The 71,663-nt window shown below is 36.9% G+C and overlaps 5 protein-coding genes and 1 long non-coding RNA gene across 8 annotated transcripts in view; 3 read left to right on the top strand and 3 right to left on the bottom strand.

Moving 5' to 3' along the window:
- The window catches only part of LOC121798763 (probable indole-3-pyruvate monooxygenase YUCCA3), a 1,924-nt gene extending 637 nt beyond the window's left edge, over positions 1 to 1,287 (top strand). The window contains exons 1-3 of the mRNA XM_042197931.1: positions 1 to 183; positions 256 to 627; positions 776 to 1,287. The exon at positions 1 to 183 is cut by the window's left edge and continues 637 nt beyond it. Coding sequence (XP_042053865.1) covers positions 1 to 183; positions 256 to 627; positions 776 to 991 — 771 coding nt within the window. The 3' untranslated portion in view covers positions 992 to 1,287. The remainder of the gene's footprint in view (positions 184 to 255; positions 628 to 775) is intronic.
- A 3,191-nt stretch (positions 1,288 to 4,478) lies between these two features.
- On the bottom strand, positions 4,479 to 10,237 carry LOC121799725 (7-hydroxymethyl chlorophyll a reductase, chloroplastic-like). Its single transcript, XM_042199179.1, has 19 exons — positions 10,103 to 10,237; positions 9,920 to 10,019; positions 9,708 to 9,792; positions 9,409 to 9,520; positions 8,171 to 8,255; positions 8,028 to 8,069; positions 7,851 to 7,929; positions 7,204 to 7,255; positions 7,041 to 7,103; positions 6,678 to 6,775; positions 6,287 to 6,322; positions 6,147 to 6,208; positions 5,984 to 6,011; positions 5,408 to 5,487; positions 5,247 to 5,316; positions 5,111 to 5,168; positions 4,974 to 5,038; positions 4,801 to 4,895; positions 4,479 to 4,725 (listed from the first exon to the last, which is right to left on the bottom strand). The coding sequence occupies exons 1-19, from the start codon at positions 10,164 to 10,166 to the stop codon at positions 4,635 to 4,637; spliced, it is 1,365 nt and encodes a 454-aa protein (XP_042055113.1). The 5' UTR covers positions 10,167 to 10,237; the 3' UTR covers positions 4,479 to 4,634.
- A 706-nt stretch (positions 10,238 to 10,943) lies between these two features.
- On the bottom strand, positions 10,944 to 20,807 carry LOC121799724 (protein BLISTER-like). 2 transcript variants are annotated; one of them, XM_042199177.1, is made up of 13 exons: positions 20,377 to 20,807; positions 19,368 to 20,016; positions 18,763 to 19,247; positions 17,592 to 17,711; positions 16,299 to 16,364; positions 15,875 to 15,985; positions 15,081 to 15,157; positions 13,903 to 13,975; positions 13,540 to 13,645; positions 13,145 to 13,323; positions 12,944 to 13,012; positions 11,920 to 12,075; positions 10,944 to 11,468 (listed from the first exon to the last, which is right to left on the bottom strand). In XM_042199177.1, exons 1-13 carry the CDS (start codon positions 20,431 to 20,433, stop codon positions 11,388 to 11,390), a joined length of 2,229 nt encoding a protein of 742 aa, XP_042055111.1. In that variant the 5' UTR covers positions 20,434 to 20,807; the 3' UTR covers positions 10,944 to 11,387. The 2 variants fall into 2 exon arrangements, with proteins under 2 accessions (XP_042055111.1, XP_042055112.1); XM_042199178.1 differs by having other exon boundaries at positions 13,540 to 13,647; positions 13,908 to 13,975; positions 20,377 to 20,806.
- Positions 20,808 to 46,057: 25,250 nt separating this feature from the next.
- Positions 46,058 to 49,757, top strand: LOC121799822 (NADH dehydrogenase [ubiquinone] 1 alpha subcomplex subunit 13-B). Its single transcript, XM_042199315.1, has 3 exons — positions 46,058 to 46,368; positions 49,216 to 49,287; positions 49,369 to 49,757. The coding sequence occupies exons 1-3, from the start codon at positions 46,154 to 46,156 to the stop codon at positions 49,511 to 49,513; spliced, it is 432 nt and encodes a 143-aa protein (XP_042055249.1). The 5' UTR covers positions 46,058 to 46,153; the 3' UTR covers positions 49,514 to 49,757.
- A 4,179-nt stretch (positions 49,758 to 53,936) lies between these two features.
- On the bottom strand, positions 53,937 to 69,852 carry LOC121799722. The gene is made up of 6 exons (XM_042199176.1): positions 69,520 to 69,852; positions 67,469 to 67,599; positions 66,593 to 66,653; positions 55,915 to 56,019; positions 55,673 to 55,729; positions 53,937 to 54,709 (listed from the first exon to the last, which is right to left on the bottom strand). The coding sequence occupies exons 2-6, from the start codon at positions 67,480 to 67,482 to the stop codon at positions 54,365 to 54,367; spliced, it is 582 nt and encodes a 193-aa protein (XP_042055110.1). The 5' UTR covers positions 67,483 to 67,599; positions 69,520 to 69,852; the 3' UTR covers positions 53,937 to 54,364.
- Positions 54,610 to 60,733, top strand: LOC121799723. 2 transcript variants are annotated; one of them, XR_006050359.1, is made up of 3 exons: positions 54,610 to 54,746; positions 57,646 to 57,880; positions 57,975 to 60,733. It is a non-coding gene; the product is annotated as an uncharacterized LOC121799723 (long non-coding RNA). The 2 variants fall into 2 exon arrangements; XR_006050358.1 differs by lacking the exon at positions 57,975 to 60,733 and having other exon boundaries at positions 57,646 to 57,932.
- Positions 69,853 to 71,663: the final 1,811 nt, after the last annotated feature.

Here is a 71,663-nt window from a genome sequence, read left to right as displayed (position 1 = left end):
GTCCCGGAGTTTGAAGGGCTGGATGGCTTCGCCGGAGAGGTGGTGCATGCCTGTGATTACAAGTCCGGGAAGGGGTTTGCCGGGAAGAAGGTTTTGGTTGTTGGGTGTGGGAATTCCGGCATGGAAGTCTCTCTTGATCTCTCCAACCACCGTGCTCTTCCATCTATGGTCGTCCGCAGCTCTGTAAGTACTACTACAAATTTCTTCAATTCATTGAAAATAATTAAAACACGTTTCTGATAATTTATTGGACAGATACATGTGTTGCCAAAGGATGTGTTTGGGGTGTCGACATTTGAGCTGGCTGGTCTGATGACGAAATGGCTGCCGCTTTGGGTGGCTGACAAGATACTGGTGGCGGCGGCGCGGCTGATTCTTGGGGACACGGAGAGGTATGGGCTGAAGCGGCCGGCGATGGGGCCGCTGCAGCTGAAGCATACAGAGGGGAAGACCCCTGTTCTTGACATAGGTGCACTTGCAAGGATAAGGTCAGGAGACATCAAGGTGGTTTGTGGGATCAACAAGTTTTTGGAGGAAGGTGTTGAGCTTGTTGATGGACAGATTCTTTGTGTTGATTCTGTCATCATGGCCACTGGATACTCTAGCAATGTGCCCACATGGTTAAAGGTGAGGATTTCTTGTTTATGTGATAGTTATGGGAGTTCTCTTTTAAGTGAATCTTATTAGACACTTTTGTCTAAGTATTGGAATCTTATGTTTCACTTCGTCGATACACGTCAGCTTTGTTTCTGACATCATTGTATGTGATTTGTAGGAAAGTGAGTTCTTTACAAAGGATGGTTTTCCAAGATCACCATTTCCAAATGGTTGGAAGGGGAAAGATGGGCTTTATGCGGTTGGTTTTACAAGAAGAGGGCTCTCGGGTGCATCGGCCGACGCGGTCCGAGTTGCGCAAGACATAGCTCAGATTTGGAATCAAGAAATTAAGCACAAGAGCCATGTCGTGGGAGTCGCCTGCAATAGAAGATGATGCAAGCCTTAGTTTAATTACTAGGAGTAATAATTTGATGACCAATTCTTTTCTAGTTTTTTTTTCTCTCTCTTTTCACCTATATTTTGTTGTGTGTTGGTCTAGTTTTACCAGCACATTGACAGATAAGGGGAGTTTGGTTAGGCAAATGGTAGAAGAAAAGAAAGTATAAAACAAAAAAGAACAAAAACAAAAGCCCTCTTCAATAAGAGTGCCTTACATTTTAGCATTTTTTTTCTTGTAAAAAGGGAGATGAGGCTTTCTTGATTAAACTTTTTTTCTTTAATGTCAAGAGATAAATTTATTTGGTATATGCTCTCTTTCTCTTTAGTGTTTCCCCCACCCCCTTAAATGATATGATGAAAGACCAATGGTGAATAACCTATGACTTGAGAGAAAGACCTTACTGCCAAATTAATACCGAAAGGGAATTAAAATGGTCTAATTTGGTAGTATTAAATTACAATAGAAGTGATGGGAACTATCTCCAGAAATTGGTCCAATAATATGGTGGACCATGTATCCATTGTTCAGTAGCATCAAATGTTGTATTCAATGTGATGCAGACTCTTCACTAGCTTTGTTTAGGAACAAGTACATAGTTACAAAATTGAACAACTTCCATCTTGCCAATAGCACATGCTACAATTTACACAAGAAAGAATAAAAGAAATACCAGTGGAAAAGAATTAATCAATTCGATCTAACCCTAGGTTGCAAGTCGTTGTCAGTGGTGAGGAAACTTGATCCACAAAAAATAGATATCAAGGCCAAGACATTTCATTTCTGTAGTGGTGGATTTCACAGCTGCCTGCCAAAAATGGATCAAGAAACATTTATTCTTTTCCTAACACCAACGTTAATTAACATTCTTTGCCTAATGATTTCATGTAAAGAAGAATCTAAAATGTATGAATTAGTAAAGCATCACTTTCATCATCTCTTTATCTAGTTCCTTTTCCTATAGCATCACTCATGACTTCACCTTTACACCTTTTCAATATCATGATGAGAAACAAGAAAAGTCAATAGAAATGTGGTTTTATGGCTATGAGTTTTTTGTACTCCCTTCGTCCATCAATAGAATTAGTAGAATTCCTACTTATAAGTGAAGCATAACTTTTTTTGGTCCGTTCTATTATAAGGGAGACATTTACTTTTATGTCAAAAACAACACTCTTTCATCTCTCTTATTTTTTTCTACTCTTTTATCTCTTTATTCAACCACCAAACACCACTACCTAAAAATATATGCCTAAAAGAAATGAGTCACATATTAGTTGGACGAAGGTGTACTATTATCAGTTTTATAATTAAATTAAAATTAAATGAGCTAGCTGAAGTGTGAGACTTATTTAGAAGTAGTATTATAAAATCAAAATAACATACTTAATTTTAATATTTGAAAATAAAAAAATGAGATATTTATTGATTGTCCAAGAGAATAGTAGTACTCTCTCCGTCCCATAAATAAATGGGCAATGAGTATGACACGAGAATTAAGATAAAATTGATAAAGTAAGAAAGATGAAGAGAATAGTATGGTAAAGTAAGAGAGAGGAGGAGAATGGTAGTTAAAGTAATGTTAGTGGATAGTGGAACCTACATTATTAAATTGATATAATTTTCCAAAAATAGAATGCACATATTTTGGTGAGACTGATGAAAATGAAAAGTGCACATATTTTTATGGGACGAGAGAGTATTAGGTAGCAAATTAGCTACCTTGTTTAATGCCACGGTGGGCCCCACACAAGGAAGCAGTCAAAGGACGCGTCCCTTAACGCACACAGCATGAGCGTGTGCAGTTCATTGCGTCGGTCGCATATTTATATGTTTGTTTTCTTTTTCTTTATGTTTTCATTTCTTTTACTTTTAATAATGATTTCTTCTTGTTTTTCCTTTTCTCGATTTTCTTTGATTATTTATTCACATTTTTGTTTTATTTTTTAATTTATTTAATAATTTAGTCAGAACTTTGTTAATTTTGGCTAATTAATTATGAGAAAATGCTTTGTACACATGCCTAATTTCATTTTTGATAATTATTGCTCATTTAATAATCATTCATTTAATTAATTTAATTTTGTTAAAATGGTACTATAAATACAACACAAAAAGATACTCCTCCGTCCTTTTAAAAATAAAAACATTTTCCATTTTGGATCGTCCTTTAAAAATAAAAAAATTTTAAACTTTCTATTTTAGGACGCAGACCTCACACTCCACTAACACTACTTTCATTATATTTTCTTTTATCTCTCTCACTTTATCAATTTTTCAACTTTACTAATTATTTTCTCTCACTTTATCAATTATATATTAAAACTCGTGTTGTTTTAAAAGTTTCTATATTTCAAGGATAGAGGTAGTATATGCGTAGAATGTATTGAATAAATAGAATAATGACATGTAGGAGTCACAAAATAGTAGTAATTTGAGGTTTTATATGGTGAAGGAAAACTGGGGGACTTCAAAATTAGGTTTGTTGCTGATTTAGAACATGGATTGCGGTTTTTCTTCTTTCTAGTGGATACCCAAATAGTGCATATCTTGACATGTCACATGAATTCCCATGCCTGCTAATTCAGGCACCAAATCCCCTCCCTCTCTCTCTTGATGGGACCATATATCTAGCACTACTTTCATATCCTCACATAATTAGAATGTAGCTAAAACAAAACACTCCAACATGATGAAAACAAAGATTCCAACTTGCATCAGCTGGTAGAATTGAATCACCAGCAAAGGCTCGCAGAACTAAGTTTCACCTCAGAACTTTCCTAAGTTAGATCGTGTGATCCGCGACAAGAAAGAGAAAACGCATGGGGATCAGGTGCGAACGTAGAAAATAGTTCAAGAGGAGCTCAAATCCACGCGACGAGGGGGTGCAAAAAAAAAAGAAAAAAAAAATTATCCTTAAGAAAATGGCTGGGGTTGCTGGTGCGTTATCTCAAGATGAAAGCCCATTCCTTGATGTTGAGAAAGCTTAATTTGATGCACTTTGCATTCATTGAAATCAGTGTATTTTGTCCAAGGTTGGCTAACTTGGCTGTGTCTTGATGTCCTAGTTCACTTTGTCCTGCTATTACAACGTGCCATTCAAGCTCTTCTTTTTCTTACCATAAGTCTCTGTTGGATGCAATTGGATTCCTTCTTTAATACTTGCATGTGTCAAATATCTCATATGTTTTCATGCCTCAGTGGCTTAGTTGCACAAATTGATTAAACAACACAAATGTTACAAGAACCAGTCTTTCTACATTTTTCATGACTTTTGTGTTCAATATTTAATATGTGAGATATTTATTGAAAAACACTACATTCTTTAAGCTTTGATATTGATGTTTACCCTACATAATTGATTTCATCAAGTGTTTATGAAGTATAACTTGGTTGAGAATGATACAAGCTTGAACACAATATTCGTCGCCCCATGTGTGTAATGTCCCACGTCAAGTGGGTAACGAAAGTAACTCTATAGACATGGTACAATCTTCATCATTTATAGCTCATCAAATTCTTTACTCAAAATAGTATGTTTCCAAGTTCCAACACATTTTCTGCAGTTTTCAAGCCTATCAGTTGAGATGACATTGACATACAAGGAATTGCACTTTACATCCAAATCTTGCTCTGAACATCACTTATTCGATAGCATCTCATCGATTTCTCCGTTCTGGTTGTACATGGATACTAGTTTCTTTGCATACGACGGCATGTGCTTCTCGGCTCTGCACCAAAAAAGTCAGAATCATTAAGTAATCGCAATCTCTATGCTACTTCGTCATACTCCCTTTCTGGCATACCTTTCTTTTCCCCATGTGCGATTGACATGAAGGTAGTTTCTGATGGTGTGGTAGTCCAGCGAATAGCGAGCAAATTCAAGACCTTTAGGGCCAACCTGCAGCGTAAAAGCAAGGTCGGAATGTGAAAACCTTTTACATATCTTGAAATTATTTAGTTATGGAACAATCTTTACCAGGTTCAAGATAAACGCTATTAGGTCACCGACAAGTTTTGGAGCAGGCTGAGATGGACCTTTGCCTACGAAGAAAAAATGAGCTCTAGATAAATGGGGGAGATGTATACTTTTTATAAAAGAGTGCCATTGCATACCTAACTTAGCATTATCATCAGCTTTCACAGTTTCGGTTACGAATGGATGTCTGTTACCCTGAAATAAGCAACCGAATTAGTCAGAATCTTAAACAGACTGCAGAAATACACAAAGAATGATGAAGATGTCTATTACCGAACTAATTGTGGGGGTGATTTCCAGAAGATCTTTCACCAAATTTAGCATCTCCTTTCCACGTTCATTTCTACCATTTGAGCAAATAAAAAATTGTATAAGCAACTAGAGCGAGCATGCATCACTAAGAAGAAGGTGAATGCACTAGTTTCACATATCACCTAACAGTGACGTATTGTGGATGTTGTGTCATGCTAACCTTGGCATATTTGGGTACGCCCATGTAACCTACTACCAAATCCTGGAATAGTTTAGAACAATGAGAGATGACACATTCTTAAATTCCAACAGAGTTGTGCTTTCTTCTAGCAATAGTAAGTGCGAACCATATATCGTACAATGTCATCCCAGTATATTCATTGTACTAACTAAAAAGCACTCTAGTCTAATGTTAACTTAACAACCTTGGCCGCATGTGTGTTTTGTGCTACACACAAATTTCAAAATATTGTACTTAAATATGAAGGGTAAACCACACCAAAAAGGTCAATTACTGAAATTAGAAAGGTAGAAACCAGGTATCATATCCAGCAAAGATTCCACATTCAACATAAAGCTGACAAACTTCATAAAAGAAGGTATGTGTATATAGGAGTCTCTAACTGAGAAGAGATGGGATATAAGACTATCTGGGTTCAAGAGAGAATCAGAAGTGTATAGAAATAATATTTAATTTAATGTTGATATAGAAACCAAAAATACTATAATGAGCTCTAGATAAAGTAGGGTACACTTACCGCTAAACCATTTGTGTAGTCAAAACAACTGCAAAAACATATTATGCATCAGCCATGCGTAGTTAACTATACACATAGTTTAATGAATGAATATGCAAATTGTAGATAATGCCAACAAGCACAATAATTGTCACTTAAGTATATAGCAGAAAATGCATGATACCTGTAGCAAGAAGGAGCAATCACATCCGTTAACTCGTTGGCTGGGAGAGAGAAATACGGGACCTGCTTAGTAAGAACATGTTGTATCAAGCACTACACTATTAAGCACTAAAGAAATACAAGATGATGAAACCAGGTTACCTCTTCAATATGACCGTCTAAATGCTTCAAGTGAACCTATTGGATAAACAGAGAGAGAAATAATATATAAAAGCATTAACCAAGTAGCTTAAGAATCGATACATGAATATCCTAGCAAAATTACTTGGTGAATTACTCATCGCAAGTTAGTGTATCACATTTTCCTAGTTCTATTACTGGTAAACAGGATGATTAATATATATTTGACTAAAGTCTGATTAAAAATGCTTTCAATAATAAAACAAAACTAGGGACTGTAATGATATTTACTGGCAATGACTTTGATATTGACGACATGTGCGAAAGTTCATACTGATCATAGGAAACATATAAAAACCAACAATAACATAGTTTCAGAAAAGTTTCAAGGAAACATCTAGAAGGAGCAAACCTTGTAATCTTGCATGAATTCATAATGAAGTACAGTTTCTGGTTCAGTGCTAGCAGCCTTCAGAAATTTGTCTAAGCCTTCTCGGGTTCCATTATCCACTACAAAATAAAAATGAACTATATCACATAGGATGTTAACCTAAGCAACTTAAGCAACAAAACAAAGAAAATTATAACAACACCATGGTACAAGTTATAGATTTTCACAGTATAGTATATTACTTATACCTTCTAAATTTCAGCGGGTTACTAGTTGTTTTGGAGAATACACAGCATTCCAAATTGAATTTAATACCAACTCCACAACTTCAATTAGAAATAAGGTTTGAAGGTGCTAAAGAGTTGGACAAAATGACAGCCATACCGCAATTAGTTCCTAGAACATAAAGCTTTTCCAGATTCAGATGATGCTCCACTGATCTTAACGCTGCACTTCAAGAAATTATGCTGCATTAAAAATAGTCTGAGTCACAATTAAGCTATTAAGGAAGGAATTTCATAAAATTATATGATTATGATGATGATACCTTGCACTTGGCAGCCAACACCACAGAAAAGTAGACGTTTTACACCAGCAGCCTGAGAAGGTAACCAAAAAATTACTTAGTTTTGAATAATTAATCCTAAACATTCTACACTTAACTAGTGGATATAATACTGAAGAAGTTTGGAATTAAATAATGACTTAAAAATACAAAAGTACTGTATTTGATGATACTGAACACTTAAATACATAGAAGATTTAAACAGATCCACTGAGAATGGGTGCATACAAGTCGGCCAACAATTTGTTTGTCTTTGTTTAGAGAAAAAAAAAGGTACCATAGAGTGGTCCCTATTCCCTAAAATGAATAGCATATCGACATAATACCTGATAAAAACTAGGCTTTAAAACCATTACAATTCGACACCCAACAAGGTTAGTTTATACTAAACCCCGTCCCATATTTCTCTTGACTCTCGAACACCCTTTGATTCCTTCATTGATATCTTATAGTTCAGAAGATTACAAAGCAGTTACAAGCTTGCATTGACTATGCCAACAATTTAACTATAGCAGCAGGATGCCATGCAATGCAGTTTTAAGTCAAATGCTCGGGTTTTAAGTCCGTTCACTTTTAATTACATCAAACATAATACTAAATGATATCGGCAAAAGATAAGAAGGGCAAACCTCAACTAGTGCAAGAGTATCAAGATTCGGAGATAGTGTTGGTTTAACTCCTTTGGCAGCAAGCACTTCCTCAGGAGTCCTGATTTCAAAAGATTGTTTGATTACATTCTAGAAAGATGTCTAACTTTAGAAACCTATCTAAAGATTCTAACAGATCTGGAATGTCATGAAACAAACCTTGCCAATACAGGTCTGGGAGTAAATCTATCTTCTGGATCACTGTAATCATACAAAGAAGGATGCAAAGAAAAACCATACATCATTAAATAACATGAATATCTATTTGGTGCAATGCATAGGATGATTAGACAGTCCAGTACCTCTGCACACATACAACAGCTTCGACCATGCCAGTTCTGAGCATTTCCATTGCAATTGTGGTCACTATGCCCGTCCACTGGGCCCCTATTAAAAGTAGAGTTATGTAGGATATGGACCAAAAGAATAATGCTTAGGAAATAATCAGCTCAATTCCATACACAAATAGAATTGGTTTCGACAAGTAGAAATAACACCTAACCGCCCATATAAATTATGCAGAACGAATATGCCACTGATCTGTTTTAGAAATACCCTGATTATGGTTACCAATAACAAGAAAACAAATTGGAAACTTTAACACCAGTTTACAAGATGAAATTTCACCACAAGTTATCATGTGCTATTACATATACTGATATATCGTAATGCTTGTATCATACTAGAAAGATATACTACATTTTTAGTAATATTTAAAATATTCAAATGATACCTAAAGATTATACAGGTTATTTAAAAATAAATTTGAACGTCTTATATATAAAGGTATAATAGAATATTCAAGGATAATAGTTATTCATAAAAGGACTGTTAGTTTTGAAAGTACTAGTATATATTTATCCATGCCGAGTGAAGAGCTAATCATATATCTTTGAACCAGCATAAGCAATCTGCAATATCACTAATGTTGTCATACTTTCTTGTTCAACTCTTATAACTTTTTAATATCAAAGTAAGCTTCTGTTGGATTTATTCTAGGACTGATACTTGGCATTTCCAGACACGGCCTTTGCTATTACTATTACACATAGAATACCATATTCTTGATTTTAGAGAAAAAAATAAATAATTTAATAATTATGACGGTAAAGCTCAACCATGTTAATTCAGAAATAAAATGAAGCTCTTGGTGCTATTTCCCTATTTCTATAGATACATAATCTTATTTTTCCTAATTTTGCCGATTTCTTAAGCTTCAAAATTAGTCTACCTGTAAAAGTCAAGGAAACTCCTAAAATAATCTTTAAAATCTGAAGCATCATTACTGAATCCATTATCATAAAAAGATGTCTTAAAAGAGGTACATTACATTATTAGGTCCTCACATGAGATAGATAATATCCAAATTGCAGTAACATTTTTCAATTTCTATGAATCTCATTCATGAAATTAAAAGAAAAACTCAATTCAGAACCACATAAGATAAGCAATGCTAAACATTATAATGAACTGTAAATTAAATGAAGTACTCGTTGAGTATTGGAAGTACAAGTGACTCGAATCGACTAAGGAACCTTACCCTCTACAGGTTGTGTTTTGCGAGCATATAGTAGATCCTCATAAACACCCATATAAGTCTCATCCAGTGAATCAATTTTCCTGCCTCGGCCATGGACCATTGGTTCGAGAACCTAAGACAGTACATAATGATCAACCACTAGTACATCAATAGAAAGATGTCTTTCAGCAAATATTTCATGACAATATAAATTTCAGAATCCACATACTAGACAACATTTTGATAACATAGTTCGAGGACCCTAAATTTCCAAAAAAGAGAGAGTTAAACATAACCACAAGAGCAAAAACAGAAGTTACTTCGATTCTAGACATGCCATCTCCGAGAAAAGCACAAGCGTTCTTCACATGGGCAATGTAGTAGGTATCACATAACCCGCAGCGGCTGCGCCATCAAAAAGAAGCAAGATTTCAGCACGAAAAGGCTCAGTCAGCTTAATTGGTTCAACATAAGGCATAATTGAACAACAAATGATTATCAACTTAAGCTTGAGGATTATCGAAGGAAGAACCTGCAATGATCCTTGGCGGGGTAGGTCCCACCAGGGGGAATTGGTCTAGATTTTTGCCTCCAGTCGCCTCTCAGCTTGGGAGAGTTGGAGGTTGTACCTTCTGCATATTTCGAGGTACATGTTAACAGAGAAGGAGAAGAAAAGGAGGAAAAGTGTGGAAGTGATAGAGATATATACGGATACCTGTAGAAGACTGTGAAACTATGGAGAGGGAGAAGGGATTATGGTGGAGGATTCCAGCAGCCATAGCTGTAGTGTAGGTTGTACGTTGTTGTAGCAATGGCAACACTCGAGAGACTCGTAAACTGAGCTGATCATTTTGCGCCACACAATTTAGATTTTCCATCTACGACGTCGTTTTCCAGAGTTTGTGATTATTCTAACATATCGAATATCTTAGTGATAAAAATAAATTCAGGAATTTGTTATCTTATTAATGTGACCAACTCAGATAATTAATGTAATTTATGGAATCGATTAACTAAACAAAATTATAACATAAAAATATTACACGCATGGGAAAAAATTAATGTAGGCTCGTGAAATATTAAAATTGTAAAAAATGTGAAATTAAAAAACTGAATATAGTAACGATTTTCGGTAGATAATCTTATACTATCACGATAAATTGAAAAACTGGCCATAGCTCATTCACGATGAGCATATTCTTGGATGACACGGATATTTAGGTAGAAATATAAATAAAAGAAATAAAAATATACTTAAATATTTTAATCAGAAATGAGAAGAAAAAAATAAGAAATTATTTTTTATTCACCTTTAATAAAAATTAAAAGGAAAAATACATCTGTGTTGAATGAAATTGCGTGGTGTATTAGATAAGTTGTCAACACAACACAGTCGCAAAATCTATGAAACTGCTTGGATTTCAGGAGTGCCCCAAAGCCCAATATTTTAAATGATACACTGCAATATTCTACGTAAAAAGATAATTTAAATGGCTATATTTGTTCGAGAATTGGTATGTCCTATATTCCATTTGAGTATATTGTGACACCGAAAATGAACAAACGGGATAAGTTGTATCCTTTTCCACATTCATTTAAGTCAACTTGTCAGTATACAAGATGATTACACAAACAAAAATCTGACGAAAAAACGCAAAAAAAGAAAATAAAGAATACAGAGATATATATATATCACTCCAAGCAACTGCATTGCATCTTTCATTCCCAAATTCCTAATATTTTCCTTTCGCCCTTTTCCGATCAACTGTCAAAAAACATTTAATCAATTGGCCAGGAAAAAAATCAGACTAACTCCGTTCCAAAATTGGCAAAGAAACGGCACCATCATGCGCCAAGTCCTCTCATCTTCCGAGGAAATGAATGGAAGTGTAGGACGACTCATTGTATACAAACTGCAGCCTCCATCTAGCCACCAAAAATGGGAGCGGAGAACGAAGATCCACACAAAAGCTTGTGCTTAGGAAGTGTATGATATAAAATCAATGATGCTTGCCTGGCCGCCGTCTTGATGGCCCACCAGGGAAGAGCTTCATGATCCAGCCCAAAACCCTTTCAACTACCTGGACATACATGAATAAATGCAAAAGGATTATAAATGTTTGTAGACTTGATTAATATACTGATGAATGTAGATGATTTGGTTATTCTGAGAAAATTTAGTCATTTCCTATGTACATATGGTTGAACACAATACAAAGTTTAGTCCAGGGACTGAACATTCAATGGAGATGTATTTTCAGAAAAAACACAAATAAAATATCATTGGATCATAAGGCAAAAAAAAAGTAGATGATCACTGTCAAAATCGTTTAGTCATTACCAGAAACATAACCTATCAGAGAAGGACTATGAAATGGGGTATAGAGTTCACTTCTCAGGTCCTTGCTAATACTAACTCCATAACTAATTCTAACAGTATGCCTCGTATCAGCAATTTTTATGGTCTGATTATCAGAATAACAAATAAAAGAAAATCAACAAAAATTCATACAACTGTTGAAGATATATTACCTCATCTCCTTCATCAGCATACGTTATGCTTACAGGCACAGTCTGTATATTCTGATGTCTCGGTTGGTTATTATCATTTGCCATACTTTGAGCCATTAAGAGCTCTAATCTTTGTGTCTGAGCTTCAAGCTTTCGGGTCAATTCCTTGTTCAATTCCTACAGAGAAAAATCATAAGGATGAATTGAAGTGGATATGAAATGAAACTAGAGACCATAAACCATACGACCATGCCAGAAAAATAGGGTACAAAGTTACCAATTCAAACTAAGAAGCTTATTGATTCCACACCAACATCTTAAAATGCAAAATCTAATTGTGGATTTCTCAGTTCATGTCAATCAAGCAAAAGAATGTTCCCCATATTTCCTGAACCATAAACATATACTAAGAATCTTAACCTAAACCGAAAAAGTGAGGATGGATTGATCATGAGAAAGTTATGTTTTTTTCTTTTTCTTTCTTTTCCTTCTCAGAACCTTTCTCAATATGCTCTTTGGAGATTACTATCGAAAACATAAATGGTGATCCTCATAGCAGGTTATATCCAAGTTCCTTTTTATCCTTTTGTTCAAACCTTCTCAAAGTTTGACAAGCTTTAAAATAAATCTAACTGTAAGGGGGCATTTACTTTGAATAATATGATAGATTGATAAAACATAGGATTGAGCATTTACAGGATAAGATTGTCAAACAAGCTCAAAATTAATCAATCCATCAAATTAAACAATGAATTAGCTTGGATTATATTTATCAATCCACCCTACCACTCAAAGTAAACACCGCCTAATAATATACTTTTTAACATGAACCCGACATACTGCGAATCATGTGCAGCTAAGCCATAAAAACACAAATTTCTCCAAGTTCACAAAACTCAGTTAGTCACACCCCATATGACACCATATATGACTCATTTAGGTCTAAAATAGAAAAGTTCCCCACACGATTTTATCTGAATTAGTGTGATAGGTGGTAGGCTAAAAGACACCCATAAAAGGCAACATTATTAACTGAGTAAATTACCAGAAGTTTAGAGCTTTGAGATGATTCTGCTGACAAGGCTTGCACTAACTGATCCTTCTCGATTGACAACTGCAATCAAAGATCTAAACTAGTCATTTTGCTTCTCCAAAGATAAATGCAGGTATCCTTCGATACAAAGCAGATGGTAAAAAGACTCGATAAAGCACACTAGCATCTTCCAATCCAAGTAAGCGAACTGACCTCCACAATTAATGTATTGATATTTTGAATCATTCTTATTTGATCAGATGGAAATGCCACAGGTAGACTTTCAAGATTGAGGTATACATTTTCAGGGGAAAACTGAGAACGAGGGTCCTCATCCCCAATCCAGACAGTACCAGAAGCCGAGACTGCAGACTCTGTGGTTGTATTGGTATCTGTATAATCAGTAATTCAAAAGATAGACAAAAGTCAGAACATGAATCTATAGAGAAATAAAGCTTTCAAACTTTGGGTACACCCAACGAAATTATCTTTCCATATAAACAGATTTCCATATATTCATCAATAGCCTTCCATACGAAAAAAACCAAAAAAGAGATCAAGTTTCATCACATGATATAGGTTGCTCATATATGAAGAGAAATCCCTACCTAGATCCTCCGTGGAAGTTGATACATCTGTTTTAGTGGTTGAACTCTTGCTCAAGTCGCTTGATGTTGATGAAGCTTTCCATAATTTGGATTGTAGTAGTTTTTTCTCTACAGATAAGGAAAAATAAATCATTGAGAAAATAATAAGGATTGTAGCAGCTTTTTACGAAAACTGAAAATAACTTTTATAAAGAGTGGGTCAGGGTAACAGAAAATGAATATCCAAACCATAATTCAAATAGTTCAACTCAATAATGAATATCAACAAGATTAACAGACATCATTTATGTTATCAACTTAATTTACAAAATTTCTCTCTTCAATTCTCTAGATAAAGCAAACCCAACAAGGAACAATAAAAACTCTACCTTCTTGTAAGGCATCAATAGTAGATTGAAGATCTTGACGGTCTTTCTCAAGGCTTGACATTCTCTTCCTGTGGAATTCATGTGTAAAGGCAATTAATGATTTGATAAAAATAGAAAATTCAAACTAAACCATGTTCTCCAATATTATTCCAGTATTCCCACATTCTATAAAGTGGGGCTTATCTAGCACAAGCTTTTAGACATGTTCGACCATTACGAATAGCCAGGTTGAAACCGTCAACCAAACTTTTGACCAACCGTAACTGCGCTTCTTAGTTGAATATGAAACAAAAGCTATGGTTTAACAGGTAAGGTTACGTCTTAGGGTCATCCAGAAACCATGAAACCAGCTGTGAAGCACTGGTCAACTGCATTTATCTTTGTCATTTCCAACAAAATTTAACTTGTAGTCATTATGCTTGAAATTAATTAATGGTTAAGAGTGAAACTACCATTGGGGTGGGAGGCAAAGCAAACAGTCTGCATTCATCATATTAAAAAAATTGTTTTGAACAGACAGGGCAGATCTCTTGAACATTTGAAACAGAGGTGATGACAATCTTACAGCTGGCAATTCTGATCCTAATTCTAATATCTCATTCCCTCTCTCAACTCTCATGTCCCAACTCTCATTAATCAACATAATTATCTCTCATTTATAAACTTCCCGAGTCCTCTATACCTGATATATAGTAATAAGCACTTTCTTTCTTTTCTCTGTTTCCTTTTTCTTTTCATTTAACTCATTATTTCTATGTTGTAAGAAACTTGTATTTATTTTACTAGTAAGTTGAAACATTTTATTTAACAGAATTGTAGTCAAAAGTTGTAAATTGCACTTCCATTATAATCAATAAAATATATCAATTGTTTACATTATCGTTCAATATTTATACTTTGTTCAATTTTTTTCCACTTTTCGTTTTTCATGTTCACATTCAAGCTTACTTTACTTCCATGTATTTTAAATTTAGCGCAGAATCACTAAATGCATGTGTGAGTTCTTTTACAAAGAAAAAAAAAACAGTAGTGTTCAGTGGCAAAGAAAGGATGCCCGAAAATTATTCAGGAAAACCAATCAAACGAAAAATTATAAAAAAGGGAGAACTTCAAACCTGTAAGAATATATCTCTGCTTGGGACGAAAAATTATAAAAAAGGGAGAACTTCAAACCTGTAAGAATATATCTCTGCTTGGGAGTTCTCCAACTCCCTCTCTAGTTTCAACTCATTGGACCTCAAGCGCAATGCCTACATAGACATGAAGATGCAAAACAAAAAATAAAGAGATCGAGATCGAGATCAAGATTGAGATTGAGATTGAGATTGAGATTAAATTTGAACTACAACAAATTTGAAAAGGGTGACATAGGAATGCAAAGTAATACCAGAAAAAGACATCATAGACGCTACAGAATCAAAATGAGGTATTTCAATCATGTGCCCAATGTGTTAATCAAATGTCCAGGCATATGGAGAGAGAGAGAGAGAGAGAGAGAGAGAGAGATCCCACAATCATAACATCTAAGAGAATTTTGACACAATCAATACATATTTTTGATAATTATGAATTATGCAAGTCTTTATTTCTATAACAGATCAGGTTAGTATTATGTCAATTCCTTTATGTCATTTGGAAAAATAGTTAACTTAAAATCATTTATAAATATCAACAGCATTATGCTAAATTTATACTATATTTAATGCATGAATACAAATCCCACCTCTTTGGATGGATCCCTTAAAAATTTGGTTTAGCTCGGGCCATTTTTTTTTATCACTGTCCTTATCATGTGACACACATATAACAAACACAAGATGAAGTGATTGAATATTTGAATGAGAGGATACACCCAAATAAACTCATCGTATTTACATTTTTTTTCTCACGGTCAAGACTCTCATTAATGATATATATATATATATATATATATATATATATATATATATATCTGGGAAATGATTTACCTTTTCTTCCAGTGCAATTACTTCAGAAGCCAATAGTTTTGCGCGTTCATCAGCAGCATTGCATTCCAGCAGGACATTAGAATATTCCATTTTTACAGCATCAAGTTCCACCTAAAGATTTTCAACATGTGTTGGTGAGGTGTGATTAACAAATGAGCAGGAAAGACTATGAAATTTTAAACTCCAGACTACTTACTACCTCCTGGTTGAGAAAAATCTAAGATATTAAGTCCAAAAGATATTAATGGTTTAGGAATTAAGTTAATGTGAAGAAAAGTTAAAGACACAATGAAAGGATTAGTTTTAGTATGCAGGTATTCAGACAAACATACAATAGTAAAAGGACACTAAGGGAACAAAAAAATTAATAGACGATACACAATTTAAGCAGTAATATTGACAGCCTCATGTTTTAAATACTAACCAGTTGGGCTTTGATTTCTTCCTGCAACCTTTCAAGGTCAAATTTAAGCTGGTTGACAACTGTTCCCTGAAGAAAAAGGAACAGAGCAATAAGAGGCATTATTCAATAAAAAGAAAGAAAGAAAAAACTGAATGCAGCATTTAAAATGACAAAATTAGACCAGTGTAAGAAGGCAAATAGCATAATCCATTAGCTCCTGGTTTCAGTAATGTGCTTCATATACCTCAAAATTACTGCAATGATTCACTCAACTAAAGACAACTTTGTGAGATTCTTAATGACCAATCCCACCTCCCCCACAGCCCACAGTCAAAAAACGAACAAAAGAAAAGGTAATGCCAAAAAAAGGAAAAAAAAACTCTGAGGGGAGTGAAACTTAAGATCATTTATGAATCTATGATCTAATCACAATCATATACAAAGTAAAATCTGGTGTGTCACCAATACAAGGAAAGTAAGCAAAAAGAGAGTACATGTGTTAATCGTTGTTCATCAGAAAAAATAAGCTCAGCCTTCATACACGATTTGACAAGATCCTCCATGTGCTTGTGTGAAATAAACATGTTATAGTGCTTAATATCATAATAAATGATATTGTAACAAGATCCTCCACAAGAGTGAACGAGTTTTTAGTTTAGAATAGTGTGAATTTACATGCACGCACATACAGAGAGGTGCATTACCTTTCGTCTAGTTTCTTCTACCAATGACCAAGCCCCAGTCAAAGTTAGAACAAACAATCACTACTAGTTTAGGAATTGGGATGAGTTTCAAACCAGTCCATTTGAGTCGACATATGACAGTATTAGGATATTAGGCAATAGAAGTTGCTAAACCAAACAAAATCAAGTTTTAAGAGCAATAGCTTCAAATGGGTATAAAAAGAAGCTTATATATAATACAGGAATTTATCATATTCAACACGTGGAGAACCAGGCATGAATGCAGATTAACAAAGCAAGTAAAACTGCAACCTAAGCCGAGAATGGCAAGTTCAGACCTGATTTTATTAAAGCTATCTGTTAAAGCTGAGTTTTCAGAGGCCAAAACTCGGATATTTCCCTCTGAAGCTTTGTTATGATATTTGGGGTTAGCCACACACGCACAAAGGCACCCAAAACAAATAAAATCACATGGTAAAAGCAATAGCTTCGCTTTGAGAAACAGAGTAGTTGATATACAAAAAATGCAATACAGGAATTATTATTTCCAGTCACGTAGAGAACCAGCAATGAATGTAGATTATCAATGCAACTAAAACTGAAACATATACTGAGAATGGTAGGTCCAAACCTGTTGATTAAAGCTATCTGTTAAAGCTGAATTTTCAGAAGCCAAAGACTCTGCTAATGCCCGTGAAGATTCAAGAGCACGTTGCAACGAGAATCTCTCTTGTGTTAAATCTTCGATATGCTGCAATGGGATAAGTAGATAATTATTTCTTTAAGGACAAAAAGAATGCAATAGAAATAAATTCTCATTATAAAAATGAAAGGCAAAAGTAGATGCATAATGCAATTAAGTTGGACTTATATTTGGGCAGCTCTAAGGACATTTTTTAATCGTGCAATGTGATTTTAATATCTAAAGAATGAAGCAGATTCTATCATAGTACATACTAGATGAATGGTTATAAAGTGTTCTGAAGTGGTCCTGCTCTTAATCATAAGTTTTAAGCGTAGATTGAACATGTATGTTTTGTACTTGATCTCTCTAACTGACTATAAATTATGGGGTTAGTGTAGCATGTCAAATAAGTGCTTGGTACTGAATATGAATGTGGAGATCAAAAATCTATTCCTTAGTTAGCATGGGCATTTTGGGTTAACAAGAGAAAAGTTGAAAGCGAACAAGTATATTATACTCCTATTCCTTGCTAATAGAGGCATTTCTTTTCGGCGTGGAGATTAAGAAAGAGATGTTTAGTGTGTTAAGAAAGCGATGTTTAGTGTGTTAAGTGGGGAGATAATAAAGTAGGAGACAGCTGAGAGAATAGAGTAATAAGTTAATAGAGAATAAAGTAGGGAAGAGATAAATGTGTTAATTTTACCCGAAAATGGAAATGACTCTATTCGGATTGAATGTCCCAAAGAGGAAATACGACTCTATTAATGCAGAACGGAGGGAGTAATTTATTTCCTTATAGTTTGCATGGGTTTTGAAGATGGCGTTCTAGTTCCTAACTTATGATCAAGGATTGCAATACTTTTGCTATATTTAGTTGTAGCATGAAAATAATCAGCATCTATTTTTCTGGAAACAAATGTTGTCATTATTTATATTGAAGGCTGCATTCACACTCCCGGTTTAGGTGAATATTGCACTTTTATAGATTTTAGGGACAACAAAAAGTATTGCACACAAATAAGATACTCATAAATCCAGGTTATAGAATAACACAATGCTCGCGTTATCTCCTCCCCAGCAAAAAGAAATTAAAAGTGACAACAAGCAGTATATGAACCTGTTCTAAAGCAGCAAAGTCTTCATTCTGCTTCTGGGAAAAGAAGTCATGTTTCTGTTCCGTGATATTAAATAAGCCAGCGCCATCCCCAGATGAAACTGGAGTGTTGGTGAATCTATGTGGAACTGATGATCCCAAACCATCCACAGGGTAAACCTTGGAACTCGATACATCATCTTTTTCTGTGCCAAAGAGAGGAAGAGATGATGAAGGGCCTTTTGAGATCTGAATGGAATCCAGAAAAGATGGGCGGGTTCTTCTCCCAGATGTGGGTGGAGATGGGGGTCCGCAATTTGATGAGCTCAGTGCCTCGGAGTTGTAATCAGCAAATTTATTATCAGAGGTCCACAAAGACGAATTGTTTGTACTCTCTGAATGATTAAAAGCACTGCCAAATTTCTTCCCTTCCATACCAGAAAACACAGAGAAGTTCTCTTTAAGTCCGATTGTCGGGCCGCTTATATTTGAGGAAGAATGCTGAGGCTCTACCATCCCACAGGAAGACCACAAGATGACATACAGAACCAAAACAACATACCTTATCAGATAATTTCAGAAGATATCAGAACAAAAACAAGGAGTGTGTTACAGTGAAATAGTTTTACCTATGAAAGATGGTGTGGTAAGTTTGAAATCCTCATCTCTGCTATTACCAAGAGAGCTGACAAAATTTTTTGGCTTAAAATTGGCATTATAAATAGATGACGTACTAGAATTAACAAGCGGAACATCCTTCTCTGGACGATGAATGTCATTTGATGGGTGCTTATCTAATCCATCAGAAGTAAGGTAACTGGATGCATGGTTTTCCTCAGCAGATGATACCTTATTAGCCAAAATATTATATTTCCCAAGCCCAGAAGCAATTTCAACTGATGTTCCATATTCATCCTTCCTGCTCTGAAATTTATCTTGAGGGCTTTGATATTGTTCCAAATGGACGGAGGCAGCATGATCTCTGTACTCTTCATTATCTGAGTAAGAATGCACATTGTTTCTGTCTAAAAGAGAGGAAGTTGCATTCTTATCACTAGAAGAAATAAAATCATTTTGTCTAGGAATATCATATTCCTTGTCAGCAATCTTAGGAACATCATTTGACGTCTCCGGTCGACCTTCAGAAATCGTATCTGAAGTACCTACTCCATTAGATTCGGTGGCACGTACATTTTCTGTTTCTGGAGGTTGTTTTTCATTTATAACATTAGTAGAGGAAGCTTTCTTTGCAGCTCTCTTTCGACGAAACTCTTCTAGCTGCAATATAGTAGTTACAGAACAGTAAGACTGCTAAATAATAAACTAACCACGCTAAGATCAATATGGGAAGATAATCAGCACACAACAATAATCAAACAGAGGATGCAACACAAAGTGCCAAAACTTGCCGATGAACTTTTAAAGCTAATGCCATACAAATAAAATGCCGATTAAGCATCAGATCAATCTACGAATTCTTCAAATTGGACTAAAACGTGAATGGAAATCAATAATAGAACAAATGCAGATTTATTCAAAGAGTTTCCTTCAGGTAAAATCGTGAAAACAACATCTAAACAAACAAAACGATCCCAATCAACGCCGTTCGAGATGCCACACAGAGAAAACGAAAAACACCTTCTTCTTTCCAGCTTCCAAATGCTCTTGCTTCTTCAATACCTGCGCCGACGCCATCGAAAATTCTTAGCCACCAAATTCTCACCTTCTCATAAAATTCCGTCACAAAAAACCCTATGACTCTCCTCAATTAGCCAGATCACACCACCAATTTCCCTACGGATACACCCACGAATTCCGTTACACGCAACAATCAAACTGCGAACTAGACAAAGCAATAAATCATACAATGCAAACAACAAAAAACAATAAGTTTTTAAACTAGGGAAACACAATCCTTCCTCTTCTATATAGAATTGGAATAGAGATTTCCGATCTGGTCGGAGAGAGAAAGGGAGAGATTTCCTGCGTAAAGGTTTTTTTTTTTTTTTTTTTTTTTTTATTTCCTGCGTAAAGGTTTTCTCTCTCTATTTTCATCTCCAGTAAATTTAAATTGATTTAAATTGGGATGAGATCCAAAAACGCACCAAATGAAGAACGAAACGCAGCTTCAAGTTTTATTTTTTCTTTTTTGTTTATTAAGTTTATTTTTACTAAAACTTACCAGAATATAATACGTATGTTTATGTTTTGTTTAATATTTTTATTTATATTTACAAAAACATAGTACTATTTGATTTGTTAAAATCATAAAATAAAAATATCTAACAAAAAAACAATATGTGTATAAAATATTCGATACTATGATAACTAAAATTGGTAAATTTTTTAATTTATGAATCTGACAAAATTTTATACTATTATTCTTAAATGTTTATTCGAAAAAGTATTATATATTAAAACAAACATATTATATAAAAAAAGGAACAAAAAACTTGATTTGCTTTATATTCAGTATTTTGATAATGAATGCAACTAAATTTTGCAATACTTAAAATTTTTTAGTGAAAAGATATCCCATAATAAAAAATAAACATAAAAAACCTAAATAAATGGAAAAAAAAAAGAAGTGTGTTTCATTCTTTATATGCATATGGAGTGGTTTTGGCACAACAACAATTCGACACAGTAAGAGCATCCACAATGGCGCCTAGCGCACCGCCTAGTCGAGCGCCGGCACTAGGCGAACCATTGGAGGAGCCGAAAACCGCCGAGCGGTTTTCAGAAATCAATTTCGCCTAGCGCTAGGCGGTCAAAATCCGTTGGGCTATGCGCTGGGCGATCTGTTCAGCTCCATTGCAGCGCCCGGATCGCCCAGCGCATAGCCCAGCGGATTTTTTATTTTTTATTTTTAATTTTCGAAACACTATATATACGCGATTTGCACTTCATTTTTTTTAAGTAATGTACTTTTTGCGATTTTGAATGTCATTTTTTTATTAATGTACTTTTTAAAAAATTTTGTACTTTTTTTTAATTTATTGTACTTTTTTTAAAAATTAAAATAGTATTATTAATGTTTATCGTATATGTCTCGTAAATTAAATTCCGTATATTGTGTTATTAGTGATGTGGCTATTGATGTGACTGGGCTATGTATGATATGGCTAGGCTATGATTGGGCTATTTATGATGTGGCAGTAGGATTTTTAGTGTTGATGATTTTAGTGCTGATGATGTGGCAGTGGCTAGGCTATGGCTGAACTATTACTGGGCTATTCCTATTGTGGATGGCGTTATGTAACATAGATCTTTTGAAATGACGTCTCTGTCATAGTTAAGTGATACATCGTGCAGAAAAAAGCACACAATTTTGGTGACATGTGCGCATCAATAATGTGCCACTGTGAATTGTTGACACGAGACATATTTCATGTTATGATGGCACAATTAATTCTAATTCCCTATTTCAAAATTTATCAACTTCAGTTTCAAAGGATTTTAATGCTTGTATAAGTCAGCCTACAAAATCCTTGGATTAATGGTTAGGTTGATTTCATATATCAACAATCGTTTTGTCTTTCATATCCTAATTGTCGGAAAATTCTCATTTGAAAATAAAATATACTTTCACTCAATGTTTTAAAAACCGGACCGACAAGCGAACCGGCGTCATTACTGGTTCACTGGTTCAACCGGTTCACTGGTCGAATCATTGGTTGAACCGGAATACTGTTCATATATATATTTATTTATTTAGTAGTAAATAATAAAATTTAATCAAATGTTTTATCAATAAATATTATAGTATTATAATTTAATAGTATTATTATAGAAAACAAGTCTTGTACTAGTATATTAGAATATTTAATGACGTTAAGTTTAAATACAATAATAAATTATAATACACAATATTAAAAACTAGTATTAAACTCTATGTATAATTATAAACTCCTATATTATAAAACATTAGTGATTGTAAAAGTATAATTAAAATATAAGAAATATATTAAAATTAACAATTTCTTAAAAGAATATATAAAATTAAAATGAATTATCTTAAAGAATATAAAATTAAAAAGAATATATTTTTAGTGAATGATAGAATTTTATTAATTTTTTATCAACAAATATAATTAAATATATAAATTATACTAGTAGTAAGTTATTGTAAATTTTTTTTAATATTTATGTATACAAATAAATAAGTTCATAGTATTATTTTCAAAAAGTAATGCGGCAAAATAATATTATACACAAAGATATATGAATAAACATAAATTAAAAACATATATTTAGTAAATACTCCTAGTATATAATCAAATAGTAGCAGACTTTTAATATAATTAATCACATATTCTTAATATACATATATTATTAAACACGAATTATTAGTTTATATAGATAAATATTTCGTGTTTAACATATGAAAATAATTTATGTTCATATTACTACCAAGAAGTCCTTGTGGTGTAGTGGTAGAATTGTTGGTAAGTTCATCGGGAGGTCTTGAGTTCGACCCCTATCAAGGCCAAAATTTTAGAATAAAATTTTGAAAAGCATTTGAACCGGTTTCCGGTTCCCGGCTTGACCGGTCCGACCGGTCGGTTTCGGCGGTTCATGGTGGTTGAACATGTCACTGGTTTTATAGTGCTAACCGGACCGGACCACCTACCGGTTCGCGGTTGAACCGGTTGAACCGGCCGGTCCGGTCCGGTTTTTAAAACATTGCTTTCACTCATGAAATATTAATATGCAGTACTACCATGTTTTAGAGCATATACAGCGGTGCTCGTGCCCAAGGACGGCGTCCGTGCTGCTGTGCTCTTGCCGCTGGCACGGCGCTGCTCGATGCATAGAGCACGTCCGTGCCGCTGACGGGACGGCACCTGATTGGCCAACGACAATGCCGTTGGCATTTTCGTTTTTTAAATTTTTTTTAAAAAATCGGATTTAATTTAAAAAATCTGAATTAAATAAAATATATATTTTTCCCCACTTCCCAATGAATTATATCCGTTTTCTCCCCACTTTTAATTTATTTTTCAATTTTTTTCCCCAAAATTCACATTTTCATCTATAAATACTCTCACTTCCACACAAAAAAATTCACACCACACTACACAATTCTCATCTAAATTCTCTCATCTTCTCTTATCAATTCTCAATCTTTCACTCTTAAAAAAATGTCCGGCTACGGCGATCACCCCTCCGACTCCTGCGGTTGGAACCACGAATGGTTCGGCTCACAACCATTCCCTAGTCCGGAAACGCAATTTTCGACCCTTCCTCAAACCCAAGGTTCTCAAGTTCCGGGTGGCTACCGGCCTTACCCAGTGGACGACCAAGATGCCCCTGATGGGCGATACGGGTGGGCACCCGAACCCAGATCGGGAGGGAGCGGCGGCTCTCAAACCCCTCCTCTTCCTACTCCTACTCCTAGTCCTACTCCTCGTGGTGTCCGCACCTCATACACTCCAGCGGAGATGGATCAATTATTCAAAGCCTATTTAATTATCTCCGAAGATCCAGAGATAGGCACGAACCAAAGTGGGGATAGGTTTTGGTGTCGCGTCTCTCACCGGTACAACGAAAACCGCCCGGATGGAACCATCGAGCGCAATGAGAGTATGGTGCGCAATGCCATATTCAGAGACAACGAAGAAATCCAAAAGTTCTAGGGGTATTACCTTCAGGAAGAGCGGTCGGCGCGGAGCGGCAGGAGCGAGCTCGACATCATCAGTGCCGCCTTGGCGACCTACCAATCCCTAAATTACAAACCGTTCAAGTACCTCAGCGCTTGGCAGGAGGTGCGTGTGCATCTGAAATATAGGGGAGACGTATCATTCTCCTCCAGCAAATGGTCGAGGTCGGTATCCCTATCCGACGCCAGCGAGGATGAGGTGGCTAGCCCGCTTGACGGAGATAACTTGGATAGCCCCGACGCCTGCCCGAGCAGTTCCCAACGCTGGCCGCAAGGAAGGAAGAAGGCGACGGCCAACCGCCGTCACGCCATGACTCCATCCGCTCCCGCTCCCACTCCCGCTCCCTTTGTGCCACCTCAACCTCCACCAACTCATTGTGGACCCTTTTGGCCCAACTCAATTTGGCCGATAGGTCAAATATGACCCCCGAGCAACTTGATTCACATTTGACAATGATACGGGGTCTCCGAAGAACATTGGGGATATGCCATAGGAATAGTCTTCCATGAGGGTATTTTTTAGTCTTTAATTATGTAATTTTTAATTTGTAGGATTTTGATTATGTAATTTTTATGTTTTAGGAGTTTAATTATGTAATTTTTAGGATTTTAATTATGTAATTTTTAATTTTTTTGTAATTTGTAATAGTATTTCGGGTATTTTTAATGCATTTTAATATTGTGGAAATGTTTTTATTTAAATTGAATAATAGAATGATAGGACCTTTGAGCATGTATTTGCGGAAGAGCATGGATATGAGTATTGTGCTTTTGCCTAAGAGCAGGGAGTAAAAAAGTTATAAAAGTGGGTCCGGGCCCACATATGTGCTCTTGCCTGTTCTTAGTTTCCACTTCTACACAACAGGGCACATGCATGCCAAAAATTCATCCGTGTATAAATTATTTGTTACGTTTATTCTTCTTGCAATTATGAATGATAATGATTTAATGAAAATGAAAGATAGCTATAACAAAATTTTAATTATATATTTATAGAAAAGTAATTTAATTATAATTCCTTTTCAAAATGATAAGAAAATAACTTTAGGAATGAAATTATGAAATGGAAAAATGATATTAGTCTTCATAAATACTAATTTTGTAAAAGATATGGAGTTTGCTTTTGAAATGGAAAAGATAAAATGGTGGTATCGAATTGAAAATTATACTTAGTCTTGCTTCATCAATAATGATTTGTATTGAACTGAAACTAATTTTGGACTTTTGTAGCAATACAATATCGTCATACATAAAAATAATGTTAATCGAGGTATAATATGGGTACTCTATTTCCAAATTAATGATTATTAGACTAAAATTATTGTTAATAAGATCAACATCATTTTTCTCATTTTAGAGTATCAAGCTATTTGTATTATTTTAAGAGAGGGTTATCACATGAACTGTAAAGTATAATTAATTCTTTTAAAAAATTACAATTTATTAATTAATTTGAAATTATCAACAACTTAAATGAATAAAGTATTAATAAATTTAAACGAAGTCCAAAAATAAATATTCTTTAAAAAATAGATTAAAATACTTTAAATGAATAAAGAAAAATCAACCACACTTCAATTATATAATTATTAAAAATTATCGTATTTCACATTATTTTTAAATAACTTAACAAATAAAATGTGTTTTATATTATGAATAATCTATTCTATAAGACATGCATTTTTATTTTTTTCAAAAATAGTTCTTTAAATCGTAAATAAAAAATGACTTGTTAAATGAAGAAAAGAGAAAGTAACACAAGAAGTGATATTCACATACTCCAATTTAATCGTGTGCATGGTCAGCATAGAGGATTACACCAAAAATTTACTGATTTTTTTTTTACATATTTATAAACCTACAACTACTCAAAAATTTTGACACTTATGACGTGTAGTGGAACTTAAGTAGTGGCTAGTCTTTTTAATTTTGGAAAATGAAATTATAGCACAATAAAAATATTTTCACGTCTCACTGCAATGTTTTAAAAACCGGACCGGAGAGTGAACCGGCGAAGCTATTGGTTCATAGTTCAACCGGTCCAACCGGATGAACCACTGATCGAACCGTTTTACTGTTACAAATTATATATATAATATATAAAATATATTCAATTTAATTTTTTATCAATAAATATAATTAAATATACAAATTACAAGTTAGGGTGGATAAAAATTTTAATATTTTAGATATAAAAATAGATAATTCATATAATTCAAAAAATTTATATGGCAAAATATATAAATAAACATAAATTATTAGTTAGTTTTGATAAAAATATACTATATAGTAAATAATTTATTATAAACCTTAGGTATAACTACTTATATTACAGAATGTACCTATATTATACAAATAATGATTAAATTTAGTAAAGAGTAAAATTTAGTAGATGATAAATATATTAACATATTAACACCTTATCATTAGAATATAAATTTAAACATGAATTATTAGTTTGAGTAGATAAAAAAATATTTTGTTTTAATCTAATAATATCTAGTGTTCATATTATTATCAAGAAATGCTTGTGGTGGAGTGGTAATGGTCTTGGTCTCTTGACCTAGAGGTCATGAGTTCGACCCTTAACAATGACACTTGTTTTACAAAAATTTTAAAAAAGCATATTTTACAAAAAAATTAAAAAGCAAGAAAACCGGTTTCCGGTTCCCAGCCAGACCGGTTCAATCGGCCGATTTCGACTGTTCATGGCGGCCCAAAATGCTACTGGTTTTATGGGGTAAACCAGACCGGACTGCGTATCTGCGTCTTCTTCTCACCAAAACTCCCCTCCATCACCTTTGATGTGAATTTGGGAAGAGCCAAATCAAGAGAATTCAAAAAGCATATTTTACAAAAAAATTAAAAAGCAAGAAAACCGGTTTCCGGCCAGACCGGTTCAACCGGCCGATTTCGACAGTTCATGGCGGCCCAACATGCTACTGGTTTTATGGGGTAAACCGGATCGGACTGCGTGTCTGCGTCTTCTTCTCACCAAAACTCCCCTCCATCACCTTTGATGTGAATTTGGGAAGAGCCAAATCAAGAGAAGGAAAAGTGAAGCTATACGATGACTATGGGTTGATTGGGGGCTGAGAAAAGGTTAACACATGACAAGGAGCCAAGTGAAACTTGAGTGTGATTCTAAAAGTAACTAGTATCACGCCCGTGCGATGCACGGATCATTTTAATTTCAGATTGCACTGGTGAGACACTTCCTAGTCGAGCTTCATTTCATTGCAATATAATGACCCTATGTGCTAAAAACACAAGCCTTGAAACCTAAATCCTAAACCCTTAACTTTAAAATATACGCATTATGACCAACAAATGAACCAAATATCAATAAATTCTCCCCCAGTCTTAGTTCAGTTTTACTTTGTTGATCACTTATTCTATTTTGGGGGATTTAGATATGTATTCGATATCTTACACTAGGTCGGCCTACTTGATAATGTTTACTGATAGTAGAGGTTTTTTTACCTGAATCTTAGTTGTAAATATATTTATATGCTCGTATCAAGAAAGTACTTTACAATAGGGCTATGTGAACGGTAAACCTAAAAAAATCTTGCTTGCATTCATCCAAGCATCTATTCCCCTAATGATATTATTTATTGGAGCCAAAGTAGTGTTTTGTTGATATATACATTTTTTGTCCAAATTAAGACTAAGCTGCATATTTGTAAATTTTGTTAATCCCACCATGTTATCAAATTTCTTGCTTCCAAATAAAATTCTGCCCAATCCTAATCAATATACTGATTCTAAATCTAAAACTCAAGCTCATCAAATTCCTTCAATAACAAATCATCACCACCGTCACTCACCACCACCACCACCACCACCTTCAAACCCCCCCCCCCCATACACACACACACACACACACACACACACATATATATATATATATATAATTAATAAACAGATCACATTTTTTTCATCGTAGTGCGAAAAGCTTAAACCTTTACAGCATGAGCTTCATATCATTGCAATATAATGATCCTATATGCTAAAAACCCAAGCCTTAAAACCTAAATCCTAAACCCTTAACTTTAAAATATACGCATCATGACCAACAAATGAACCAAATATCAATAAATTCTCCATCTGTCTTAGTTTAGTTTTACTTTATTGATCACTTATTCTATTTTGGGAGATTTAGATATGTATTCGATATCTTACAATGGGTCGGCCTACTTGATAATGTTTACTAATAGTAGAGGTTTTTTTACATGAATCTTGGTTGTAAATATATTTATATGCTCGTATCAAGAAAGTACTTTACAATAGGGCTATGTGAACGGTAAACCTAAAAAAAATCTTGCTTGCATTCATCCAAGCATCTATTCACCTAATGATATTATTTATTGGAGTCAAAGTAGTGTTTTGTTAAAGATATACATTTAAAACAATTACATCTCAAATTGAAAGCGAACCTGTGTTGTGAAGCTCCACTGAATTGGATTTAGCAATTTCCTCTTGTGGAGAAGCCGTTTGCGGTTGTAAAAGACTTTAACTGTTTTTCCATTGTATGTGTTCTGTAAAAAAAATCAGTAATTGTGTCAATAAAAGTAAACTAAATACTTATAGAAATGTAATGGCTATTAAAAACTTATTCATATCACAAAACGTTACAAAACCCCATCACCTCTTAAGTTACCAACCATATACATGTGCATAGATAAAACGTTCTTTCACTAGCTAACATTGCGATAGCACTATGAAAGCAAAATAGAAGCAAAATTTTTTATATTTAACAATTTTCATTGACAATAAAGTCAACACTATTCTCAAATTTCTCATGAAACATTAAAATTTCGCAAATATGAATAGACATAATTAATTACAGTCAGAAACTGAAAATTTTTCTTAATGAGTATTACATCCGTGCTATGCACGGACTAAGATGTTTTCAAAATATTGTTTTAAATTATAAATTAAATAAATAAAATTAGAAATATTAATATCATTATATAAAAATAATAAATAAAAATGTATACAATAAATATAGATCAATAATAAATACATGAAATAATTAATCTATGTAATATTCAATTGTTAAATCATAGTAAAAGATAAAAACCTATCGTATTAAAGAATTTGACAAAAGAGGAATTACCCATAAATTTTGGAAAACTTTTTCATACATGAAGTGCGTTGGGCCTGCCTCTCGACTCTAATGTCGAATGACTAGACTCGGGAGTAAGCAAGTGTGCACATATGAGAATTAATGCAAGGCTCGGTCCAGACACAACGCTCCTTAAATCCACTGGATCACTGGGTCCAGGAACTCAAGAGAACTACAGTGTTTTTGTCGTTGGACACACTCGACTCCCCTTCAAAAATAAATCCCTCAACCCGATTACTATGAATTAGTATAGGGAAGTGGGGTCGATCCCACAGACATGGATTCGCAGGGTAGTGCTAAGAGACTATGGAAACAAACGGCTGCTGCCACGCAAAGGGGTTGAGATTTTAACTACCACTAGATCTAGGCAAGAAATGTAAACGCTAGACCTAGGACACAGAAAACTTACTGGAATCAGACATCAAATCCGAAAGACACAAACACTTCCTTGACTGAGTAAATAACTAACTGATTGAGACTAGGCAGAAAGAATAAAACAGCGGGGAACATTATTCCAAATATAGCAAGTACGGTAAAAAGCTGCAGATAACAGATCAGCTCCAGCTAGCTTCGCATGCAAAGTTCCTAACAGATTCAGAAACGCAAATGCAGAAAACAGAGCATACTTCCAGATTCGAACAGAATATAGAAATTTGGATGCCGGAAACTTGCTACGAATCGGAAATAAACCAGATCTACGTAAACTAGGCGGAATGAAATGAAAACACGTAAGCTAGGCATGAAATTTAAACACTCCTGCTCAGAATCACATCGGACGCTTAATCCACTCCGGATCCAAGCAATCCAAACTCAACAATCAACCAAATCAACTCCATAACTCCGATTCTAACAGATCTGCTCCGATCACCGCCAAATTCAATTAATCAAGAACAATCTGCTAACAAATCACAAACTCCAGCAAAACCCAACCTCCGATTCATCAAAAAAAACAGAACCACTCTTCAGATCCAAACGAAAAATATCAGCAAATAATCAGAAACCAACTGCAAAAAAAAATAAACAACTCCGACAATCCAACTCGACATCAAGCGCACTCAGCCAGCAAACCAGAAATGAACACAATAGACATAAGCGAAAGTAAAATCTGGAATAAAACAGGAAATATTGGTTAACAAAAGAAAACCGAGCTTCGAACAGCGAAGCTCGGCGGAATCAGTGTAAATAGCAACGGAAAATGTAAATTGTTTCTTCGCCCTTGAACTAGGACGGTGTTACAACTCTCGAACCACTCTCGGAAAGTTAAAACGTGAACCCCAGCCAAGTGCTAACTGGAATCTCTCGCGAATTTGGAGTCAAGTGTGTGGAAAGGTGAATCGAGCAAGGGGTTGTTAATGAGGCCTTCACCGAGAAGGTCCCTCCAGCCTGCATGCTTCTCCCTTTTATAGATGCGGACATAGCCTTCTAGAGTTTTCGTAGAAATCCCTATTCTACCCTTCAACTCCGAGGCTTCCTCCGTCTAGCAATTTTCTTCCAATTGTTCACCCTTTCGCCAGTTTCCTAGGACCATGCAAGCGTCCTCTTCTTTTCCTGGATCTGGCGAAAAACTTCACATACCTGACTTAATTCAATGCGTTAGACCCAGTAATTTCATGAAATGAACCCCTAGACCGATGCATGAAATTAGCCTTATCAAACTGCTCACACTTAAACCATGCTTGTCCTCAAGTATGAAAGACAAGAAAATAGGAATAAGGCGAATTTCAATGCATGGTTACCAAGTAAAACTTTAAAAAGAAAACAAAACAAACTCCTAGACCTAAGCAACTACGGACTTAGAAAAGAAAATAACACAAAGAACAGAAACACAACAAAACAAACAAGCATGAACTAGTTTCGAATTTTTTTAAGCTACTATCCCCACAAGTTTAAGTTCAATCTGATCGATTACAGTCTTCAAATCTTCCCCCTTCCTTCGTCTGCCTAAACGGTCTGTCAGTTAGTCAAGATAGCCTATTGATTTCCCATCTGTTAGGTTCGCTCGATCACTCATTCCTCACCAGGGATGTTAGGATCAAAAACGCTCCAAAGTTAGAGTTATACCACTGATGCGTCGGGTTATGAGAGTTTTCTCCCTATTCTTCCTCCTTTCCTATGAATTTCCCTGGGCCAGGCTACGATATATATATATATATATATATTTTACAACCCCTTTCCCCTGGACTTCGTCCAGCTTATTCCTCCTTTTTTTCCCTGGACTTCGTCCAGCTTATACCTCCGGTTTCTGGACTTCGTCCAGCTTATTCCTCCTTAACCCATTTTTTTCTCCTTCATACTCTACTCCCTAAGCATCAGGTGATAGCCTATTGTTTCATGTTAGCTCTAAAAGTGTTTAGGCTTATAACTCTCTTTATAGTAGGGCTGTACAGCTAGGTTATCTAAGGCGTTTTCCATCGTCCTAACTTCATTCAGATCGCATTCGGCTTATTAAGGAAGAAAGTGTCAAAGTTGATCTGCTTTCTCTCTTCAATCGCTCTTACTAAGGGGATCTTGCCTTATTATCTAGCTAGTTCATGCGAAGCACACATCCTAAGACACAAAAACGATACTTACTCCCCCCCTCCCGCTTCACTCAAGCTTGTCCCCAAGCCATCGTAGTGAAGGGGGGAAAAGGGAAGTACTAACAGCAGACTGATAAAGCAAACAACAACAAACACAAATACAGAGCAAACTTCTCACACTTAGACCGAGCATCGGGCTAAGTGGGAGAAGGCGCAACAAACAAACTAAGGCATGCAAAAAAAAAAAAAAAAAAACAAAACACCCCCTTTTCACACTTAGACCAAAAGTTGGGCTAAGTGTAAGAAGGCAACACATATGTACAATTACAGAGCATGCTGGCATATAAGAACACAAATAAAACGGAAAATAAAATAAAAAAATAAGGGTTACTTGGCTCCGTGGGGGGTTCAATTCGGGGTCTGGCCCCCCGCGAGGGCCAGACTTTGGTGGCGCTGTCTGGTGGGTCACCTTAGCTTTCTTTCTGGCTGGCAACTCCGGCTTCTCTTGTCGTTCTTCTGTCGGGCGGGGTACGGCTGTCTTCAATATCACGGGCCGAGAGGGAGATGGAGTAGTCTGGGGCCTCGGGGCATGCGGTGGCTTCTGCGCAGTCAGACTTCCTTGACCTGGCGTTGTAGAAACGCCGCTAGGCTTCGGAAGTTCCTTCGGTGTCTCTGGGAACCTTGCTCTAAGCCACTTTGTCATTGACATCATCAACTCAACACCTTCCGTCATCTTTTCAGTACATCTGGTCGATGTCGCCACAAGATCAGATATGCGCCCCTTGAGGGCCACCATTTCCTCCCTAACCTTCCGAACTTCTACTCTTATTTCTTCCATCTCCGTTCGTACTCCGGCGACTTCCTTCCTCACTTTCTCAACCTCACTACTATCCTTCCCTTTACCCCGCAGGGACACAATTTCAGTCCGAACCATCTTCATTTCTGACCTCATCCAACCAACCTCCTTTCGCACTTCCTCTACTTCCATCCTGGCTCCTGCTTCCAAACCAGTAGTATTATTCACTTCCACCACATCGGATTCCTGTTTCACCTGAGTCTCTGACTGCCCAACCTCGTAAAAGCAAACCTCCCTTCCGCGTGCGATCAACAACCCTTTATTGAAAAAATAATCCATGTTAAAAACCTCAGGGGGCGAACACATCTTTACCTCTCGGCATGCCTTATGGATCTTCATGATCACATTCCTCTGCAGATAAGCTCCGAGCAAGTGGCACGTGTATAGGTGTCGGGAAGGATTTGCAGTCACTTGATGGCAGGCTTGGGCTATCCAGTAGCCCAAGTGAACTCTTACCCCCGTAGCCATGCACCATGTGAAGTACAGATCGGCGGTAGTCAGAGCGTTGTTGGCTGTGCCCATTAAATTGTAACTAATAAAAGTCTGGGCAAACCTCAGGACCCTATTTTCGATGTGGTGTGCCTTCGAAAAGCTTGTTTTAAACTGACCCACCCTCGGGTGAGTCAAGAACTCCCATGCGCTTTGCGCTTTGAATCCCGGCGTCATTTTCGGGGGACCAATCATCCTCTCGCTCCACAGGCCTTCATCGTCCTCCGTTCGCGTCTGCAAACCCATCCGCAAGGTCCATTCCCGGATGCTCATCGTATGTTCCTCACCGAAAAGTCTGAAATGAATGGAGTCGGCATCCAAATCGGTAGTGGACTTAAATCGGAAGGTGGAAAAGAATTCGCGGGCCAGGTCAATCGGAACCTCGGTAGTACTGTGCTTGAGCAACCAATCGAAGCCTATTGCGTCGATATAAGTCCGGAATTCATCGTTGCAAGCAATCGTTTTGAGCTCCGATGAGCTATACATCTTTCCGGACTTAGCGACCTTCCCATCAGTACTCTTCTCCTTATAAATGGCCGTGCGCTTTGGGTCGTCAAACGTCCTCATTTCATCTAGCAAGCTGTTTGTTATCCACACTTCGGTTGGCTCAAAGTTGAATTCCTCTCCTTGTTCCTCTTCCGAGTTGCTGGACTCAGAAGGGCTCTCGGTTTCTGCGGCATATGGCACCTTAGCTGCCGGCGGAAGCGTGGATTCAGTAGAGTTCCCTCTCGCCTTCTTGGTCGAGGAATGAGCAATTTGTTTCCCCTTCCTTTTCTTCTCAGTCGCTTGGCGACGTTTCTCCTCATCACTCCCCCCCTGCCAGGTCTGGGAGAGTTCACCTGTTCAGATGCTGCGGTCTCTGGACCCAGCAATTCTTCCTCCGTCAGCTCCACAGTTTCATCAATCTCATCAATGAGGCTCCGGCGAGCCCGCCTCCTAGCATCTCTGGGGTTGACCGGCGAGTCGGTCTCCTCTGGGATCTCGGTCAGATCCACAATCAACTTCACCCCGGCGTCAGCGGGTTCCTGGCTAAATTCAGAATCGAGGGCTTCTCCCTCCTTGGACAACAATGGGGTTGCCCCCGAGATGTAAACAGGGGTCTCTACCCCCTCAAATCCTTCTCCGACGTGGGCCTCAGCACCCACCGGTTTCTCAGGGGTATCCCCCTCCACATTTTGTTCAGAATTTAGGGCCTCGTCGCCCCCACCTTCACCAACTATAGGGGCTTCCCCCCCACAGATTCTTCCAAAATAGGGGTTTCCCCCTCAGTTGCAGAGTCTAATCTTGGTTCGCACATAGCCAACAATTCCAACCCTGTGACCAAATCTGAGTCGTCTTCACGATTCCCTGCGGTGGTTGGTTCCGGACTAGGGGTCGTGGATTCTTGAATGTCCTCCGGTTGTGTGGTGGTCTCCGGAGCAACTGTCTGCTCTGGTACGGCAGTGGGTTCCGGAATGGCGAAGGCTTCTTGAACGGTTTCAGGTTCGGCGACGGGTTCTGAGACGGTCTCCTGTTGTGGTACACTAGAAGACGGAGCAGCTTGTACGGATTTACCCATTGCGGTTGCAAACATGGCGAATGCCTCCATCGCCTTCTCCGCACCCCCAAATTTCTGGAATAGCTCGGCCATAAACGCCGCCGCCCCAGAGTCGGCGGACCCTGAGGTGCTTCCGGTTCCTTGTTTGTTTTCCATGGATGTTGTTTTGGGGAATTTTTGTAAAGAATTTGGGGCGGAATTAGCAAATTAGGGTTAGAGAGAGTAAAAGGGGAGAGGAAATTGGGGATTTTTGTGTTTGTGAATATTGGAGAGAGAATAGGTAACGAGAAATAAAAAAGGCAAAACGATTATAGTGTAGGTATGAGAGAGGACGTTTTGGCAGACGGTTGCAGGTGATGACGCTTGCGACCATACGCCTCCCCATAAAGTGCCTTTTGAAATCCGAACCGGTACCAACTCCCTCCAAAATTTTTACTCCACAACTCCTTACCCTTGTGAATTCCTTCTGCAAAATCACACTTAGAGAAAAAAACATTAAACTAAAAATTGAAACGCCAGACTCCCCGGGTCTAGGGTATGACAGTATCAAAAACATTCCTTAAGGAGTCTGGTATTTCGAAAATATTTTTGGAAGATTATTTTTTTCTGATTTGTTTGGGTTTTTCTTGATTTAAAGAAGGCGATTGAATATTTACAATTTATGTTCAAGTGTTCTCAAGATTCCCTAGGTCAGGTCATGCTAAAACTTCTTGGATGCTGGACCTAGGAAATTTCTAAGAACACTCACTTCCCAGATCTATTAGGCGATATCATGGAGTGCGCGTAGTGGCATTTCGTCCACTACACACATCTCCGAGCTATCCCTAAATACCTTTACCCTATGACCGTTAACAAGAAAAGGAGTAGAGTTTGAAGAACTTCCCTGGATTTCTACAGCTCCATTTGCACGCAGACTCACAACAGTGTATGGCCCAATCCATTTGGACTTTAACTTACCAGGCATTAGCTTGAGCCGGGATTGGAATAGAAGAACCTTCTGCCCGACTTGCAATTCCTTGACCCGGAGGTTCTTGTCATGCCAGAGTCTCGTTTTCTCTTTGTACCACATCGCCGATTCATATGACTCCAGCCTTAGCTCCTCCAACTCCTGCAGCTGCAATTTTCTCTCTTCCTCGCAGGATTCGGGTCTCATGTTTATCTCCTTGACATCCCAATATGCTCGGTGTTCTACTCCCACGGGCAAGTGACACATTTTGCCGAACACAAGCCTATATGGTGACATCCCAATAGGCGTCTTGTATGCCGTCCGGTAAGCCCATAGTGCTTCTCCAAGCCTCTTACTCCAGTCTTTCCTGGACGGATTAACCGTCTTTTCCAGTATCGCCTTTATTTCTCTGTTGGATATTTCCGCCTGGCCGTTGGATTGAGGATGATAAGGTGTAGACAGTCTGTGGTGGACACCATATTTTCTCATCAGAGCTTCAATAGTCCGGTTGCGGAAGTGCGTCCCATTGTCAGATATTATAGCTCTGGGCACTCCGTACCTGTTGAAAATGTTAGCTCTAAGAAACTTTGCTACCTCCTTAGCTTCACACGAGGTGGTTGCTTTTGCCTCTATCCACTTTGACACATAATCCACTGCCACAAGTATGTAAGTGTTCCCGTATGAAGATGGAAATGGACCCATGAAGTCCATCCCCCAAACATCGAAGATCTCACACACAATCACTGGAACTTGCGGCATCTCATCCCTCCTAGATATTCCCCCGGTCTGTTGACACCTCTCACAATTCTGACAAAACTCGAACGCATCCCTATGCAATGTAGGCCAGTAAAAACCACTGTCTAACACCTTCCTTGTGGTCTTCCTAGGTCCAAAGTGACCTCCACAAGCTAGGGCATGGCAATGATTCAGCACATCCCTCTGTTCCCACTCCGGGATACACCTCCGGATTACTTGGTCGGCTCCCATTCGCCACAAGTACGGGTCATCCCAGAAATAGTACTTGGCCTCGCTCTTCAATTTCATCTTCTGGGCCCGGGAGATTACTTGCGAACTGGGCACTTCTCCAGTGACTAAGTAATTTGCCAGGTCTGCGAACCATGGCTCAGTCTTTGGATGGTATTTCCCTTTTTCGGCATCCCCTGGACCTGTTAACTCCATAACCTCCTCCCAGCTGATAGGTCGAGGAATTTTTTTCACGTAGTACAAATGTTCCTCAGGGAATGCGTCCGGTATTGCTTCCTCGGTCTCCCCTTGAAGTATCCTGCTCAGATGATCGGCTACTTTATTTTCAGTTCCCTTTTTATCTCTAACTTCCCAATCGAATTCTTGCAAAAGCAACACCCAACGGATTAATCTCGGTTTGGATTCTTTCTTCGCCAGCAAGTACTTTATTGCAGCGTGATCAGTGAAGACTATCACTCTCGACCCAAGCAAATATGGTCGGAATTTTTCAAAAGAGTACACGACTGCCAACATTTCCTTCTCTGTGGTGTCATAGTTTTTCTGGGCCTGGTTGAGCGTTTTTGATGCATAGAAAATTACGTAGCTTTTTCCGTCAACTCTTTGACCTAGCACCGCCCCTACTGCATAATCACTCGCGTCGCACATTATTTCAAATGGCAAACTCCAATCGGGTGCTCGGATAATGGGAGCCGATACTAGTCTATCTTTCAGTAGTTGAAAAGCCTTTATGTACTCCTCATTGAAAACAAACTCAACATCATTGTGCAGCAAATGAGTGAGTGGCTGAGCAATCTTCGCAAAATCCTTTATGAATCTTCTATAAAATCCTGCGTGCCCTAGGAATCCTCTTACCTCCTTCTGGTTCGTCGGGTAAGGCAATTTTGATATTACCTCAATCTTTGTCTGGTCTACCTGTATACCTTTTTCCGAGACTACGTGCCCTAGGACAATTCCCTCAGGGACCATAAAGTGGCATTTCTCGAAGTTCAAAACCAAATGTTTTTCCTGGCACCTTCTCAATACTCTATCCAAACTAGCCAAACATGAGTCAAATGAATTCCCGTACACAGTGAAGTCGTCCATAAAAATCTCGATGCAGTCCTCCAAAAGATCCGAGAAGATACTCATCATACACCGCTGAAAAGTGCCTGGCGCATTGCACAGGCCAAACGGCATTCTCCTGTAAGCATACGTGCCGAAAGGACACGTGAAAGTTGTCTTCTCCTGGTCCTCGGGATCCACATAGATTTGAAAATACCCACTATACCCGTCTAGGAAACAGAAATATTGCTTGCCCGCCAGCCTTTCCAGCATCTGGTCAATGAAAGGTAGAGGGAAATGGTCTTTCTTGGTCGCTTCATTTAACTTCCTATAATCGATGCACATCCTCCACCCAGTGACTAGTCTGGTGGGCACCAATTCATTCTTGTCGTTCTTGACCACCTGTATTCCTGACTTCTTGGGCACCATATGGACTGGACTCACCCATTCACTGTCTGGTATGGAATAAATGATTCCTAGGGAGAGTAGTTTCAATACCTCCTTCAGCACTTCCTCCCTCATGTTAGGATTCAATTTGCGTTGAGGATCTCTGCAGGCTTTTGCTCCTTCCTCCAAACGGATGTGATGCATGCACAAATCTGGACTAATTCCTACCAGGTCAGAGAGTGTCCACCCAATAGCCTTCTTGTTTCTTCGAATTACCTTCAGCAGTTCCTCTTCTTGTCCTTCGGTCAAGCTGCTGTTGATAATAACAGGGAAAGTTTCGTTCTCCTCTATATAAGCATACTTTAGGCCTGGTGGAAGTGTTTTCAGCTCTTTCTTGGGAACATCTTTTTCCTGGGGCAAGGGATTTTTCTCTTTTTTTTCCGTAGTCATTCCCTTCCTCGACCCAGCAGAACCTTCCACACTCACCACATACGGTGTCTTTCTTGACCTAACTAGTTCCGGATTTGCACAGAATTCCAGAATTGCTTCAGCTAACTCCTCATCAGATAACTCACTTGTGTTCATTGCTTGACACCAACTGGCTACCTCTCTATCAATGGCATGACTCATCTCGGAGTTCTCAACCTGTTCCTGCATTAATTCCGTCTCAAGGTATTCCTGGACCAAGGGGTTAATAACATCTATAACATGCAGGTTTTCAACGTCAAGAGGTTTCTTCATTGCCTCATCTATACTGAATGTATATTTCTCCCCATTATAATCAAGGCAAATTGTTCCATCAAAAACATCAATGATAGTTTTAGCGGTACGTAGGAAAGGTCTCCCTAAAAGTACTCCGCCCGACTCAGCAGACTCATTATCACTCATCTTAATCACATGGAAATCAGCAGGGTACAAGAAGTCGTGTACCCTGACTATCACATTCTCAAGCACCCCTTCAGGACAGATGCATGACCTATCCGCCAATTGAATCACAACTTTCGTATCTACCATGCCTACCCCAACTAACTTCTTGTATATGGAAAGTGGTAACACGTTTATCGACGCACCTAAATCACACATAGCATGCTCGATTTTCACGTCACCAATAGAGATGGGTAAGGTGAACATACCTGGGTCATTGCATTTTGAAGGCATCCTCCTCTTCTGAATTACTGCGGAGACATTCTCGCCTATCAGAATTTTCCCACTGGGCCTAGCCTTTCCAGCTATAAATTCCTTGATGAACTTGCTAAAGACTGGCATCTTCAGGGCCTGTAAAAATGGCAGATTGATTTCCAACTTCCCAAAAATGTCCATGAAGTCTACCGGTTCTTCCTTCTGTTTCTTGGCTTCCCCCCTACTTGGAAAAGGTTTCAGTCGCTTCCCTGCTCCGGTAGAACTTTCAGCTGATAACTCTCCAGTTTCTTTTCCCACTGCCTCATCTTCCAACTCCGGCTCTGGGTCGAGGAAGAATGGTTCGGTCGGCCTAGGCAATTGTTTCTCCAAATCTTTCTCCTCAAGGTCATCCTTGACCAAGGGACTTCCTCCCTCCAAGTGTCTGGGTCTGGGAGTTGTATCCTCTTTCTCCTTGCCTTCCTTAGGATCTGTCCCCTCCTTTGTTCTCACCACCGGTCCCTCATATCCTTTCCCGGACCTCAAGGTAATCTGACTTATATTAGCTCTATCAGGTGGCCTTACTGAGGCCGGAATTTTTCCTTCGTTTCCCCGCATGTCACTCAAAGAAGTGGCTATTTGGGACAATTGCTTAGCGAGCATATCCATGGCTGCTTTCTGTTCTTGCTGAGCGTCTTGAAGCTTGTGCACTACGTCATTGTTCGATTGCAGGTTATTTTGCATATGTTGCTGAGAACTGACGAGGTCGTGCACCATATCATCGATACTTTTTGGTGGTTTCGGGGGCTGACTGGGCCCTGGCCCTATACTCAGAGTTGGTCCACTCACTTGATTCTGACGAGCGTTTCCTTGACCGCCTGAAGAATTATTGTATTGATTTCCTTGGCCCTGGTAATTGTTCTGAAAATTCCTTTGGTGTGGTGGTACATAAGAGTTCCCCTGATTGCTCTGATTTCTGTTTCCCCAGTTTGGGTGGTCTCCTTGGTTACGATTGATCCAGTTGCCCTGCCCTTCTTGATTCCTTCCTGACCAGTTACCTTGTCTTTCGAGCTGAGGTGCAAACTGCTGACTTTGTTGTGGTGCCAGCTGATTCTGTTCATTGTCAGTCCATCTGAAATTTGGATGGTTTCTCCAAGGCGCATCTCTCTGTCTCCCTGGATTTCAGCTCCCATCGGGATTCCAACTTCCCATTGCATTGACCTGGGCCTGATAATCTCCTTCCTGGGTCCCGTAATATTGTTGCATTTGATTATCTCCTGGACCAGGAGATTTCTCCTTCCCTTGTGAAGCCAGTGGAATCGTCTTTTCAATCGCGTTCAAAAGAGCCTTCTCGAGCCTATCAATCCTTGCTTCGACTTTGTCATCTTCTTGTTCTCTCACAGCATGCACCGATCCTCTTTTCACTGCATTCCTAGGGTTATCGTACGCCTTCTTAGCGTCAATCAACTTTCCTAGGATCTCTCTTGCCTCACTTCCCCTTTTTCTTGTGAAATTTCCCCCACTCGAGGAGTTCATTAAGTCCTTTGACTCGGGAGTTGCTCCTTCGTAAAACAGAGAGTAGGTCTCTGCCTCTATCATTCGGTGATTCGGGCATGCATCCAACAACCCCTTAAATCTCGACCAATACTGACTCAACGATCCATCGTAATCTTGCTTACACTCTAGTATTTCTTTCTTAAGTGCATTCGTCTTGTTGGATGGGAAGAAATAATCTAAGAATTCTAACTTGAAGTCCCTCCACGTGCGGATAGAATCCGGAGGCAACCTCAATAGCCACGTATTAGCTTCCCCCTTCAAGGTAAACGGAATCGCTCGTAGGCGATAATCCTCCTCTGTTGCATCATTCGGCCTCTTCTGAATTCCACATAACTTACTGAATTCATTTAAGAACTCATACGGACACTCATTTCTACGCCCAGAGAACGTCGGCAAGATGCCGAGTACGTTTGTCTTGATCTCGATAGTCCTCTGGCGTGGATTCATCACTATAGCTTGAGTTGGTTCTCCATCTAAATGGGCAGTGAGAGAGCCGATTTCTGGATCTGGGTCTACCACCTGCGCCATGACTACTTCCTCTTCTTCCCCTGTTTCTGACTCTGTTTCTGATTCGGGTGGTGATTCTGGATCTTCGCATCCTGATGACGTCCAAGATTCATCGCTAGTAAATCCACTCGGAAACGGGCCTCCCGTGGTGAACCCTGATCTGGTGGTCACAGTAGAGACTGTATCCTTAACTTGCCAATCAAACTGACCGTGTTTCCACCCAGATGAGTTGCTCCAGTAGGTAGACCTTGAGCCTCTGCTCATAAACTGCAAACAAAAGAGAAAGAAAACAAATCAAAACTATTTACACCACAGACTCTGAACACTAACACTAAGCACGCCATCCATCACCGGCAACGGCGCCATTTGAAGTGCGTTGGGCCTGCCTCTCGACTCTAATGTCGAATGACTAGACTCGGGAGTAAGCAAGTGTGCACATATGAGAATTAATGCAAGGCTCGGTCCAGACACAACGCTCCTTAAATCCACTGGATCACTGGGTCCAGGAACTCAAGAGAACTACAGTGTTTTTGTCGTTGGACACACTCGACTCCCCTTCAAAAATAAATCCCTCAACCCGATTACTATGAATTAGTATAGGGAAGTGGGGTCGATCCCACAGACATGGATTCGCAGGGTAGTGCTAAGAGACTATGGAAACAAACGGCTGCTGCCACGCAAAGGGGTTGAGATTTTAACTACCACTAGATCTAGGCAAGAAATGTAAACGCTAGACCTAGGACACAGAAAACTTACTGGAATCAGACATCAAATCCGAAAGACACAAACACTTCCTTGACTGAGTAAATAACTAACTGATTGAGACTAGGCAGAAAGAATAAAACAGCGGGGAACATTATTCCAAATATAGCAAGTACGGTAAAAAGCTGCAGATAACAGATCAGCTCCAGCTAGCTTCGCATGCAAAGTTCCTAACAGATTCAGAAACGCAAATGCAGAAAACAGAGCATACTTCCAGATTCGAACAGAATATAGAAATTTGGATGCCGGAAACTTGCTACGAATCGGAAATAAACCAGATCTACGTAAACTAGGCGGAATGAAATGAAAACACGTAAGCTAGGCATGAAATTTAAACACTCCTGCTCAGAATCACGTCGGACGCTTAATCCACTCCGGATCCAAGCAATCCAAACTCAACAATCAACCAAATCAACTCCATAACTCCGATTCTAACAGATCTGCTCCGATCACCGCCAAATTCAATTAATCAAGAACAATCTGCTAACAAATCACAAACTCCAGCAAAATCCAACCTCCGATTCATCAAAAAAAACAGAACCACTCTTCAGATCCAAACGAAAAATATCAGCAAATAATCAGAAACCAACTGCAAAAAAAAATAAACAACTCCGACAATCCAACTCGACATCAAGCGCACTCAGCCAGCAAACCAGAAATGAACACAATAGACATAAGCGAAAGTAAAATCTGGAATAAAATAGGAAATATTGGTTAACAAAAGAAAACCGAGCTTCGAACAGCGAAGCTCGGCGGAATCAGTGTAAATAGCAACGGAAAATGTAAATTGTTTCTTCGCCCTTGAACTAGGACGGTGTTACAACTCTCGAACCACTCTCGGAAAGCTAAAACGTGAACCCCAGCCAAGTGCTAACTGGAATCTCTCGCGAATTTGGAGTCAAGTGTGTGGAAAGGTGAATCGAGCAAGGGGCTGTTAATGAGGCCTCCACCGAGAAGGTCCCTCCAGCCTGCATGCTTCTCCCTTTTATAGATGCGGACATAGCCGTCTAGAGTTTTCGTAGAAATCCCTATTCTACCCTTCAACTCCGAGGCTTCCTCCGTCTAGCAATTTTCTTCCAATTGTTCACCCTTTCGCCAGTTTCCTAGGACCATGCAAGCGTCCTCTTCTTTTCCTGGATCTGGCGAAAAACTTCACATACCTGACTTAATTCAATGCGTTAGACCCAGTAATTTCATGAAATGAACCCCTAGACCGATGCATGAAATTAGCCTTATCAATACACTACTACCTAGTATGAACTAAACGAACATAATTAAAGTTTTTTTATTTTTAAAATAGATGCACTCACGTCTTCAATAAAAATACGAACCCAGTTAACTATTTCAATATTAATTTGCTATCAACATAACAAAAGAAATAATAGAAGCAATAAAAACTAAAAACATCACAACATTATACATAGAATCAATCAAATCTATTATGATTATAAATATATATCACCATTACAAATTTATAAATATAGTAATGTACTATTATTAGTAAAATAATCCCGTAAGCTAGCCTCCAATATACATATTGATATTCACAATTAATTATGTTAACTACAATTTAGTTACTTCTTAATTAAAATAGACTTTAACATTCTGGTGCTGCACCACCAAAATCGAGAGAGGAAAGGTAAGATTAGCGCGGCGAGTATATCCCTGACCGGACCAAGCTCCGGCAAGCCATTGCAGTAACTAAATCCCATCAACTGCGGTCCTCCGCCCAACCATGATCAAATCAAACGCATCCTTCATCGCATGTATCAGCAGCGCCGTCTCCCAAGCCACAACTTTGGACCGCCACATCGGCTCGTTTGAGATCCCGGCCGCGTCCCTCACCGTGGTCGCCAGAAGTGAAGGCCTCTACGGCTAATAGATTAACCAATAGATACTCCTTACTCCTTCAGAAGTGAAGGTCTCTACGGCCAATGCTGTTAATTATAGTAATTCTCAGATAATTAAGTCCTCCCCTCTATTCGATGAATCTATATATAGACAAACATGCAGTAATTATAATAATGAAGATAATCAATGGCACGCATGCCACTACTTCAACCTCTCAAGAAACTGAAATGTAAGTGTGTAAAACCTCCCACTTCCACTCTCCGATTGAGAGTCCACACAAACAGACGATTAATATTTCAATTCAGTTAAAAAAACAGTTTTATTTAAATAATAATATATATTTTAAAATGGCATTTCCCTAAATACCCCCAAAACTCCCCTTTTATATATTGTATAGATTTGCCTATTAAGATGACATCTAAATTCATCTCTACAACCACTATTGTTGTCTTCTTCAAAAGAGTTTCACGTGAGTAACTTGCACTCTCCAATCAGAACCCGGATGAGAAAGTTATGATAACTTTATAAAAGTCGCACGGTCGGGCGAATTCCAATGAGCAAAACGCCTGACCGGGTGTTTTGGCATTATGAAGTTTGGAGTCCAAAGAATTTGCCCGGCCAGGAGAATTCCAAGGAGCAAAACGCGCGACCGGACGTTTTTTACGGAGCAACTTTTTTACTTCCATTTTGTGTTTTGTTTTACTTTTCTCACGCTCATAGTATAAATATTCTTCCTAGGGTTTATTTGAAGCAACTTTGATATATTTTGTATGAATAAAGACTCCACTAATCTTCATTTTTGAAGATTTATCAACACCCCTTGTGGTTGCATTTCAATTTATTGTCGAGCTTAGATTAAATGTTAAGATATGTTTTACTAATTCATGCGTCGCTAGTTTTGTGGAAAATAGAGACATTGAGTAGAGAAAAATAGAGGGAAATCTCAGCCAATTCAACTTGGAAAATCGGAAATTTGTTGTAATTTATACAAGTCAAGCTATGAGATGAAGATAGGCATAATTTTGTAGTGAAAAATTAAATTTTCATTTTATTTCTTCCACGATTCACTCAATTTTTTTGATAGCGATCCAAATCTACACAAAACTTGACATTTTAGTGCAATTTGGCATGGGAATGCCGAGTAATTAAAGATTTATCAAATTTATATTCTTATAATTTCATTCAATTATGTGAAAATGAATGAATTGATTTGTGCATATGAATCATCAAAATTTTCCGACGGTGTTTTTTGTTTTCATTTTGTGCAAGTTGGAGTTGGTCATTAGCGGCAAGTATTCTCTCATTAGCGGCAAGTATTCTCTTCTATGGCTTTAAACAATAACAATGATTTTTGTCAATATATAATATATACTACTCCCTCCATTCCTAAAAATTTCATTTTAATGGACATAAGTGAATAGTTTCGGAACCTTTAATAAACAAAGGGGGATGAAATTCTCTGAGTGTTTAATTATTTTTTTATTCAAAACTTGTTTATTACATCTACTTAATTAGTTCAAACAGTGAGAAATGTTTTTTTGGTAGAATGTTTATATCAAATTTACAATTACAAAAATTTAGTTAAATTTATTATCAGATAATTAAAAAGTTAATAAATTTTTTAGATCAAGTATATAAGAATGTTATTAAATATATTATCAAGATACAAAAGTATATTAAGAATATAATAATATAATAATTAAAAAAGCATAAAAACCTTTAAATGTATTTTCTTAAAAATACACTGCGTGTAATTTATGATATTAAAACAAGATAAAAAGTGAAAGAAGAAGAAATATGAAAAAGAGAAAAAAATGTAAAACATATTAAACGTAAATTGTGTTTCAGTCTTTCTCAGATATGTACATTATTAATTATGTACACTTGTTTTGTAATTTCAAAAACGTCAAACACGACTAAGCCGATAAGCTGAAAGCGCATTCCGATATATAAATTGGACAGAGTAGAATATAGGTTCACTCTCTTCACCACATTTTCATCTGCAATCAAAATTTCAGTGTGAGAATTTCTGCAGAAATCCAGCGGAAAAAAAATTAGGGCTGAAAGAAAATGACGGAGGCGGTGATTAGGAACAAGGCCGGGATGGCGAGCATCAAGGACATGCCGGTTATGCAGGACGGTCCTCCACCCGGCGGCTTTGCTCCCGTCCGGTTCGCCCGGAGGATCCCTAACACTGGTCCCAGCGCCATGGCGATTTTTCTTACTACTTTCGGTGTCTTCTCCTGGGGAATGTATGAGGTCGGCAAAGGCAACAAGATCCGCAGGTAATAGTTTCAGTGAATGATTTTAATAATAAATCGATTGAGTTTGATTTGTGACCGGAAACGGTAGATTTTGATTGCTGTTATAATTTTTTTTCCCTTCGTTGTTGAGATTGTTTAGGAATACAGTCATATTGTTTGGAATTTGAGGTGTCTAGGGATTATTGGTGCTGTCTGATGATTTAGGGGTTTGATTTAGTGTTCAGTTGGAGTAGTACTGAAGTTTCACTGCTTTTTTTCTACTATGTAAAATTAGTTGGTTTTGGCGATGTTGGACCATTTCTGAGAATATTTTTGCTTAATGTGGTAGAGATGGGAGTGTAATGTTGATAAGGATATGTGGCATTTCTTTGTCTAAACCATTTATTGTTATGAAGAAACCATTTATCTTTCGGGACATTTATATCTTTCTCCATACTATGTCTGTTAGGATTATTTTGATCTGTGAGCATTGGAATTTAATAAAGTGGTAATTTTGTGCACAACATGATTTGTGGCACCGTGTGCCATGTGCTATGGAGCTGTTGTTTCGTTGATTTTAGCTGTTTAGCTTAGGATTTGTGAAGCCATGTTGAGTCGTTCACAACTAAGATATGTCCCATTCTTCAATCTCCACAATCCCGTTTGTATAAAATAGAAAGATGTGTTTCAGTGATGTTCAGCTGGAAGCAGTGTTTTTAGGGTCGCGGGTCGGTCCGGGGCGATGGGGCGCTGGGGCGAGGGACCCACGGATCGGGGCGCAAAATTATTTATTATTTATATATTAGTAATAATAATGATTAAATATAAGTCACTAATATATAAATACTTATACTTACATAACAGGAAGAAAAAATATTTAAAATTCAATCAGACATTGGGTAGAAAATAATTATCTAAGGAATTATAGTCTATTTACTTGTTTTGATATTTAATTAATGAATTTTATAATTAAGTTATTTTGGGAAAACATGAAAAGTTGGCAATAATAATAAATTAATAATATAAAAAGAGGAAAAGTAAAAAGTTGAAATGATTAGAGGCAAAAAGAGGTTGTGGGTGCCTAGGGTTTATCAAAAGAAGGACTCCATATTAAAATAATACTACCTCCGTCCCTGAAAGTTTGTCCCATTTTTCCATTTCCGTCCATCCCCCAAAGTTTGTCCCATTTCACTTTTTACCATTTTTGGTAGTGGACCCCATATTCCACTAACTCATTCCTACTCACATTTTATTATAAAACTAATATATAAAAGTAGGACCCACAATCCACTAACTTTTTCAACTCACTTTCCATTACATTTCTTAAACGGGTCAAAGTGAGACAATATTTGGGGGGCGGAGGTAGTAATAAAAAAAAAGTTTCAGCTTCCTCCCTCTTTACACAAAAACGGATTCACGCCCCTTCGTCGACCCAGACACCCCGACCGCCCTGATCCCGCCCCCACTGCGCCCCACGTATCTCGTTCGGCTCACCCATGTTGAGCGCGTTTTAACAACACTGGCTGGAAGATATTCAGAGGGATGAATATTCAAGTTTGGAAGAACTTGACTGCTCTGCTCCAATCTATAGAAAATTAGATGTCTAGGTTTGCATATAAAATCCACTTTCCACTGGCTACCAATTGTCTACTTTTTCTTCGAGCTGTATTACCTTACCATGTGATGCTAGTTGCTAAGCACATATAAGCTTCCTTTTGCTTTAACTATGCATCCTTAGATTTCTCTGCAACATGTTTATATGCAGTTTCAGCTTATTTTGGAAATTGAGTAGCTTATTTTTTTCCAACTGCAACCCTTTCTTTGTTAACCTTAATATGAAAATGAAATATATGTTGTAGCTGCTATTCTCTTGGTTTGACTTTAATGAGCTATGAGAGAAATTTTTCTATCCAGAGCACATAATCCAAAAATCAACACTCACAATTCATGTTGATATGTAACCTATATCTTGAGTCTTTTAAAAACTCTGCATGTTACCCCAAGTTTTCTATGTTTTCTTTTAACGAATTCTATTTACATGTGTCCATATGCCATTTCGATTATGCATATCCTTAGTACGTTAGATTTCTAGACATGCTTCAGCATGTTGGACTCACATTTTTTTGCCGAAAATAATTTTGCCGATCCTAAATCAGCATCTAGAGCTTTAGAAAGAAGCTTCAGTATTCATACAAAGATGATAAGTCGGTGTTCTTTTTATTTTCTGTATTTAGTGCATCTCTAGTCCTACAAGTTCTATTTTAGACTTTTAGTTCACATCTTCTACAACAGGAGTTCACAGCTAACATAGTCTTTTGAAATGAAAACATCTTCGTATGCAATGCCTCACACTAGCAGACTAGGGATTCTCTGCTTTTGTAATCCAGAACCGAATGAATGTTCACCATGATGACCAATAGGTTGAGGTTGGGGTAAATGATGTTTGAACTTGCTGAGGATAAAGCAACAGTGGAGCAATCTTTTCCGACAAGCTGTGTGGACAATTTAGCTGGGACAACTGAAGTTAGAAGTGCTATATATCTTTGGTTATGTGTTTTGTTTTATTGGTTAGAATTTTTCATTGGGGTAAAAAATCGGATAGAGAGATTTTTCTTTAAGGACCCGTATTCTTCATTAACCACACTATCACTAGACCAACACTTGCACACCTCAATCCATGCTTCCTGGTATTTTGAGTTATGGCAACTTGTCAGAGCTACAGTATTATTAGTAACTATTCTGTATAATTATTGGTTCTTTAAATGCGAGAATAAAGTATATTTTACTATCATTGACTTATTGTATGCAATGAATTTGTTTAATTTTGTTGAATGCTGGAAAGTGGAAAACGGAAACTGACCAGCAAGTTACTTTATTCTTACTGAATAGGGCTATAAAGGAAGAAAAATATGCTGCCCGCAGAGCAATATTACCTGTAATTCAAGCTGAAGAGGATGAAAGGTGACTTCTGCAGTTTGCTTCTGCCATTCTTGTTGCAATAACTAATATTCCAAGTTTCTAATAACCATTGCCTCTCTTCAGATTTGTCAAAGAATGGAAGAAGTATCTTGCGGAAGAGGCTAGAATCATGAAAGATGTTCCAGGCTGGAAAGTGGGTGAAAGCGTTTACCACTCAGGAAAATGGATGCCTCCAGCAAGTGGGGAGCTACGTCCAGACATTTGGTAATCTTGTAGTTGTCCGGTTGCTGTTCTGGCTGATGGGATTCAGCAAAATGTTAACATTTTGCTTTGCCAGCATGATTCACACAACTATCACTGGGATTTTGCTTCGTTTTGTTAAATAAAGATGATGCTGAAAATTATGTTCCCATTGCCTCTATACCTGTTTAGTTACTGTTGTTGACATATGATTGTACTGGCAAATTTCTCTCTGCTTTTTCGGTATTGAAATGGTTTATTTAACGCTTCCATTTTCATCTTCTTTGTTCAGCAAATTAATAAAAGCACGAGTGAGAAAAATCTTGGGAATTACTTTGATTATGAGATATAAAGATGTTTATATCTGCAGTTGCTATCATGGTTCATGGGTGCACACAAAATATCGACCAAGAGGTGTTGTAATTTTATTTATTTATTTATTTCGGAATTTGCTGACTTTGGACTGGGAAGGTTTAATATTCGCGGGTCTATGCAGTAGACTTGAATCAAGCATGAGCTTTGCATACATTTGGATTTGATGATTAAAAACTAGAATAAAGATTGTTGAACAAAATTTGATAGCTTTATCATTAACCACAGCATGTAATTGTGGACGAATGCAGGAAAATAGTTTCAGGAAGAGCTTAGATAAAAAAAAAGAGAGGATCCCTACTTTTCTAGTAGTACTATTATTTTATTTCGAACCATTTATTGCAACAGCCAAGAACTTACATTCTTTACAATAAGATAACTCCTAATTAACAAATCCCAAAACAAAATAAAAAAACAAAGCATAAACCATAACTACTAAGCACCAACTCAGCTTGGCCAAGTATGTGTTTTGGCATAATTCTTGTTATCACAACTGAAGTAAATCCCATCAATTCTAGCTGACCAGAAACAAGTGGAGGTTTCTTCACACTGATAGCTTATAGTATCAGTATCAAATGCAGTAAACCTTTTCTGCAATTTTCCCCATTGCAGATGGCAGGAAAACAGAGTTGATCTGAAGAAATTCACCCTAAATTTCCAACTCCAGTCATCGCCATTGTCCAAGAAATGCTCTCCTAAATCATTATCTGCTGATTTGCAGTTGACAACGAGTTCTTCTGTGCTGTTTTCCAAGTCGTTGATCATGTGAACTTGGTAGCTTTGGAAAATCCCAATGCTGAAAGCTCTTGATGATCCGATAAACACGATGGGAATCGCGAATATCAGTGCGAGTGGATTGCGATAACTCATTTTTATTGTGAGAGATATGCAGCAAGAATTTGTGTGATTTTGTTAGCAGGTAGGGAGAAGGTTTATATAGTTGAGAGTTTCATTTGGATTCAATGTTTTGATGAGGATTCTGCACCTGTCTATATGGTAGTGTAATTATTTTTTTATTTTTCATTTTGACCAAGAATTAAAGTTGGGAATTGATGAGTTTGAGTGTTTCTAATTTGGTTTGCATGAATTTTAATGCAATAAATACTTCGATTCTAGTTAGTATGTACTATAGTAAGAATAATTTTATTTCTTTTTTCTTCTTCTTTTCCTCTTCGGGGAAATTTACAAATCCATCCCTAACATTAATTTTCTTTAGATAAAAAATAAAAAAATTGGTTACTGCATTTCCCCATAGTACTGCTTCACAATAGATTTGTGCCAATTTTCTTCAATTTATTTAATGCTATGTTCTCCAATTTCAGTTCAAACAAATTTGAATAACACCATATTTAAAAATCTTAATGCTTTATTGACATATTATAAAAGCTGGAAAATTTTATTGGCATAAGAAATATTTCAGTAATTTCCTTGCACAAAGAAAATGAACGAAATTACATTATTTCCTTACACACCAACTATATTAATGTCTTATAATTACTCGGTATTAGAAAAATAAATAAATTTCAATTCTCAGAGCTAAAATAGAAACCGAATTGTGCTACGTACCAGTTACAGCACAATCTGAACCCTCAATGGCATCACTAAATGCAACAATACGTTTCAATTCTTTACCTTGTCTTACGTTGCAACAGAAAATAGTAGATCCATCAAAAATAACCTTACACAAAATGCTTCCACTGATTATATTCATCGTCAACTTGTTTGGTAAGTGTACAATATAAACGGTCAAGGGATTTATATATTATGCACTTGGATTTTAATTAATACTGTATAAAATTGAAGTTCATATTTCCTTCGCATATGTTCTTCCATTGTATAATAGATAAATTTTACTCTTATGTGCAATTTTACTGGTAAATTGTAGTAGTAAATTTTATCAACTGGTCAGACGCTACGTGCATTACTTGTAGACCACAAGTTTGTCAAATTCAGATTTTGTATCAAAGAAGATATTCAGATTTCGAGAATAGAATACGCTATATGAAGTTAAAATCAAGTAACCAGAGAAAATATGGCATATTGAAAGATTGAGAAAAATCTATATTACTCCTTCCATCTCGGAATAAAAGTTCATAGTTGACTTATTTTGAAAAATATAAAGAAAAATGATTAAAAAAAATTGTAGAATATGAGCTTCATTTTTTTATATAGTATACATCCATAAAAATTGACTATTTTGTTATTTTAGGATATCCGTGATTAAAATGTCATACCCTATTTTCATTTTAGGTAAATGGATCCTACAATTCAACTAAATCATTGCACTTACATTCTACTCCCTCCGTTCCATAGTAATGGAGACGCTTCTTTTTGGCACGGAGATTAAGAAAAAATGTGTAAGGTGAGTTAAGTAAATGGAGAATAAAGTGGAAATGAAAAAGGTAGAAAGATGAAGAGAAAAAAAAGTAAGAGAGAGTAAAGTAGGTGTGGAAAAATGTGTTGACTTTTACTAAAAAGGGAAATGACTCTATTACTATGGAACGTACCAAAATGGCAAAATGACTCTATTACTATGGAACGGATGGAGTATTATACAACAAATTATAAATGAGTTCACATTCCACTAATTTCTTTCTCCATTTTTCTTCATATAGTCAGAACATTTTTTAAAGAGTGAACTACAAAATTGGTCCCTGGACTATGGGTTTATCTCGCCCATAGTCCCTGAACTACAAAAATATCGTCAGACATCCATGGACTAAGGGTTCATTTCAAATTTGGTCCTTTTAGTTTTTTTTTCACCCGAAAATGCTCTTTTGGGGTGCTGGACAATTTGGTTTTTTTACACTTTTAACTTTTCAAATCTGATATTATTTCAGTGATGTACTAAATCTGATATTATTTCAAAACTATCATTCTTCTTCCCTTTGTCATCCTTCACTTTGTTTCTTTATTTCAATATTAAATTTAATTTTATAAAATAAAATTTTAAATTTAGATTTTTAAATATCAATATATTAATTATTAAAATTATTAAATAATAAAAATTAATAGTTTTATTCAATATTTGATAGTGTCTAATATTTAATCAATAAGGTATGCCGACGCCAACTTAATTTTAATCAATATTTAGTAGTTTTAATCGTAAATAGATTATATAACAATTTATTTTTAAATAAATATGCTTCTAATGTAAGACTAATATAATTTTCGTTTATTTATTTGAAAACAATCAACATTAACTAGAAAATTTAAACAAAAATACTCCTATATAAAATTTTTAGTAGTATCAAATTTTTAGTCAACTTCATAATAGTTAATCACAAGCAATTATAACAACGGAGCGAAGGCTAAGTATAATAGCTCTTATTTTTCCGTCACAATTAATATTATTTTCATGTACTTCTTCAATTTAGCTGAATATTATATTAAATAACAAAAATTAATAGTTTTAATCAATATTTATAGTGTTCATGAATTAATAGTTTTAATTAAAAAAATTATTTGATATTTAAAAAAATTTAATTTTAAAATTTAATTTTTTAAAATTAATTCTAATATTAAAATAAAGAAACAAAGTGACGGATGGCAAAAGGGAAGAAGAATGATAATTTTGAAATAACATCAGATTTAGCACATCACTGAAATAATATCAGATTTGAAAAGTTAAAAGTGTAAAAAGACCAAATTGTCCAGCACCCCAAAAGGGTATTTTTGGGTGAAAAAAAGCCAAATGGATCAATTTTGAAATAAACCCCAAGTACATGGATGTTTGATGATATTTTTAAAGTCCAGAGACTATGAGCGAGATAAACTTATAGTCCAGAGACCATTTTTATAGTTCACTCTTTTTTAAAACTCGTATTGAATCAAAATGGAACTATTTTCTTCTTCCATTTTTCTTCATAATGTCAAACAATTTTTTAGAACTCATGCCAAATCAAAATAAAACTATAAATGACAAACAAATTAATAAAATGTGAATAAAATAAATTAGTACAGTCTACTTCTTTTTATAATAAAAGTGAAAAGAAATTATTATTATTATGAGACTAACTAAAATAACAAAAATAGACCTTCATCGTGAGAACGAGTAAGATTTCAATATAACCCTAATATAGATGAGTAAGATTTCAGTATACACCTAATAAATTGGCACAGACACCAATACGTTATTTTTCCTACAGACATTACTTCGTACTGCCGTAAACGTATAGCCAATAACAACGATTTCACACGTAGTGTATAAAATGAATTTAAGAAAATGAGATAATTGATAAAATGAGTATTCGTGAACAGAATTGACAGTTAAAATTTAAATAATTTTTGACTTGGTAGGCAAATAGTATCGCAACAGTAGGCGCCTTGTTGTGCTGGCTCTTTGCGGTTAGGTTTCCACCATCACAAATACAGTAGCAAAACACACGCAGCGAATTTACGTTATTGACTTCCGAATCAGGAAACCCCATCTCCAATTCTACCTCTCTCAGCATAACAACTTTTTTTTTCCCATAAATAGCTAATCCCACATTCCACAATCCACACGTCATAAAGAGCCACCGGAGAAGGAGAAGGAGAGGGAGGTGGAGGCAGGGCCGTGCCTATCTGGGATGCTTCTGTAAAAGTAGAGGTGGTTGCGTAGCTCCCAGCTCCAGTCAGGGTGGCGCTTCACCACCATCTTAGGCCACCTGTTGATCCTCACGTAGTGCTCCCGCACTTGTCCGTCTGCGAGGACGCCGGTCACGATCGTGTACGAAGACTCGTGCCCGCCCCACACCTTGTCCTCGGGGTCAGCCGTGATGCTGCCGTCGGGGTGGAAGTACCGCCGCATTGGGGGGCCGCCCTCGCCCCTCCAGGACGGATCCAGCTCCCGCCAGTACTCCGGCGCCATCTGCAGGGGGGGAGGGGAAGAAGAAGCTAATTATCCGGTGAGAAATATATATGTGCATCAGTAATTGCTGGATTTGTTTTCTCCTTATGCTTTTTATTGCGTGTGGGATTTTTTATAAGAGGAACATATTCTGTTTTCTACGAGGGTTGTAGTATCTGGATCTGGATGAACACTACTAGTTCATCTTTGGTTGCATCCTATATTTGGAAAGACCTTGATGAATAGATGAGAACAATAGCATCGAATTTCACAACAATCAGTAATAAGTCCAATAAAACAAAAGATCGTTGCCTATTTCCTGTTACTACAGGTTTGAGTAAGATTTTATGAGTAAGATATTATTGCATAGCTGGAATTGGAATACGAGTTATTCGGAACATATTTGGTTTCAGTATTTATCAAATAGAATCAGGGAGACTAGTTTGGCCAAAACTGGGATGAGAAAAGGATTCTCTTCACCAACCATGAAAAATTGTTAAGAGGGATAAAATTGCTTTTTAGATTTACAAAAGGATTATAGTTTAGTAGGAGTATATAGCATCATCATCTCCATTCACAAATTTGAACTTCCTTTCAGTGTCCTAAGATCATCTGAAGCAACTTCAAAACAACTGTACAATAAAAGCGTGTTGGGAGTTCGCACAACTAATCCTATGGTGTGCTACTAATGATCCTCATATTTGCAACAAATTCATCTCCCTGGTTAATTGTTCAGCCTAAATACTGACCACACAACATTTAGATGCAAGGATTAAGGGACTACTAAGAAATCATAAAAGTGGTGGAACAGAAGCTACATTTAGCATAGGTGTTGGGCCTATAAGGCATAAGAATGGACAAGGACATATTCTTAATAACTGTAGACCGTTAGATACATCAGTACCTAGGAATCATATGGTCAGCACAAGTGTTCAAAACAAGAAAACTGACAACAACTGAGGTTCAACACTAGTAATGGCATACCTCTGTAAAGCGGAATTCCCAAACATGGTCACAAAGGTCATCCCTAGTGATTCGAGTCTGACATAAGAAAATTGCCAGTTAGAAAGTATAATAGGCACCACCTTCAGATTAGTTTAGGTTATCACATAGTGCATGCATTTAAAATCAGATCTGTGATTTATCCGATATGATATTTTAAGCACATAAAGCTCTTCCCAGGCACGTCTCTCCAAGCGATAAGGAGAGGAAGAAGTGAGACTCACTCGTTTGCCATCTCTGATCGAGAGCAATGTAGCGACCATCTTTGAAAGTCCTCCTACCGTTGATACACGTGGTATATGTGCCTTATCCAACCATAACTCTTGACACTGGAAACAAAGGCACCACAGTGTAAACAATTTAGTCTAACAATTGGGGATGGCATTGGCATGTTGGCATAAAATATCATCAAAAAGAAGCCTGGCTAAAAAGCAACCAAAGTAATATCTTCAAATACATCAGGAACATTATAGCTAGAGCATGATGATAAATCATGTCGCACATGATATTCTTCTAAAGGAAATAGAATTGCTCCATCTGTCCACAGAGAGTGTAGAAAAAGGCCATTGTGCTACACTCTTTGTGGGCATAGGGAGTACATTATTTTCCATCTCTTTTTTCCATTTTAGCTCACCATTATATATCACCACCCTAAGTAGAAAAATCGGTAGAAAAAAAAATCCCAATCAATGAGCAAGGCAGACATATTTATTTGAATTAATGCTCACAGTGAAAGGTCTAAACACAAAACTGATAATCAAAAATACAAATCCCAGCCCATGAGTGAGACAGTAGTACCGGAGGAAATATATAACAAAAAATTATTAGAATACATATCTTTCAGTTAGATGTCATTGTGGAAAAAACAGAAAACATATAAAAATTAGTGGCATAGAATTTAAACATGGGGGTCTGGGGGGGGTCGCAATCTTCAAAAGACTATACTTGATGCAAAAACAAATGACGCACAACTAGAACCATGGCTGGTCCTGTTACATTATTAACAAAAACAAGAATTCTGAAGAATTTAAGAGCTATTCTATTTTACGTTTATCATTCCATTTTACTTCTTTCTGCTCCATTTATGATAATTTTATTCAAACTGTTTCATCTGAAGCATTTTAGGGTTATTCCATCTTATGCTTACTGTTGGGGTTCAAACCATTCTATATTGGAGAATTAGAAAATGTGCAAACAATATATAAGTGCAACCCCTACTCCATTAGTGTGAGGCCTTTTGGGGAGGGATTGGCCCAAACCGGACATTATCATACTAATGTGAGTTCTGGTGGACATCGATAATGGTATCAGAGCCGAGCCGGGCTCGGTCAATTACTTCCACGTTCTCAAGTGTTTCTGTGTGAGCTCGATCTGTGGTGACCTGGGACATGAGTGGTCTTGATACGAGGGGAGGATTGTTGGGGTTTAAACCAAGCGCACCCCTACTCCGTTAGTATGAGGCCTTTTGATGAGTGTACCAAGAACAAAACCGCAAGGGTTTGGCCCAAAACAAACAATATCATACTAATTTGAGTTTGGGTGTGCATCGGCAAACCCTAACACTTATCTCTGGTTATGGGGATCCTATTCCAAAAATATTTTAAACCTTGTGATATGAAAAAACATTAGTCACAATTACCAGAAATCAGTCTATAAGCGCACAGAACTAACAAAATGGACAGGCTAAAAGGGAACAAGAATTCAACATAAAAAGTCAATGATAATGGAAGTTAAAAAGAATCATGCTATTATGTCGGGTTAAAAATTGCACACACTGATCATTATGTAGATAGACTCTATACCACAAGGCCACATTTGGTAACCATAGCATGATTTATTAAGATGTTAAATGATGATAGGAACAATAAGATAGAGTTCAAGATAATGATACTGTTATTGTTTGATATGTACGATAAAAACAAGTGTAGTATTTAATGCTGAGTTGGATTCTGCAGCCTTACAACTTGCTTGAGGTGCCCCCCTGGAATGTTTGGCACCAATTCCATGAAAGTAGCACCTCCTAAACATTGTTGTAAACGCATTCAGACACTATAGACAACACATTTCACATGTAGATGCAATAGATGGTGTTACAAGAAACAGCTGTGCTGGTATGCAGTATGGTCACTCACATTTGAGCTATAGTAGATTGCGACGGTGTTCAACAGGAAGTGGCAGTTTTGAGCCAGAGTGAGCTGAATTTGGATATTATTTTTTATGAATATGTACATACATTTTACTACTGTACTGAGATGCATGCTATTCATATTACCATTCTGCACAGGGGATAACAAATATCTCTCACTGTATCTCATTTTTTGAATAGATGCAGTGACAGATATCTGTATTTAGGCATCACACTACAAACTTTAGAACACAGAGAGAAGAGACGAGTTTGATAAGAGGAAAGGCAGATGAGATGGATACTGGCTGCAGAGAAGCGAGAACAAACCACAGCACAAAAGTAGATGAGCTGGACTATACTCCTATGAAACTAAGAAAACTAAATGTAAAATGCAGAAACTAATCCTTCAGAGAGGCCTCGGTTTCTGCTGTCCCAAAACTAAATTTCTCCCCGGCACAGCTCTTCCACTGAGGAGCTATTTATAACATCACATAAAGACTCCTTACCATCAACAACTTGAAAGTAAATCTAAACATAGAGGACTAATGACACAAGACTCTTTAAACATATCAGCATGGATGATCCCTATCAATTGCCATGTTGTTGAATCATCCTTGTTCTCAAGACTGATGTGGAATCGTTAAAGCCACCAAAAGCTTGTTACTCGGGCTGGTCTGGTGCAGCGTCTTGATATAGCCCATCATCATCAGCAATAACTAATCCTCCACAGAGGCCTACGGTTTTCACTGTCCTAAAACTATTTTTCTCCCCGGTGCATAACTATTCTGATGAGGAGCTATTTATAACAATTAAATAAAGACTCCCACTTCTTATCAACAACTTGAAAGTAATCCAAACCTAGAAGACTAATGAATTAATACTCAATAAAATAATAACTAAGGATAGTAATCAAAGGTTAACTACTACTACTTCCACAAAAATCGGCAGGGAAGATCCCTATCAGAGTTCCGTGTGCTCTTCATTTTGACTGCTGGAGAAGTTCATGCTAATTATAAAGTAAAGAATACTTAAATTTTTTAAAAACACAACTATTAATTAAAAATATAAAAGGGCATTCTTCTCCTTTTTATTTTTTAATTTAAATGCATTTAAATTACTAATTTGGTCAAAATGTTGCCGGCCGCTAACTTTTTTGACGGAAACGTTAAATATGGACCAAAAATACGGTTAAGGACTAGAAGCTATCACACTTAAAAATGTAGGACCTAAAAGTTTTTTTAGGAAAATGTAGAAGACCAATTTTTTTAGGTAATGGCACGGGATTTTAGGAAATGTTGTTTTGTGTGTTGAGTAGTGAGAGAAAATATTATATTTATATTAATGTGTGAGAGAACTTTTTCTAAAAAAGGAATGTGACATCTTCTGTGGGACAAACAAAAAAAGAAAGTGTGACATCTATTATGGGACGTAAGGAGTATAATATTTGTAACATGTAAGATCAACATCTTTAAATGTCTCAGAAACAATCCAACGGAAATTCTCCCTCTGTCCTATTAAAAATGAAATGTTTTTCTTTTTGGGCGGCCCAATTAAAAATGAAATGTTTCCTTAAATAAAAACAACATATTTCTTTGTATGTTTACATAGTGATAACTTAGATAAATAAAGTTAATATACGATTATCTTATCCATCACATATGTTGGCATATTGAATAAGTGACAGAGTAATAGTCCTCAAAAACATATATTCCCAATACAATATATGATCTAGAGCAAATGCCCAATATAGTAATATCTTTTACTTTTTCCACTCAATAACACTATTTAAGGCAAACACGCTAAAAAACTTATTTTTAAGGACACCAAAATTGAGACGCAATTACTTGTGTTGGAAAATTTTTAAAAATAACACAATTTAGGACGCCAAAGAAAGCGTTCCTAAATCAAGGACAAATTAACTTATTTTTTTTGCTTTTTAGGACGCTTCCATTGCGATCTCTAATTTTAGTTAAGACACTAACAATAAGAATGTTTTTTGAAGCGTTGGCGGTATATTTAGAAACATTTAGCGTCCTTAATTGCATTAAAAAATGTCCTTAACGGTTGTTTTTGTTGTAGTGACATTAGGCCCTTCAGATATGTTATGTGAGTTTACAAATAATTTCCGAATCATACTTGGTCACTAAAAGGAATTTACTCATTCAACTCGCAACACGAATCCCGAGTTTCAATGCTCTAATATATTAAGGTTTAGGTTCAGATTTCAAAAGGTTGATAATTTTATTTCAATACAATATTATACTCCTAGTTATATGTCATAAAATAGTTTAGTGCACAAAAGTTAACTAGTTAAAACCTACACAATTTCATGTTTAGCAATAAAATCCATCATTAAGTATACCCAATTAGTGAGTTATTTCAAAGGGATTATTTCTAAACCTTCCTTTTATTATTGATTTTATCAATTTTTTCAATGTGATAGTCAAAACCTTCAATTTGAGAACAGTCTTAGTATTATAGGACCCCTTTTTGGGGATAGGAAGGGGAAAAAGAGGGGATAGAGTATTCTAAATGAAAGTAACCCCCCTAACTGATTATGAAACATTTATATTTATATAGTATCTGTTTTAAGCTTTAATAAATATAGTTATAACCAAATTTAAAAATTCCCACTGCAAAATTTAGATACTTAAATATTCTAAGGCTTAACTAAGCTTGGAAAAGGTAATTTATAACCTTAAAGAACTACTGTATTTATTTATCAAAACTAATAATTATTAGGAAATCTTATATCCTTTAATTGATTACCCTCAAAATCCCATTCAAAGTGAATCATTTCTTTTTTGGCACATGAGAGAAAACAGGTATGATAATAGAAAGATTTCTCTTTATGACTTATACTAACCTATCCCGACACAGGAAAGTGACCTATCCCGGCACATGAAACTGACCAACCGGGGCCCTATTGTTCAATGAAAGAAATGGTATGTGAGCCTAGCCTAGATCGTTCAATGCGGCACAAACCTATTTTTAAGTATATAGTAACTTCTAAAGTTCAACTCCAAACATATTATCTTGATGTTTATTTCGTTTGGATGACCATACTCAATATTTCATTGGCATGGTGGGTTGGGTCATGCCAAACTTTATACAGATACATTCTCGGGCCGCTGAGCCCATTTGACACCTCTAACTACTTCTAAAAGAATTAATTTAGATCACTTGCCATTCCTAAATTTATGTAGTTACGAAAAAATAATTGAAAAGTGATATATGTAGCAAAAATAAATTAATGCTAACAAAAGATTCCTATTCAAAATTGACTCTATCTTTAGTCAATTTATATATGTTGATTATCCTCTATCATATTAAAACCTAAGCCAAAAAATAGGTTCTAATGGATAATCTTCTACTCCCTCCGTTCCATGTTAATACCCTCCGTTCCATGTTAATAGAGTCATTTTTTCTATTTTGGGAAGTTTCAAGTTAATTGAGTCATTTCCATTTTTGGCAAAAAGTAATTCTCACTTTTACTTTATTCTCTCTTCATCTCTCTTCCTTTATTCTCTCTTACTTTTTCCACCATCCATTTAACACACTATTCTTAAACTCAGTGCTGAAAAGAAATGCATCTATTAACAAGGAACGAAGGGAGTAATTTGTTTGAATGGATGAATGCTACATCCGTTACTTGATCAATACTGGAGTAATTTATTTGAATGGATGAATGCTACATCCATTACTTGATCAATCTGAAGTTCAAAATTGGTCCTCTACATTTCGTGGTCGAAGGTGCGGAGCCGTGAAGCGCCGCCACCGTAGGGTCGTTTTATGATGCTCGTGTGGACATACTAGATTAGAATTGATGACAATATAGTTAATATCCCAAAAAAGTTAAACCGAAGAGTGAGGGTTTTATAAGGATCTAATCAATCTATTTGGAGTCACTAGTGGTAAGTCAGTATGTTTTGGTCAATATTTAATTGTTCCATCAAAAAATTTCATATTAGTAATTTAAATATTATTCTAACTATAAAAGTTAAGAAATACTTAAATTTTAAAAAACATAAATATTAAGAGAAAACATAGAAAGGCGATACTTCTCCTTTTAATTGTTTATTTAAATGCAGCTAAGTTACTAATCTGGTGTTGATCGTTAACTTTTTGACGAAACTGTTAAATGTGGACTAAAACCTACTCCCTCCGTCCCATAAAAATATAGGCATTGGGTATAGCACGGGAATTAAGACAAAATTGGTAAAGTAAGAGAGAGGAGGAGAATGGTAGTGGATAGTGGGACCTACATTATTAAATTGATATAACTTTCCATATATAAAATGCACATATTTTTGTGGGATGGACGAAAATGGAAAGTGCGGACGGAGGGAGTATTGTTTAGGACCAGAAGCTATCAACACTAAATATGTAGAACCAAAAAGTTTTTAGGGCAAATATAGAACACCAATTTTGAACTTTAGTCATTGACCAATCTTCACTAAAGTTGATGATATTCAATTCCACTTCCCAAGTCCTCTTATTGTGCCATATCAGTTGTATGCCATATAGTGGAATGTATTAAATAGCTACTAGATCCAATAAAGTAAGACTAAAAATAAAAATCACAATGCATTTGCCTAATGAACTAAATACTAGAACTTATAAAAAGAAATCTTGACATTAAATAAATTTATCATATAACATACTGAATTATCATATAGAGATTACACACACTAATATATCATGGGAAAGCTAAGGCATGTTGCATTTAATCCAACTTTTGTTCTTCATCATTATGACATGTTGATTTTTCCATATAAAGAGGTCAATCACATAACAATTGGCATTATCTAGGAAAGAAAAAGCTAACCTCAAATTATGGTCTAAAGCTCATTGTAGCACAGACATTTTCAAAACTATGACTAAATGGCTAATTAATATTGGGAAAACACTCTTCTCAAAATAAAATGTTGGGGAAAATTGATTGCATAATTTTTTGAGGAATGAAAGATAGCTTATTACAAAAATCCATTACTAAATAAGATCTTAATGGGAATAAAAGGTGTGCTGAAGACATCAAAGATTCTCAATATAATTTTCTCTGCCAAACAAGGATCATACTTTAACATGTAGGTGGATATGTATTATTAAAACTATTTATGCTTAATCTCTAAAATAGTTGAGAGGACCTGACTGACTTTTCCTTTTAGTAATCATTTTTATGCCAAAAGAGTTGCCCACATAAAACTCAATATATCTATAACAATCTCAAATTATTTCTTCAAGAATATAAGAAATATAAACAGAATTGTTTTAATAGATACAGTACATTTAGGATATAGCTAAGCTTGTAAAGATGTAGGAGTCTTGTATTAAGATGCTCCTGTAATGGAGAAAGTTTTGCACCAAAATACAAAACGAGGGAGGAATGATGAGTGGCTGCATAATTGTGTAACCATTCATATGATGATGGCATTGAGATGAAGGGTATGGATGGGCATAGAGAATCTGAGCTAAATAGTTGAGATAGTAGAGGCTACTATGAGCTGACGAGAGCCACCCACAATCGAGTGTTCATACCAGCCTAACTTTGGCTTGAGTAGGAGTCACATGTTTGTGGCCCTCACAAAGACACCTCCACTTATCATGTCTCTCGTGTTTGTCTACCAGGAAGAGACAAAGCACGATATTGTAGTTAAAGATTCGGACTAAAATGGGTAAAAGGGGAAGGCTGTGCAACAAAAGGATAGATGAAAATAGATGGGAGGAACATGCTAACATTCTTGTAGGATAGATGGTGATAGATGGGGAGGAACATGCTAACATTCTTGTAAGTCTTTTGATAGCTTCCGATATCATTATAAGATGCCTGCCACTTTGGCAAAACAAGACTAAAAAGATGATGCGGGCTTAAGTCCAAGTTGTTTAAAACCCCCAATGATATTTGTGGTCCTATGTTACATAAGTTGAGAGTAAGAAATGTTTTTTTCATAGTTATATATACAATGCAATACACTTAGTGACGCAATAAGAACTTCAATGATCATAAATATAAATTACCTAAGTGACCTAACACATCAAGTTTGTGACTACTAGTAAAAGGCAAAAACACAATCAAAGAGATAATACTAGTATTTAGCAAGAGAATCATCCAAAGCTTTGACCATATCTAAGACCGGATTCACATTTTGTCCCCTTTTCATTTTGATAAATTGAATTTGAGTTTAGACTTATCAAAATATTCTCATGGCTTACCGATTACATATTGATTGTTATTTACATGATTTTCAGATATTTCTATTTCTAAGCTACTTTTAGTTTCTTCCAAGTGTCCTACACAAAATCTTACACCATGTGCTGTATTTGGGTGAATGATGTGCAGTGTTTATATATATTTCTTTATTAGATTTAGATTGCAAGGCCGCAAAGTTCAATAGTTTTTTAATACTTACCTACGTTCTAGCAGTTTCAAGTTCAATCCCACTTGATTCTAGAATCAATTTTAATTGGTTTAAATTTTTTTTTCTTTTTGAATCATGTAATGCATGTTCACTAAACTCCACAGGTCTACAATTTCCTATCATGTATGCATTTCTTATGCTACAATACTTCAATATTGTGACCGGTGTGGGGTGCACTGATTAAGGTAAAAAAAAATGGGGTGCGGCGTGTCCCATGAAACAAGGTGCACTAATAGTTCAAAATCAGTCGAACTACACTAGAACAGTTCATTTATAGACAATAAAACATAAATGATTCATATAAACAAAATAAGACAGTTCATACTTCAAATTTTTCCAAGAAAAGAGAAATTCTCAAGAGGTATGTGTACTGCGCTTGGTGAAAGGAAAGGTTTCTTGAAAAAAAAATTTGAAAGGTTATTTTCAACTTGGAGAATGAAAACAAAAAGAAAGAGAAATTTAGGGAACTTGAGGAAAATTTTATAAGGTACATGAATTGGGCTTTCTTGCCAAACGAAAGGTCAACGACGACAATGAGAGAAGGAGAATTTCTACCAAGGGAAGAGAGAGAGACACTACTTTCCTTGATGAAGACTTGCGACATCACGGGCAGTTTGTTTGAGGTTGCCGCTCGTTTCCCTTCCTCTGGTCATTGCTCGTCTCTCTTTCTCCTCCAGTCACCATTCCCATCTTTATTTGGATGAGGCACAAGTCCGCCAGTCATTTTCTCTACCTCGACCGTCGCCCCATGTCGCGACCCACTGCACACCTAATGAGCCCAACTTTGTGCTCCTTTTTGCATCTTTAGATTATGAGTCTGTTTCTTTTCTATTTTGTGTGTTTTGAATCTCTTGGACTTGGAGGACACTTATGGTTAGCAGGGCAGGTCTGCGCAATAAAGGCACATTTGCAAGTCATCAGGACAATTTCTGTCAACAAAGCAGAAAAGGTCGATCTGACCAAGTGCGGGCAAAAACATGCCTTGGTGATGATCCAAGGTGTGGTGATCGTAAGGAAGTTGGGAAAGAAAAGATTGGATAATGAAGCATATATGCTTACTTGATTGGACAAGATATGAAGATATCACAATCTTAAGGATAAGGCAAGACTCCGGAGACCAAGATTGAAATTGAGTAGGAGAAGGAGAGGATCTGGCCGAAAGGATAGAGTGAAAAGACAATATACAAGGCCTAACGCTAAACCTACAAATGGGTCAGATTTTGCCCATAAAATGAGCTCTCATAGAGGCCTTTATTCAAGACAAGTACTAGACATAAAAGCCACAACCGAAAAAAAAAGAGACGGAGGACAACTCTTTGGCCGGAGTACAATCTGCAAAATGAACTGCCAAATGCTTAGGATACCAACCATCTATATTTGTTGCATTGTGCCTTATTTGACTTAATGAACCTCTGAGAAGTATTCAGCCAAGCCTAATATGTTGTCTTCTTGTTATGTCTACCAAAGTATAGCTGAATTATTTGCGAAGAAGTTGGAGATCTAGTCACTGTGTAACAAAAACCATTAATAGAGGCCAGTTGAAGCAAGACACCAAACCAACTCAAGTGACTAGATGGATGTCATTCGGGTATTTCTCTTTCCGTTCACTCATAAACCAATAGGTACTGTAAAGGAATCGGACAAAGGATGCCTAGCTTACAGATTTTTGGAAGTACATTATCACTTTAATCACTAGTCAAGAAAGTTAAGTCCATGAGAGGTTATCAATGTTTCATCAATATATCTTTCTAGGCCATCTAAATGATGGATAAGCAAATAAATTATCCAAGTGCAAACCTAATAGAACATACTTCTCGAACAACTGTCATAAAGCATCTGTCCTACTAAAGACCAAATCCCAATTCTCTCCATGCTTAATTATTGCAAGATACTAGCCAAAAACACATCAGCAATTCATAGCACACAATATTAACTCTAGCTGATAGAGATAAATGCCCGCTACTGGAAATTAGACCAGTAAAAGACACGGGGAAGAACAGAATAGTGAAACGGAAATAAATGGAGAACAACTGAAACGATAGAAATAAAATTATTATGAAGTGGAATAAAATTACTTAAAAGAAACAACTAGTCTAAACTATCGTCCTATTCTAATTTTCCAAAGACACTTCAATGTAGGGAACAAAACCCTATTTTTAAGACTCTAGTCACTCTACTAAAGATTCGAATTTGAATAGAGCTACTAACTAAATGTAACAATTAGACTCCTAATCAAACTCTTAATGCTAAAAGATAACAGCTCGATAAACAAAAATACAGAAAAGTGCTAAGGATAAAGATGACTGCAGGAAAATTGATCCATACCACTAGCTCTAAGAATGGGTTGAGGACTCTTACCCCTTCTGAGTGCATAACATGCTTATATCTCTGCAATACAGCTGAAACTAGCCATCTTCTCCTGACAAATCAAGTACTTAACCAATTAAAACTCTTAACCCCAAATTTAATTCAATATATATTAACCAAATATATAGGGAGATTCCTTGCTGACAAAAGTGAGCAACAATGCCAACCCAAGCAACAATAATAAGAAGATTGTAACATTATATTCAGAAGAATCCTTCCAGGTGTACTGATTGTCATTGTCAAAGTCCTCAAGGTTCATGCTTTCAAGGTTCAAGCTGAATGCCACATTAGAGAGGAAATCCAAAAGTCACTCTTACAATTTTGTCTCTACTAATCCATGTCGTTCTTTAACTCGCGCTTCCAGCTGAATATACTAAGAATTTACTGATCTCTAGCAGCATTCATGATTTACTAACATCACTGATTCACTACACTATTGACACCGTATATGGTCTTGTTTCTCTACCTTGAATTCTTCAGTCAAAACACAAGTTACAACAAATTCCTACAAGAATTGCTAAGCTTCGCCTTACTTACTCTTTCTTTGAAACATGCTTCATACCGCTGTAAACATGTCCAAAGAAATTGGTACCGTAACACGATGCTCAAAGTTCTGGTTTTCTTAATTGATATGCCAATGTAAAAATTGATGCAAAGTAAAATATGTAAAGCATGTTCATGTGACATATGTATAACAAGACAATAAAATGGTCCTGCACCTTCCTTCCAAGTCAAACCACAAACAAGTCAAGTCGTTTCATCACTCATTAAAGAAACTATATTGATTACTTCCAACAAACAAAATTTCAAAAAAAAAACTGTGGTTACGATTTACAAATAATTCAAAGAAACATGTTTCTTTATTACCATCTTCTCTCCATTCTGCATTGGCAGTCAGTTTCCCATAGCTGGCAATACCCGATTTCAGAGATGGTAGATTTCCACAACTCATAGAAGCATTTAAAGATTTTGGACTCGGTCTATATGAGACAGAAATCCTGAAAGATGTGCATAATAGGAATTGTGACATTTATACAGAGAAATAGTTATTCATGCTCACACGGGAGGAATCAAGAAGGCATATAGTTCTCCTTTCTGCATGCATGGAGCTATGTGTAATTATGCAATGCAAAAGTTAAGAAGCAATTATTCAGACCAACACCTTACACTGAAACTCCTATTCTGCAATTTGACAACACGGAGCAGGATTAAGACCGACACACAAGGGTGTATCATATGGGCCTTTGTTGAAAACCCTTATAGTGCATTCAAACAGACTTTCCGCCTTGCAATATTTTGCAATCAAAAGCAAACACAGAGAACAGGAAAATAAAGCCATTTGAGCTTCCTTTTCCACCCACAATGTTCGAAAGCTACAAGCTTAGGATATTAGTAATCAAAGTAATTGACTCCACGGACAACCTATGACAATTTACCTTTGCAATTTAAAAGTATTTCCTTACCAAACTTGTATGCCACCTATTGTTGGGTCGACAGTCCGGTGGTACCGTGGTAGATTGCATACAACACTTGAATCTTAAGTTTTCCCATGTTCTATGCATTTATGAAGTTCAATGGTAGCACAATAGATGGTGTTTCTATCAGGCAGGGGCGGACACACTAAGGCAAAGGGTGGGGCTTAAGCCCTTACCCAAATGTTATTTTTCGTTTTTTTCCACTTGTACAATTTTTGAAATTTTCACAAGCCATCTATAGCCCTTACTAAAATAACCCACTAAGGACTAAATCGTCGAGTATAAATAAAAGAAAGGGGTTGAGTTTGAGTATCTGAAAATGCTTAAAGAAACAACAATGGCAGTTGTATGTTGAAAACTTAAAACGAAGAAGAGTATTGAATATTAGTAATATAATATTACTAGTCCTATTTACTATAGATAACAGTCTACTAGCACTTTTTAAGACTATATAAGTGTAGAGTATAGACTATAAGTGTAAAGCGTAGCCAGAGAATTTTTTATAGCTTCAAAATTTTTATAGAGATGAGTATCTTTTTAAAAACTAACCCTTTTTTTATTACTAGAAGGTAAAGATAATTACAGGCCTACTTTAAATTAAACTCATTCTTCTTCCAAGTTAAAAACCTCCAAATTAGAAGCATGCTGATTATTTGTTTCATTCTTTAGGTTAGATATATGTTATAATAGTTTAATGTACTATAAAATATTTATGTACATCTATAGTTTTGTTGATTGTATTTTCCGTCCATAAAATACCTTCCTGCTCTTTAAAAATAGTAAAGTGACAGAAAAATAAAGAAAAAATGTAGTTGAAGTACGATTAGTGAAAAATGACACTCAAGTAGAGAAAATTATATATATTGACTATATAAAATATGTGTGCGATGAAGCCCTTACAAGAAAAATTTTCTGCGTCCGCCCCTGCTATCAGGGGTATTTGAATCTTATTATTTGACTATCTTTTTCCTTCATTTTAGTGGTTTCTCGGTATTAGTAGTTTTATAGAATTACACAAATAACTAAGTCACCGAATATACCATCTATATAGTGTTCAAACTACGAAACTATCACATTCATAGTTGCACTCCTCTTATCTAGACACTTCCCTTTTTACACTTTTTTGCTGAATTTTTGTTTTAAAGGGATTCGGCATTTTACATACGAGATGTGCAAATGCATTCAAATTAAGAGCAATTGTATTATGAAAAGAGTTAGCTCGTAATCAATCACCGGTTGTGCAAGTGCAACAAGACCTAGAATACGTTAAAAGCACGGAAAGGGCGATAAACAAACTCAGATTCAAATACCACCTACTGTACGTCAAAAGATGGGAAGAGATCCAAAAACACACAACTGCCAAAGTCCACACCTCAACCGCAACAAAACAAACAAGCAATTGAGCCAACACGCAAGCTCATAAAAAAGAAGGAAGAAAATAACCTTGGAACCCCAAATTCTATCGGAAGAAGCAACCGGTTTCCAGCCGAGAGAAACGAGGCGAGCTTCCGCCAAGCTGCGCAAGTCGAGCTTGGCGAGAATTATCGTCAAAATTTCAGAACCGAATACCAGCAAGGGGTCCTGATGCTCTAAATCATCGAGATTAACCTTCCGTTTACCTTTATTGGTAGAATCATCACCGCCGGGGTCCGGCATAGATGAATTGAGAACACGGAAAACGAAAAAGTACTAGTAGGTCACAGGGATTCTCGAAATTTGGAGGGATGAATTGAGAGAGAGAGAGAGATGAAGACGTGGAGCTACATGAGGGCGAAACATATTGATACATATCATTATCAGGTGTCGACGATTTAAGAGATGGTGACGTGGCCCAACAAACGGCTGTCGAGCTCCTCGAGAAGCGCGTTAAGTTTTTTAAGGTTTCCTTACGATTTTAATTTAAACGACATTTTATTAATTATACTAAGAGCATCCAAGAGCATCCACAACCGTGCTCTTGCCAGCGGCACGGTTATGGGCTCCGGCTCACTTTTTCTGTCTGCTCTCTTGCAAGAGCACAACACCCACAGCTGTGCTCTTCTGCAAGGACGAGCACAATTAATTTAAAATTCAATTAAACAAAAACATTTCCATAATACTAAAATTCATTAAAAAAATCTAAATAATATTACAAATGACAAATAAAATAAAACGACATAATTAAAATCCTAAAAATTAAAAATTACATAATTAAAATGTTGGGTTACAAACCCGTCCCACATCGGATGAGTGAGGGAAGTTGGAAGGTGTATATAATTCCTGTCCAACCTCAATTAGTTTGAGGCCTTTTGGGAGTGACCCAAAAACAAATCCGTGCGGGCTTGACCCAAAGCGGACAATATCAAACTAATATTGCAGTCGACGATCCCAACAAGTGGTATCAGAGCCCAGGTGGCTATGGGTTGTGCCTGGATGAGCCCCGGTTAGGGTCGGGCCCTGAAGGACTCGGGTTAGAGTCGGGCTCAGGATGACCCAGGGGCCAGGGCTAGAACGACCCATGTTCGTGTCGACTGCGTTCCCTATGTGGTCTCGGTTTGAGGGGAGGTTTGTTGGGTTACAAACCCGTCCCACATCGGATGAGTGAGGGAAGTTGGAAGGTGTATATAATTCCTGTCCAACCCCAATTAGTTTGAGGCCTTTTGGGAGTGACCCAAAAACAAATCCGTGCGGGCTTGACCCAAAGCGGACAATATCAAACTAATGTTGCAGTCGACGATCATAACATAAAATACTAAAAATTAAAAAAACCACTACTCGTTGCCGAATTTCGCCTTCATGTGTTTGATTAGGTCTTCTTGTAGCTGAATGTGGGTTCGGGTATCGCGCATTGTGTGCCTTGTCTCGATCCTCTGGCCAACCGTCGTATGCTCACCTCAGCGTGGGGGAGACCTCGCTGTTGAGCTTCCGGCTTCATCCTCGTCGTAGAAACTAGCCGCCCTCGGCCCTTCGTCGGCTATAATCATGTTGTGTAAGAGAATACACGTGAACATGATATCGGCTATATTATTCACGTACCACAGCCGAGACGGGGCCTTCACAATGTTGAATCGGGCTTAAAGGACCCCGAAGGCTCTTTCGACGTCTTTCCTTGCGGACTCTTGACGCTGCTCAAAAAGAACCCGTCTCGGGTCGTGCGGGTTGCTGAGCGTCTTCACGAAAGTCGACCATCTTGGGTAGATACCATCGGCGAGATAGTAACCCATGTGGTATGTAGTTCCGTTGACGGTGAAGTCGATCGCCGTGCTACACCATTCATCACATCATTGAAGAGGGGTGACGAATAGAGCACGTTCAAGTCGTTGTTGGATCTGGCAACGCCGAAATATGCATGCCAAATCCATAGGCGGTAGTCGGCGACCGCCTCAAGGATAAGTGTTGGGTCGCCGCCTTTGTGACCGCTTAAGTGTTGCCCCCTCCAAGCAGTCGGGCAATTCTTCCACCTCCAATGCATGCAGTCAATGCTGCCAAGCATTCCGGGAAAGCCATGGACTGATTCGTGAAGACGAAGCAACCGTTGGCAATCTTCGGTGGTGGGTACCCGAAGGAATTCATCCCCGAAAGCTGAACGAACGCCCTCGCAAAAATTC

This window comes from Salvia splendens, chromosome 4 (assembly GCF_004379255.2).
Source record: "Salvia splendens isolate huo1 chromosome 4, SspV2, whole genome shotgun sequence".
In the NCBI taxonomy this organism is placed as follows: Eukaryota; Viridiplantae; Streptophyta; class Magnoliopsida; order Lamiales; family Lamiaceae; genus Salvia; species Salvia splendens.
The sequence above is the reverse complement of the archived record's forward strand: the minus strand, read 5'-3'. Positions and strand labels throughout refer to the sequence as shown.

What these genes read in the sequence shown, in the direction of transcription:
- LOC121799722 (XM_042199176.1), bottom strand. An exon ending in CGATCAGAGATGGCAAACGA is followed by an intron (nt 55,730 to 55,914) that starts GTGAGTCTCACT and finishes TTCTTATGTCAG; the next exon opens with ACTCGAATCACTAGGGATGA. An exon ending in GGGAATTCCGCTTTACAGAG is followed by an intron (nt 54,710 to 55,672) that starts GTATGCCATTAC and finishes CCCCCCCTGCAG; the next exon opens with ATGGCGCCGGAGTACTGGCG.
- LOC121799725 (XM_042199179.1), bottom strand. Translation starts at nt 10,166, where the DNA reads ATGGCTGCTGGAATCCTCCACCATAATCCCTTCTCCCTCTCCATAGTT. An exon ending in ATTGCTCCTTCTTGCTACAG is followed by an intron (nt 6,012 to 6,146) that starts GTATCATGCATT and finishes ATGTTTTTGCAG; the next exon opens with TTGTTTTGACTACACAAATG. An exon ending in TGATGATAATGCTAAGTTAG is followed by an intron (nt 5,039 to 5,110) that starts GTATGCAATGGC and finishes TTTTCTTCGTAG; the next exon opens with GCAAAGGTCCATCTCAGCCT.
- LOC121799724 (XM_042199177.1), bottom strand. Translation starts at nt 20,433, where the DNA reads ATGGCGTCGGCGCAGGTATTGAAGAAGCAAGAGCATTTGGAAGCTGGA. An exon ending in AACTTCCACGGAGGATCTAG is followed by an intron (nt 13,324 to 13,539) that starts GTAGGGATTTCT and finishes CTGATTATACAG; the next exon opens with ATACCAATACAACCACAGAG. An exon ending in ATGCTGATGAAGGAGATGAG is followed by an intron (nt 11,469 to 11,919) that starts GTAATATATCTT and finishes ATGTATGTCCAG; the next exon opens with GTAGTTGAAAGGGTTTTGGG.
- LOC121799822 (XM_042199315.1), top strand. Translation starts at nt 46,154, where the DNA reads ATGACGGAGGCGGTGATTAGGAACAAGGCCGGGATGGCGAGCATCAAG. An exon ending in AAAGGCAACAAGATCCGCAG is followed by an intron (nt 46,369 to 49,215) that starts GTAATAGTTTCA and finishes CTTACTGAATAG; the next exon opens with GGCTATAAAGGAAGAAAAAT. An exon ending in CAAGCTGAAGAGGATGAAAG is followed by an intron (nt 49,288 to 49,368) that starts GTGACTTCTGCA and finishes GCCTCTCTTCAG; the next exon opens with ATTTGTCAAAGAATGGAAGA.